General features: G+C 34.7%; 2 long non-coding RNA genes across 4 annotated transcripts; one reads left to right on the forward strand and one right to left on the reverse strand.

The window, feature by feature from the left end:
• The first annotated feature begins 27,341 nt into the window (after positions 1-27,341).
• On the forward strand, positions 27,342-45,819 carry LOC116488997. Its single transcript, XR_004253233.1, has 3 exons — positions 27,342-27,388; positions 42,748-42,937; positions 44,807-45,819. It is a non-coding gene; the product is annotated as an uncharacterized LOC116488997 (long non-coding RNA).
• Positions 45,797-56,859, reverse strand: LOC116488998. Of its 3 annotated transcripts, none has more exons than XR_004253236.1 (6): positions 56,744-56,859; positions 55,989-56,048; positions 51,150-51,259; positions 47,664-47,901; positions 47,061-47,077; positions 45,797-46,950 (listed from the first exon to the last, which is right to left on the reverse strand). It is a non-coding gene; the product is annotated as an uncharacterized LOC116488998 (long non-coding RNA). The 3 variants fall into 3 exon arrangements; XR_004253235.1 differs by having other exon boundaries at positions 47,061-47,074; positions 51,150-51,262; XR_004253234.1 differs by having other exon boundaries at positions 51,150-51,262.
• Between the last annotated feature and the right edge of the window lie 15,230 nt (positions 56,860-72,089).

Below are 72,089 nucleotides of genomic sequence, written 5' to 3' on the forward strand. Positions count from 1 at the left end.
ACTCTAGCCACATAATCATTAAATGCTATATTTTCTCTGCCATACAGACAAATCCCTCAAATCGTTAATGAGAGTAAAAGGGAACTTGGAAGAATCAAGAACAATCTGTTATTCTCAGTTATCTCCTCTTGCAGGAGTGATTTCCACCTACGGAAATTTCCTTGGTATTTTCAGCATTTTAGCTAAAATCTAACTCTTAAATATGGGGTTCTCTTTTCTTTCCCCCTCTACTTCTCTCCTTCCTTCTTTATGGCTCCTTCATTTCACAGAGGGAAGCTGCAGTAGTACACATGCCAAACACCTTGGCCATCCTGTTCAAATATTCCAATATGAAGATACAAGTGGCCCATGCAGTCAGTTTCTTGGTGCCAAATCATACCAGCAGAAAGGTGTTTCTTTAGTAGGACACCTGAGTTCTCAGAGAACTCTGGGTTCCTTTCATGATCATCAGGTGCCAGAAATACATTTCTGCCTTTTAAGATTTGACCACAGATCATAACAAAAAAAGTTCTGTACTACATATGTAGTATGGTACGGCTTTCCCCATTACCCATGATTTGGTAAGCTCTTATAGTTTAAAAATACAATAATAATAACAGGAGCAAGGAATAATTTAGAATAGCTTCTGGGTACACGTTTCAATATTCTGTGGTTCTACTAGCTGATTAGATTTCAAAATACTGCTAGTGATTACAAGAGAGACTAATCTTTAATCAGTACTCTGCTGTTGTAAAAGTTTCTTGTGAAACTTTTTTTTTGTCATATAAAACATATATTGCCTTATAATACAATTTGTCTTTATTTAGTACAAGGTTGATAAGAGTGTCTCAACACACTAATTGGAACAAGTAACCCAGAGGTCTGTTATAAATTGCTAGAAGAGACAGATATGCTATCCTTATAAAAGAAATATGATTACATTATTTATTATTAATCATTACTATAGTTAACCAATTAACGAATCAGTTTATCCTTTTAGGCTTATAAGGATAAGCACATTTCTAAGTTAATTATTACCACTGAGTTATTAAAGCTATAGAATAAAAGAATTAAACATTTGATGTTAATTTGCACTAAGCAAACAATAGAAGGTTAGGAACCACCAATCCCATCAATAATATATTTAAATAGTAAAATAATCCATTTCCTGTAGCAATATAACCATGTTTGCACTGTAAGCCTGTTTCCTTTTTTTTCTTTTCTTTTTTTTTTTTTTTTTTCTAGGTAAATGGATAAATATTCACATAAATCACAGCTGCATTTAGGCAAAGATGCCACACTTTTCACAATGCTGAACACTGGGTAGGAATTACAACTTATCCAATTGTATGTCTTGATATTTTATTCTTAGAGTACATTGAGTAGGTTTGCTTTGATATAAAGCATGGCCAGTGATAACACTACTGTATGGTTATTTTGAACACTTTCCAGAGTCCCACTGTCAATTTGTGGCTTTGGGTGAAGAGATTCACCCAAACATGAACACATTTCATGCATATCTCTAAAACTACTATACTACCTAGGAAAGTAGGATATGTCCTATTTTGTTCTCTTTGTGTAGAGTAGTTCACTCTCTTGAGAGCAAATAATTTACTTCTTGTTTCCCTGATTACTGTGTCAAGGTTTTCAGTGGAGCAAGAACTGGAATCATAGCTCTTCATCTTAAGAGGGGTACCCATAGCCCTTGGCTAAGGAATTGCTCTCGAGTTTAGTCTTTTTTTGGTGCACTGAATATTTAATTAGTTATCACAAAGTGGAACAGCTTTCAGGCTGAAATGGGAGAAGGAAAATACTTTCCTCTCTCATGAATATCTTATGGGATATTCTCCTAGAAGGTAAGAATTCAGATCTTCTCAAGCAAAAAAGAGTGAACCCAGGTCTCTGGCTCAGGGCATATACTTGGAACTAAATTAACTAGAAAGATGCCTGATTCTAAGTGGGTCAACCTGTGTATGAGTAAAAGTAGTCCAGGTTAGCCACCTTATTTTTTTGCTGCAATAGTCAGTTGGCTTGTGAACCCTTACTAGAGAAAGGAATCTCTCTATCAGGATCTCTAGCTGAGGCACAATTTTACACCACCAAAATGTCTAATCTTAGGCATGTACACTGAATTTTTGTTAATCCTAACACTGGAGATTTAATTCTTCTCCTACAATGAACAAAAAGACTCCTAGCCAATGCAAGGATGTAGACTTGACTAGGTAGCTACATGCAAGAAAATACTTGTTTTGGCCGAGTTTTAAATGTGTGAACCCTTACTGGAGAAAACATCTTCAGATACAAGTACACCAAAGGGAGTATGCCCTATGTGCCTTGCTTTCTCAACAGTATCCTATCCTAATAGATACTTTCAAAAGGGAGAGAATGAATTCTCTCACAAAAGTACACTCAAGTGGATATGATCATTGTGAGAACCCAGAGATTGGTCTTGGTATCAGGTTTTTCTTCAATATTAAATTTTTATTTTTTTATTTTGGTGAAATATCTGTATTTTTACTCTAAATGGCTTAGCACCTGAGATAAAATAATAATAATTTAAAAAAGTATCTGTTCCTGAAATGCTTAACCATCCAAGATTTATAGAAAATAGTTATCACAAAGTTTCTCAAAAACTTTTTACTTTCTTCTAACCTAGATATTATATACTTCTAAAAATCATCAGATATTGGTAGTTAGTTTGGGTGCTCCATCACTTTTTTGTTGCTGCTGTTGTTGTTAAATACTTGAACATCAGGTAAGTGTTTTTTGTTTTTTAATGTTTTCATGTTTATGTTATTCAGTCAGCAAATACCTTTTGCAATTCCATGCTATTTACAGTAGGATCTCAGAATGGAAGACATATCTAAGAAAATATTCTAGCTGCTCCAAATTACTTCATGATATAAATATATTTTAAATAGATGGTGGACGCTTTCTTTATAAGAAAAAAGTTATCTTTCTTGATAACTGAGAATTCTCTGGTTCTCACTAAAAGTACTTTACCTCATAAATACAGTCTGCAGTTTGTTGCCTTCTGACATCAACTTGAGCCATGATACAGTGCTTTTTTTTCCTAAGTCATTTGCATTTTAAAGGGCATTTATACTATATTTGTATTACAAAGACATAGTAGAAAATATATGGAGGAGAAGGGAAAGTCATGAGGATGAGGCTGATTTCATTTTGGTAAGTATACGTAAAACCTGCTAAATTTGATTTTGCGATATTCATGTACAGCATACATCAAAAATTCTAGTAAATTTTCAGAAAGGAAATCAAAGATGATTCAATGTGAGAAGCTCATTCTAAACTGATACATTAGTTGAAGTTTTATGGCTCACTATAATATATTTCAAAAGCAACACAGAAGATGTTATTACTAATGATAGGGGAAGAATTTTCTTAAGAGAAAAAATTATTTATTGACAAATGTTGACTTCGTAATGTTCATTCTGCCCAAAAGGTCAGAAATATGCAAAGCCATGTATTGATGTTACACTTGGACAAAAGCCACAAAAACAGCACTTTGGAGTAAAACAAACAAACAAACAAACAACAACAAAACAACAAAATACAAATAAATAAAAATTGGAATAACTCTTGGGAAGTCATCTACTCTACTCTCCTGCCAAAAAAATAGCATCAGCCATGTTTGTGTCTGTGTGGACAGATGTTTGTTTAATCTGTTCTTTAAAATGGCTCAAGATAGAGTTCTGCAGTAATTCACTTCAGTCTTTATCAGCTTAATAATACAAAAGATTTACCTGTCCTCATGTCTAACACAATGTAGATAAATATTAACACCAGTTTTATACATCCAAAATTTTAATGCATGGCATGCAGACAGCAATATTTCTGTCCAACACCCCACTAGTTATTCATTTACAGTGGAGTGCACTACAGTAATTCACCCCAGAATGTAGAAGTAAGGCTTGGGCCTGAATTCATCTCTTCCTTTTGTTACAGGAAGAAAGGTACAAAGAGACTGAGGTCAACATAGCAGGTTCATAGAAATTAAACACTGACTGAGTGATCCATTTTAAGATTGTTTCAAGGTAGTTTAAGGCAAAAGTCTTTTTCAAACTCCTTTCACTTTTTCAGTCATATATAATTCTACAGAATGAAGAAAAGCTATCTTCCCATACTTTTGCTCTAATCAATCTGTGTTGTTAATAGCTCACTAGTGAGACGATATATCTGCGTCATCGAGCCTTTTGATGGACAGCATTTTATCAGTAAGTTGCAGAAGCTTTATAATAACAAATTCCAAGCTTTCTCTTTTATAGGACAAAATAAATATTTACTGTCAGAGCTATGCACCAAAAATTTTAAGCAGTATATGCATTTCCTTTGAATAAATCCCACTTAAACATATATTTTGCCAAGCTTTTATTGTTGCTATGATTCCTATTGGTTGCCATTAATTGTTTTCTACGTCCTAGTGACCTCTGTCTCTCTCTCTCCCCCTTCTGTCCTTCCCTCTGTCTCCTCTTCTCTCTCCATTAGTATCTCCTCAGTAACTCCAGGAATCTAGATTAAAACTTTAAGTGTAATTGAATGCAGCAGAATGCATCTTCTCAACAGCATAATGAATCAATGGTTTTGTTACATCTCACGCCTGGCTTAGAGAAACAGGAAAGTATCCGGACATAATGAAAGAGAGAGAACCAAACAACCTTATATACATATCACAGAATCACAGAATTGTCTAGGCTGGAAGAGACCTCAAGATCATCGAGTCCAACCTCTGACTTAACACTAACAAGTCCTCCACTAAACCATATCACCAAGTTCAACATCTAAACTTAGTGATATGGTTTAGTGGAGGACTTATACGTGTGTGTGTGTGTATATATATATGTGTGTGTGTACGTATATATATATATATTTTTTAAAAGCAGTTCTGGATAAATTAACAGCTAATGGCATTGGCTATAGTTGGGAGCAGTGCCATGATAGCTCCTTACTTTTCCAGCAAACCTGATTCTCTGCTCAGATACAAAAACACAGCTTTATCAAGCCTAAACTTCCAGTTACAGATTTTTTTTTCCATTATGAGAACTGATCAAAAATCTTATCCTAAAGAGGTGAAGTGGAGAAGATCCAAATTTTATTACTTATCTAGTGGACAAAGTAGATTCATCCATAAGAATCTCTATCAATCTAAAAGTTAAAACAAGTTTTTAGAAAAGTTACAGATTTGCTGGCAAGTGAGAAAGCATGGGATAAATAAAGCTAGTCATATTTTTACTGATGTTGGGTATCATACATGTATTTTTACTGATTTTGGGTATCATATTTTTATCTAACAGAAAATTGGGAAGAGAAAGAAGTTGGGAAAAATACTAATACTTGCTGTGAGTCTGAAGGGAAAAAAAACAGGCTAACGGATAAGAAATTTGTGAAGATTTATTGAATTTCATGAACAAAAGACATATAGGGTCTAACAACTCTTTTGTCAACTGACTGTAACCTTCAAAAAATATTTCTGTTTGTATTTGCATAAATTGTATTTCTGGTTTATCCATATTTCTTATTTTTAACTTGGTTACCCCTGCTTCTGCAGATTTTCCTCAAGTGGCTTGCAGCATTTATATCACCCTCCTACCTGTTGCCTTCATGCCCAAGGCTTTTTCATATCTCCCTTACCTCCAGATGCTTCAAATGATGCATCAAAGTGTGACGGTAATGAGGTCTGTTGAAGCGCGGTGGGGATAACACGTCAGAGGTCTTGTTACTTTTACAGCTGCGGTGGCTGGCTGGGAGCAGAGTAGCTTTGTGGGTGGAGGAGGGAAATGGAGCAGCAAGGTGAAATTACCCAACAGTGAAGTGCTGGAGCCTGCATTAGCATTCTTCTTCTGCCTCTGGCAGTCAGGAGCCAAGCAGCTGTGGTCAGAGTGGGACCTAGCAAAGGCTCAGACCATGCACAGTGCCCCAGACAGCACTGATCTGATCTGCACACCTCCACATCAGCGCTGGAGAGCAATCACTCCTGCTGCTCTTGTTCCACACTTCAAGTCCAAATACCACCCTCCACCACAGCAAGCTATGTGAAGAAAGCATTAAGAGATGGGCATGACATTAATATATTAGTATATACTTTTACACATACACATACACACATATATATAGTAGTCTAGGAAATTAAGGACAATTAAATCTTTGTGTAATTACCCCATGGAAGCTAAAACCATTTTGGAATATAGACTTTTATATATCTTTTTGCTAGTAAGTAGTAATTAGTTACCTGCCAATAATTAAAATGTATTACAATTAAAATATTGCTATTTACAAGAACTGCAATAAAGATTAGTCAGAGCTACATCAAGTAATTTAGTAAACAATTTGGTAGACTTTGTTTCATTGTGGGCTTAATTATTTTAACTGACAGCCTAAGTAAACACTTAATCATACTGACTTACACACTGCTCATCTTGAAAATGATAAATACAGTGTTATAACACAATAAGTACCAAACTGTATTTTCAAATTTCAAATTTGCAGGATGTATGTGACTTATATGACCTCTAAGTGGTTTGATATGGTAATAAGTGTTTTAAAAGTTCTTAACTTACATTGTGCTTTTATAACAAAGGTAAAAATCTACTTACAAACAAATTTTACGTTCAAGTACACAGTTTGACTGAAATATTGACTTTTTAGTACTAAGTGTTCATGTGCTGTAAAGCTGCTATTTCACTGAAGTTTGAAGAGATAAGGAAATTTTCTCATTGCAAATTGTCAGATATGTGTTGAAAGCATTCTCTTCATGTTATATAAGATGTTGTTTTTGTTTTGTTTTGTTTTTGTACCATAGTTCTTTAGCTACTCCAAGTAGTTCAGTTAAATTAAATACTACAGTGTGAATATTAAAACACTTTGGTCAATGTAGTGTTGTAGAAATCTCAAAGGAGATCATAAAGATTTAGGGAAAAAAAAAAAAAAAAGAATCAATAATTCTTTACTGTTCATCATTGAATTGACCGAATTATAAAAAAGGATAAATAATAAACTCTAACAAAGTTATTGAAACTGAATTGTGCTGAAAGGTGAGAAGCGGCAACAATTATTACTAAACTATTTCCTCTAGTCACAAAACAGATGACTTCTTAATTTCTGGCAGCAGCTCAGTTCCTTCAAGGCAAAAGAAGGAATGGGAAAATTATTATATTGTTGCCCATAGTAACTATATGCACCTAACAGAGAAGGTATATTATGCAGAGGGTGACTGAGTACTGAAATTTAGTATACCTTTATTTGCTCTGATTTGCACTCCTTAACACTAAATAAGAAACAGTTTTACCTTTATTATTGAGAATTATACAGCCAAAGTTTTCCAGCTTTCTGTAGAATTGTTTTTTTAATGGCAATATCATGATAAAGTAAATCTCTGGGATTTATGTTTTTGTTATTTATGTACTCTGTTGCTGACTTCATTGTATGCTATACCAAACAAGTGAGCTGCAGAAACATTTCATACTTAATGTTACTTTTAATAGCCATTTCCAAACAGCTTTTTTGGCATGCTATGTTTAAAAATAAAAGTTTTTATTGAGTTTGCTGCAGTTTAGTTTCAGAATGACTTTCAAATGCACTGCTTGTCTGCATGTTGAAGTGAAAATGTAAGCAATACCAGTGATAAGTGTATTTTGCTTTTTTGCAGGTTTCAAACACTTTCTAAGGTCACATCAGTATTGCTGGCCAAGCATCAGTAGTTTATTCGTAGCTTGATTATTTGTGGAATTGTAAATGGAATGAAATAAGATGGATATGGAGGATTACCAACTGCTGTTGGCATACAGCTGCATGCTTAAAGATGTCTTCATTCATTAAGAGATTATTTTAGCCTGCCAAGGCTGGAAATGAAATGCAAGTCACAGCTTGTACATTTATCACTGTAAGGAAAGCATCCTGCCAGTACTGGTTAGGCAAAGTGTACTTGTAGCCATTAGTAGTCCAGTCTGATTATCGGGCTCAATCTGTTTCTAATGGCAACCTTTGCAGTGACAGCATTGTCTCCATATGTGCTCACATGAGAGATTTTAAATCTTTGCATTTAAAGTTCTGAAATAACCTTACAGACACAATTATTTACTTTCTTAAGGACTGTTCCAGCTGGTGTGCAGAAACCTGGTGTACCTGCTACCTTCTGCTTAGCAAGCCAAATAGCAGTCATTCAGTATTGCCTCTAATTATGACAGGTACTGTGACTTAATTTTTTAGGTTTATTCTCTTAAACTACCTGCAATTCTCCTATCGAGCAGTACGGTGAATGATTTTGTTTCTTCACCTTTTCAGAGGGAGCTGTGAAGTGCTTGTTAACAAATCTAAAGTGAAAATTGCTCGAGGGAGTTACTGCACATGTCAGGAGAAAAGTGAGGTGGGAGTAGGTGGAGGAAGGAAGGGAAATAGGGAGAAGAAGGAAGATGGAGAGGGCAGTGGTGGGAGCATGCTTGTTGGTCCTAGAAAATATGAGGTAATATACATGAAAAAAGTGCATAGCTTAATATTTTTTCCTGGATTTTGCTGATATGTTTTGCCTGGTATAACATTTTAACTACATATGTGATGTGTCGAATATTATTTCAGCTTTGCTAAGTCAAATTATTTATGGACTTTGCTTTTCTTTGTAGTATATTAAAAAAAAAATCTCCATTAGTGAATCAAATAGTGTTTTTTGTTGTTGTTGTTTTTGTTTTTTGTTTTTAAGTCTGAAAGCTGCAGTGGATATACCTATATTTTCATGTGTTTCAGATGTTAGTGTCTGATGTAGTAGATGTTTTTTCTTCTGAGGGGCATTTTTGTAGTTACTGTGGAGGTCAGAAATAATGCGTTAGTAATCAATCAAATTATTATTTGTATAGGCATAATAATGCAAAACAAGATGAGGAATGTGACAGTTCTTTTCCAACTTTTACCAAAATAAAATTTGCTTAGCTTTTAAACTGATGTATTTAAAAAAAAAAAAAAAAGTAAATAAATAAATCTGTTTTGCTGCTTTATCTTGAATAAGCTGTGGTAAATTTACAGATGAAATCCTTCCTCATCAAAGACACATTAACCTATAATAGAAATAATGATGCTAATTTACAGACTCCGGTAAAATGCTGGAACCTCTACTGTACTTTAAGGATCTTAAAACACAACTGGAGGAACAAATTCATACTTCACATGCTGCTGGTTTCTTAAGAGAAAACACAGCACTAACAGCATATATCACATTAAACTGGCCTGGCTGGCTTAGCAATGAAATGGGCAAGCTACCATCAATGGTCTTGGTGGTGAGCTCCAGAAGTAAAACATAAGACAGGTCCTAAACTGGAATTTCTGCCATGAGTAACCAACTGCAACTCCAGCACAGAGGGCCCTGGTTTATGCCTTTGTCACAGGAGAAAGACTGACTTAGCATCCCCTGGTTGTTCCTGAGTAGGAAAACAAGGACGGATTTGTTCTCTCCCAGAAAATACATGGTGACTGAGTGTCAGTATAAATGGATGGTGACCATTTAAGTATTTGCTAGTATGGAAAAAAAAAAAAAAAAAAAAGTGGTAGTGCCAACATGCAAGTTGAAATTAATGCTTCCATTGAGAAGCTAAAAAGTAAATTTCAGTATAGGATAAAGAGTGCTTTCCATGAGGCCATGGGAGAAACGTAGCTGATAGAAATAAAAAGCAAAAATGAAGATAGAGGGGAAGAGAAAGTAGCACTTAGATTACAAAGTTGAGAGAGTAAAAACGAAACAACAACAACAAAAAAAGGAACATCAAGAACAACTACTGGGAGGAGGTAAGATTTCATGGTCCTGACTACAAAAAGATAATAGGTTTAAAGTTAAATAAATGTTTTCAAAAATAGAAATGCCTGGATATGCATATTATATAATCTTGAATATCTTTCTTTCTCAATCTGTGAATGGTATCTGGAAAATTATGCCTTTTGAAAACAAAATAACAAAACAAAACAAAAAATAACTCAATTACAAGGACAGTCTTAATCTAGGCCTGTTTTAAAGTCTGAAAATATATCTTTATCCAAGTTTCATAAATGGCTAATGCACTGGAGCAGAGGCCAGAAGCCTTTGATATGGAAGTTTAAATTATCTGAGAACTGTGTTAATTAACAGAAAAAGCATTGAAGCACATATTGAATATCTGATTTACCCAAATCCTTCCAAGATTTATCAGTTACTGTTGTGCACATTCGTTTTCTGTATAGCAATTTTGTGGAAGACCCTTCTCCAAAACCAAAGCTCAGCTTCAATGAGAAAGAAAAATGGGAAGAAGAATGTGATCATATCTTCCAGGGTTTAGAGAAAAGCAGGAAAAATTCACACTAAATTAGACCCGTTCTCTGGAGGTGAGGGTAAGATATTAAATTATTAATATCTTTCAAGATATTAAAGGCCAGTGGGATGTTTTGAACAAATAAATATAATTTAATTCTTAATGAATTATCAAAGAAAAAACAACTCCCAAATGACTAGAAGCAAAAATTGAGTTGCTACAATTTAATTTTAGCCTAATTCTTTTGCACGCAATCTTAATATCTGGGAAAAAAATATGAAATGGTGTTAACTGTCTGGTTAGTGAACAGTTCTAATAATTTTGCTGCAATAAACAAGAAACTAGGTCAAAGAATTAGTACAGATATAGTACAATAGTACAGATATAGTACAATAGGCCAAGGTTTAGAATGTCAAAAATTGATGTTATTTGGGAAGTAACTAAAAGGTCACCATTTCATTCTTATGGAGATCTACTAAGTCAGAGACAGCAGCAGTATTTAGAGAAGAGAAAAAGGAAAGTTGTGAATCCTGAGATGTGTACAGAGTAGTTAATTAGACTTAAAAAAAAAAAACAAACACACAAAAAATAATAATAATAAAAAAAAAAACACTCAGTGTATTTCTCAGGGTAAAACAAATGCTGAAATAAGAACGCTTTACCAATTCTTCCTTATTCTGTCCCAAAGTCAGTTCTAGGTGTTGCAGTTTTAATAAAAGAGAGGTGCTGATTTAGGAATGGTTTAAAACATCAACATAAATTCATCAAAGTTTGAGAGAAGAAGTGCACAGATACAATGAAAAATAAGATAATTAAGGGCAGATACAGAGGGGAAGGAGATGGCTGCTCACCAAGGCGGAGGATCAACCTGTGTTCCTGGGAAGCACTTGCCTGGGGGCTCTACTGGGGCAGTGGGGGGAGTGTGAATGCCTAGACTGGTATGACACTCATGACTATGCACTGCTGTGTGTTTTATCAATGCAGAATTATGTATGCATCCATTTTAACTGCAATTGTGCTTTCTGGTCTCCACATTCAGTAAAAGAGATCATCCAAATCAAAGTGATACAGAGATTTATTGGCAAAATTTGTGGCTTGGGGATGGATTAATCTCACTTATGTTTAGCTGTCGGCACTGCAGACTTTGCAACTAAGTTTGTCACTGTCAAATTAATTCATAGTCAGTGGAGACATTTTAAGGGTGCAGATCATCTGACAGAGTTTAGGTGTGTATTGTAAGATGAGAAGATGAGATGAATCTTACCTTAAACTTTTTTTTTTTTTTCATTTCATTTACTCATAAGTTTAATGAACTAAGTGAAAAGTAGTAAGATGCGTGTCAATTTTCTCTGGTAAAAAAAAAAAATTGTTCTCTGTGTCTCTATTATGTGCTGACATGAAAACGTTTTACAAAGATTAACCTGAATATTCTTCAGAAATATTTATATTTCAGTATAAAATACTGCCACTAAAGATGCCATCAGAAGGACTGGAGTGTTACCAACTATTATTATAAGTGGACCCAAAGCACTTCATACTAATAGTTCATTCACTCAGCAGTATTCACATGCTTACATCTGGAAGTAGATACAAACATTTGAGTTATTTAAACAATACTTGGAATTCAGTCAGTAACAAAATTATTTCAAAATCATTTAAGATATTTTTATTTTCCCTTCTCCTACAAACATAGTTGGATAACATTTTTCTCCTTATCAAAATAACCCGGAGAGGGGGGAAAAAGTTTCTGAACTCGCCTAACAGGAGACTTGGCACACTTATTGATTGATGGAGGAATCAAACAATCACACATTTAATAAGGAAAAAAAGAACGCTCTCACATCTCTTTGGTATACTTGTACCCTAATCACAAATGTGCTCAAAAAATGAATGTAAAGAGGATTAAAGTAGCAGCCTAAACTCAGCTATATTCAAATTAATTTGAAATCATGAAATAATCACTGTTGAAAATTATGCCATTAAAAGAATTCAATTAAGATTTGTGACTCACTCCAGTTTTGATTTTATCCCTTCTACTCTAAAAAATTATGAACTACATATCAAGAGCCAAGTGGGGCTTGGGAAGCAATGACAAACATCCATTTCAACACATTTCCTCTGGATTAAGACAGTACTGACTCTGTGTAAAAGAAAAAAAAAAAAAAAAAATAGAGATTAAGATACCTCACTCAATTTCTTACATATTGCAACAGTATTGCAGTTGACCTATTTTTCTTCAAAGTAGTATGTTTTAATGTTTATGAAATGTTTTACAAGGTTTTGAGAAAGAAACGTTATTGATTATTTTTCAGGAACTCAATGTTTTGGGATTTCATGTTTATGATATATTTTGAGTAAAATATTTATTTTGAAAACATCAGCAACATGTTTCTAACTTCCTCATTTTCCAGCATTTTCTGGTGTTAGCTATAGTGGAAAATCCACAACTATTGAATTCCTATATCTGACAGCTACACAAACAGTTTACCAGTGGGAGAATGGAATGTATAGCTTTATCTGTTCTTATTAACAGTTATAATATTTCTCTTGCTTTTATAGCACTTGCTCTCATGATCTGCTGAGCTCATGAGAAACCAAGGAACAATCATAAAAAAAATTGCTTGGAAGGAGCTTGAACATTGGAGCAGGACTTACACTACCAGTAACTCAAGAAAGCCTTGGTTGGCTCTGTCTTCCCAAATCTTCAGGGATGGAGATAACTCAAATCCTCTAGGTAAGCCCTTTCCGTGCTGTGCTCCCTCCCCAGGGAAGATTTCTTAATGTTCATCTTCAAACACCTAGTCCTCCATGGTCCACTTTGTTCCTTCAGCCCTTCTCCTTAAACTTCCCATAATAAGTTTTGCACATTCCCACAATCTGCTCTAAACATCCTGCGTTAAGCTTGCTCTTTCTCAGGTGACCCATGATAATTTTAGTTATGCCTTATCATTTAGACAGCTCTGGCTGGACCTCTCCTAGCCTCTGAGCAAATCCAGAAACTCACTGGTCAAGTGACCTGAGAGCTGTTTCTGCTGGTGTCTCTGATCCTCATCAGTGTTTATGTACCTGGGTGCTTAATTTACTAATTTTCCTCTCTCTTATATTTCTCTAATGCAAATAACCACTAACTACATATACTCAAAACCAGATTTACTTTCATTCCAGATGTCTTTACCCAAATCAGGGATGGAACTTGCAAGTTGAAAGTATTCAGGAAAAACAGGGTCTGGTAACACAAGAAAGTGACTTGTTACTGCTGAAACTTATTACTGATATAGTTTCTTTGTTTCCAGGCCTAAACAACAAGATACAGACCTGAAGCAGAGGAAGAGGAAGTCAGGGTATGGTATTTCATTAGCAAACTCTTAATTTTACCAATGGGGACTCTCAGTAATCTCACAATAAAATAAGACTTTTTTCAAAAGCAATGTGTTATCTTCCTTACCAAAACATGTTATGAGGTAGTTTTCTAAATTTTATGAACAGTTATTATTGCTTGTATGCAACTGTACATCCCAACAAGTACTTGTGTGCAAACAAAACTAGCAAGTAATTTTTTTCCATAATGACTGTTAACTTTATTTTGAACATTTATTAGATTTTTTATTCCACAAATATTAATTACAGAATGTACAGCATGCTCTGTAAATGAATTTATATTTACATTACAATATAACAGACCATAGGTAAGTAACAGCAGAAATATGCAAGAAAAAATAAGAGACATTTAAAAGCTGTTTATACAGTGAGAAAAAATAAAAGAACTAGAAACAAGCAAACAAAAGAATTCTGTATTTACACTATTTTTACAATACTTCTTGATTAATTTTCTTAATTTCTTAAAATAAGATCATAATCAAATCTATATCAGGTGATATTTGATCTTAAATATTAGTTCATAGTTTTGTGTTCAAAAGATTACATCTATGATTTCCATTTTCTGATTCACTATTCACTATTCTGATTTACTTAATTCACTATTAAGCGAATTTACTATTAAGTGAATTAAGACTCTTTTATGACAATATTGAGACACATTTCTATATGAGTCCCTTACTTCCTGGAACCCATATGAACTCAAATATCTTTTTTTTTTTTTTTCCCAGGGACACCACCTTTACAATTAATATTATATGGAAATAATCTTTGAATGAAAAGAAGAATTATGGATTCAACTTTTTTGTTTTCTACATTCAAACAGAAATGCATTTCTTTGCACCATGAAAGAAGCAGCTGGTCTAGTACTGATCTTATTTATGTTTTCGTTATGCATGTGTGTCAATGAAGATTGTATTCTGTTACTGTGGAACCAATGAGAAGAAAATTAGGCCAACTTCTGTGCATTGGCAGCAATGAAAGAACCATTTGGGAATACCACATCTAAAATTAACAAATCTATGTCACATGTGGATCTGCAATTCAGACTGATCTCATATAAACTGTATGTCTAAAGGACACTGGAGTATGATCTCCTAATGCTAGATTTTAAAAAAGTCACTTCAGGCTTGTGAAGGCAAACTCTAAAACAGTGAGAGTTTTAAAGAGTTTCATAATCAGGGCATTGCCAAAGGCTTCCCCCTGCCAAGAACTGTAGGAACATCATTTTTCTGTACAGCTTGTATATTTACAGATGAAGACCTATATCTGTATGTGGAAGGGAAGCACAAATAAGAATGATATAAAAGAAAATAGAATTCTAGCTCCTAATTAATGCAGGCTAAGGATCTTGAATAAGAGCAACTCTGAATCTGAGCAACTCTGTAGTATTGGATACTACACACAGATATTACTTAGCTACTAGATGACTATATATATATATACACATAAAATAAAAAAATAAATAAATAAAAAAATAATAAAAAAAAAAGGTTTGTATGCTTCACGTCAACTTGAGTTATTTTATGGTTTAGCTGATCTAAGCAAGACAAATTATTTAGGCTCCATTACAATAAAGAGACAAAGCTATGCACCCTGGAAAGGTATTATTATTTCATCCATATTAGAGCACAGAAAAATGTGGTCACAGCAGAAGTGAAGTGAAGTAGGATGCAATCTTGATGAGAAAGTGAAGCAACCAGTCACAGGAAGAATGCATAGAAAACTGTTGCATTATGATAATGGTGCTATATTGATTTTACAGCATCCAGCTAAGAAATCTTAGAAAGATTTTGATAAGAAGGTGGCTGTGTGTCTTCCCCATCCAACTTTAATTTTGTCATTAGTTTTGAAAGGTAATTTCATATAGTAACATCAGTAACTTCAGTAGTAAATATCTTTTTTATATAATTCTGAGCATAATGACAATACAAAATGTGTTACAAAATGAATGCAGATGTAACTAAATTACTAAAAAAAACTCTCCAAAAACCTCTCTTTTTTGTTATATCAGGGCGACTTCAGAGCTGCCAATTTGCTTATAGAGGCAAAGCTAGACAAAATTTAGTCTGACTACTTCAGTTTATAAGTATTAATGTATAAGGAGCACTGTTTGTTGTGGAGATTAGCTGTTGTCTCATTTCACCTCACTTTCTGAATAATAAATGGTTATGCATGTTGCCTTCAATATAATTTGTTATATAAATTCTATGTAATTATTAAGATAAGATAATATGTACTGTATCCTCCCAATCACTCAACTGCTTCTAAATGCTAAGGGCCAATTAGATTATGTTTGCCTCTGAGATCTGGTAATAATTTGCTGACAGATATTAACGATTCATCTAAACACATTCAACTTTTTCTCCCATGGAAGAAATACTTTTTTTTTTTTTTTTCCCCCATATATATATGAATGTAGTGGTTAATTAAAGTTCAAGAAGTTTACAGCACCCGACATTTGAATTGCACTACACTTCTCTTCAAAACTATGAGCACTTAATAGCACTTTTTAAATTAATTGCAAGCTTTACTATCAACATAGTACTTTACTCCATTAGGACAAGATTTTGCTAACCAGCTGCTTTGTGCCGCAGCTGCCTCTGCAGTCTGGTCAACCAGGATGCACATACATCAGAGGAAAGACCTTCCAAGGCATTTACTATGGCAAATGCCTTTTACTCATCATGTACGCTCCTTTCCCTGTGGCCTGCTACAGCAGAAACATGGGTTATAGCTAAAAAAAAAATATGAAAATTGGTGGCCTGGGTCACTACTTCCAGTTTCAGTGCTACTGGCAACTAACAAGACTAATAGAAACTTCTGGTCCTCTCTGACTAAAGCGGAACAAGGAATGGAAGGGGAACAGGAAAACAAAGTTCATCTCTGCAATGTTTAGTCTGTGATTTGTGTAGCTGACCCAGGGTATAAGTAAAGCATGTATAACTGAGTGTCCGAGTGTCAAATAATTTGTTGCATGTCAGTGATAATCATGTTCTATTTTCCTTGCCACATTAAATCTTATAGGAATTGGCTTAAGATTTTTTTTTTTTTTGGCTGATGAGAAACTTCAGCACTCACTTTTTTTTTTTTTTTTCATTTTTTTTTATTCAGGATTTTACTCAGGTTGATTTCACTGTTTGTTACATACTTGTATGACCAAATAACTATTTGCTATACCTATAAAATCAGTATAGTCTCATAAAGAATACTTTTTTTTCATATTTTACAGAAGCTTTGTTACTTTTTATTATGCAAAGTGATGATTCATGAATAGCTTTTCCTCACTTCTGTTTTTCTTAGATTTTTTTATTTTTATTTCTCCACCCAAACTCCCTTCAACAGAAGAGAGCAGACTTACATAGGATACTTAGATAAGTTTTTATTAAAGCAAGAAAACATTACCAGATTCTTGCTATTCTGTGTAACAGGATCCAGTCCACCTGACTCTGAATACAGGGCAGTGATTCTGAGCACTACTGATGAATTTCATGCACTGTTAGGTAAACTTTGCACAAAATACCTTTCTATTGCTTTGTCTGCAAAATTTAACTGAAGCTGGGGAGCTCCTACTTCATCTAAATAAAAGGATAAAAAGAGTTATTTTATCAAAATCTTGAGTGATCAAACGTTTATCAATCACTTCAATCATAATCCATAGCAGAGGTTTGAGCTTGATGAACTGAGGTTTGAGCTGGAACCCATCAGGTTTGAGACTGAGTTGGAAAGAGACAAAAAGTATTCTTAAATCTGCCACAGTAGTTGCTTTGAAGCCTTCATTTACTGCAAGCTCATAGGCTAATTAATTATCATTCCTACTTCTGTATAGGCTTATATTATACATAGCCCCATACAATAATGTATAGCTTTGCTGCTATATCAATGAAGAGGCATTTTGTCAGGCTATCTGGATATCCCAGTTGTTTGGTTTTTTTTTTTTGGTTTGTTTGTTTGTTTGTTTTTTTGGTTGGTTTGCTTGTTTGTTTGTTTTCACTTTCTCATAGAGAACTTAACAGCACCATCCTGAAATTTTCAACAAAAAAAAACAGTCTGTCTCATGTCACCTACTGATGAGCTGAGTTTGGGGGTGCCATTAACTTTGGCTAACAGAAAATGTGGTGTGACAGGGAGCCAACCATATAACCTGCTCAATTTCATGCCAGACCTCACACCAACTTCTCAGCTCTCCTTCTGACATATGCTGTCTTTCCACTGTCAGTCACGAGGTATCTCCTTGGTGCTGAGTGGAAGTGCTACCAGCCACACAAATTTTGCAACAGATTACATATATCACCTGACAGAATGTATGTAAGAAAAGTCATGTTAATTACTTCCAGAAAGTATAATATGGTATTTAACAAGCCAGGGTAAAGAAACTTCTTTTCAAAATGATGCATTTTTGAGTTCATCTCAAACATAAAGTACTATGTTTCATCTCTCCTTTTCATATGATCAGAAGGAATTTAAGTGTGTTACTAAGACATTATGGCAACATAAGAGAGAATTATGTAGTGGTTGTAAACTAGGCTATTCTGATTGTTTCAAGTTTGAGTTTGTTTGTTTGTTTGTTTGTTTTTTAAGTACTATTTTTTTCAAGAATTCCAACATAAGGCTAGTTAAAAGATCCAAGAAATCATATCTTTCAGGTAGAATTTTCTGTATTGTGGACACTTTTTTCTTTTTTTTTTTTTCTTTTTTTTTTTTAAATTGTGTATTTTTCAACTATTAATTTATATACATACATATATATATATGTATTTGTATGACTACTGTCCTAGTTTAAATCAAATTTTCTATTTACTATATGTTGTTGTTCTCTTCCTCCCATAAGTTAATTAGTAGGAAAAAGGTACCATGCAATCTTTTGTGTTTTTTTCTAGCTTAATTTTAATATTATATGTCCATTTTTCAATTTGCATTTATTATGCTCAGATACTTTTCATGTCCTGCTATATGTGTGCTATCCACCTTTCACCGTTCTCTGAGTTAGTGTTTTATATTGATGTAATGCTAACTGCAGGGAAACTTTTTCTGGCTCAAAATAAGGAGAGAAAAAAGTAATGCTCTTACCTACAAATATAAACATATCGTATTTTGTTCTGAATTTACATCAACACCCACTGAGAAACTGGAAGTAAATTTGTCATCATGATTTTTTTTGCATGTGTTTTTACTGGCACTTTTATCTTTCTCTGTTTAGCCACAGCTATTTGAGATGCCTCCCACATTCACTGTAGAAAGCACACTGTTAACTAACTTCTTGTTTAAATGAAGGGCTATGCTGACAATTAAATGCAGGATCGTGCATGCTTCAGTGCCATACCTTATTATAATCAACGTGAGTAGAAGCAGAGTACTGAAATTATGGGGTTTAGTCTGCATCTGCATGGCATTATTATGCTTATCAAGGTGAAAATGTCGACGCTGAAGAATGTAATTGTATACCTTAAGCTGCAGTGATAGTTAAACTGAGCTCCTGCCTCCACTATTAATGCATCAGAGCACTACTCTTAAGAGGTACTATAACCCTTTAGGTAGGCAGAGCTTTCAATTCATGAATTTATTTCCTTTCTCCCCCCTTTTTTTTTTTTTTTTTTTAAGACTTTCAGAGATAAGGTTTTTCTTTTAGGGTATTAATTCAATATAGATTTTTCTGATGCATTTTTTTCCTTTTTAACAAAGTCAGGGACTAGAGAGAATAGTGTATATTTCTATATAGCTCCACTGCCCTCCAGGAGGTCAAGTGTGAAATGAGTTCAGAGACATGTTGACAGCCCATGCGTGAGCTGAAACAACTCAAGCTAGTTATCAGTAATTTGGATCTGTGTCTGTAGTCTGCATTCTTATTATATAAAATCAAATTAAATAATAAAATAATTCAGTGAATTATCTGTTTAGTAGATTATCATTTTCATTTGAACAATGTCTCATTCAAATTATGCATGTTTTATTTGTTGATTCTAATGTTGAGTAATCTTGAACTTTTTGATCTGCTATTCATTTATACTGCAAAACAAATGTGATTTTCTTAATACAATATATTACTTTGTTGTGTTTCATATACGTGTGATGCTTGTAAACAAGTCATTTGTAAGTGTTTGTACATATGGAGTATAACATTTCTCTTTACACAAAGAAGGAGGGAATGTTTTGCCTTCCAGAATCACGACGACTCTCAAACTACTTAGAATATGTATAAGCCATAGCATTGGCTACAACACATACACAAAAATCCAGCCCCATGCCTGCACATATTATCATTTGAGGAAATATGATCTAACCACAAATCCTTGTAGGTCTCTCCTCTCCTCTCCTCTCCTCTCCTCTCCTCTCCTCTCCTCTCCTCTCCTCTCCTCTCCTCTCCTCTCCTCTCCTCTCCTCTCCTCTCCTCTCCTCTCCTCTCCTCTCCTCTCCTCTCCTCTCCTCTCCTCTCCTCTCCTCTCCTCTCCTCTCCTCATCACAACTTCCCTTTACAATAGATTTTTTCAGGAAGATAGTGTAGGTATGATAAGTCAACATAATAAACAGTTTCTTTTGAGATTGTTTCAGTGTTTCAATTTCTTGAGAAAAAAAAAGGAATTTGCACAGGCTTCAGTACTACATGAATCATTATTTTAAACTGATTTACTTAGTTCTAAACTACTGTTTTGTCAGTTTCAATCTGATTTTGCCATGAAGAGAAATACCAAGGCCACTCAAGTGCCTAAGGATTATGCATTTCATGAAAGTTACTTTTTCTACTCCTTTGTGTAAAAGAAAAATAAAAATGTTTGTCTTGAAGAAGCTTCAGTATCTATGAACTATTCAGATAATATTAGTCATAGTTACAGAGAAAATTTCACTTGCTTTTTTTTTTTTCTTTTTTTTTTTTTTTCCCAATATCTTGTAATCTAATTGAAAAAGCAGACCATCTGTACTCTTGAGAAGGTTTAATGAACTAACTCAGTAATGAAAGAAGACGATAGCTACATATTGAGTACAGACAGAACTCGGGAAAATTAATGCTTCTAGATTTACTCTGTATAATTTGTGGAAGCAGAGACGTTACTTACACCACTCAAAATAATTAACAAAAAATCTTTTTCCTTTAAGCATTGATCCTTGGTGTCCTTCTCAGTTGCCAAGAGTCAAATTTCTTTCTCTGCTTAGCGTATAGGGATTCATCTATATACAAACACAGCACAGTGAAAGATTTAATCCGCTATCTGTTTTCATCTTATGGCTATCTTTGCCTGTCGCCAATCACCTAATTCATAAGAATTAGTTAAGGACTCCTTGCCTCTGTATGAGTAAACTGAGAAAGTCCATTGATCGTTAAAGGCTACTCACTGTATATCTCACTGTGGACTACTGAGGTCTTGACTCGCAAATTACAACTGAGGGCATATCCATTCTGCAGGGAGAAGAAAACTTAAAAAGCTAAGCAAGCTAAGCAAGAGGGTCAGATTTATATTAAATATTATACCATTAAAAGTCATAAAAATATATTAACTGCCATTTAACAAAAAAGATATACTGAGGGATTGGGAGGTTTCAAACTCGGGTCAGTTTAGGAATCAGTTTTCTTAACAGTAAATATAAAGGTTGCAAATGTTGAATTTGTTTCTGATGTTTCTTGCGCTGATATAAATCTAGAATAGCACTGTGAAACTGATGAAGTAAAGCTAATATGAATCAGTATTTTAAAATGAGACACCCTATTTATTACTGTCAGAACTACATATCTCCACCCATTTTATTAGTTATGTATCAAGCTCAGATTTTTAAACCATTCTAAAATCAAGCCTCGTGTTGCAATGACAGACAAATCCTTATTATTGCATACATTGAAGTATATGTTAGAAGCTATTATGAATTCTGCAGAGTATGTGTTTCTTGCTTATTTTCTCTTATTCCCCATGTAGGGTTAGAGTTAAACCCATATTTCTGTACAGGCAAATCTTGTAACTGATCTCTGTGAGTGTTAAACCATTTGGGATAGAATCACAGAATGGTATAGGTTGTAAGGGACCTCTGAAGACCATCTACTCCAACCCTCTCTACTCCAGGAGGGTCACAACATCCAAATGTTTTTTGAATTTCTCCAAGGATGGATTCTCAGCAGTGTCTCTGCACAACCTTTCTCTCCCACAGGATCAGAATCACTATGGGATTTTACAATGTATACCCTTTGGTTTTCTATTAAAACTACATTTTTCGCATACTCACATATACAAAGTCATCACATAAATGGGGCACAGGTACATGGGGCACAGTAGTACCATCATAGGTACTGCTGGCAGTAAGGACCCTGGTATCCGACCCTGGTATCCACCAGTGCAGAATGTATGTCCTCAAAGATATTGCCTATTCCCTCCCACTGGCCATCATGGGTGTATGTAAAATGTTTCTGGATTAATGGGATATGTTGTAATGCAGAGTGAAGCATCTCAGTGTCATATAGCTGGAGGGAAAGTTTGTGATACACATGCCTTCAAGTCATGTGTGATGAGGCAAGCAAGGGGAATAGGCTGTGACATGACATTGCTTTGAAGCTACTATCAAGTGCGAATAGGGCTCATATTAAATAATTTCCTGCTAGGAGCTGTCAATTTTTATTTGTAGTCTTTAGGTTTCTACAAAAATCTGTTTTGGTTCGATTCTTGCAGCAGTCACAAAAGCATCAAAATGATGATTTAGTTCTGGGACCAGAAAAATAATGGTTTGCATGTTTTTCAATTCAGCTTTAAGTTTGATTTGATTATCTAAAGCCATGATGTTAAAGTTTCAGGCTTATCTCTGCCAACAAATCAGACCTTATACTTTTTTATTTAAATCCTGTGCTTTACTAGTGTATGTAACCCCTCTCTACCCTTCCTGTTTCTCTTCCATTAGTAAACTGCTGACAAGCCATGTTTGATTGTCTGGAGGCAAGAAGATCAAATATGTACCAAGTATTAACAAAAAGAAAGAATGCCCTTAGGGAAAAAAAATATTTAAAAAAATATTGCAGAACATGAATTCAGTTGTACTGGTTAAAAGATTGTCAGTCATTCTGAAAAGCAGTTCAGGGGTCTTCTGCCACTGTGAGGGAGCAGGGCTTCTGGCATAGATATGGAGGAATCTTTTTTGGGAGATTTTGGGACCAGCCCTTGTCAGTCATGAGCAAGGTGCCAAGGAAAAGAGGGGTGCTACTTGCAAGCATTTTATAGTTGTTTGTTCTCTCTGGCTTTCTCACAAGCTGAGGGTAAAAATCCTTCTCCAGCATATGCTGTTACATAGAACCCAATTGCAGTCCCTCTCTGCTTCTGGCTTGTGGTTTGACTGCTTTTTTTTTTTTCTTTTTTTTTTTTTTTCTTTTTTTCTGCTTGTCAGGGCTACAGTCCAGTGAAAGAAATAAATTAAAATGAATTGTTAGACCTCTGGAATAATATGAACACAAATTTTTGAATTATGAATATGTGAGTGGTGGTTGGGACGTTAGTTAGGGGACTTAGTTTACAAGAAGCCTGGTATCTGATCAAGTAGAGACCATTGCAGAATTACTAGGAGGGATGCGCAAAATATTCCAATACCTGTCTTTCTTGTGTGCTACAAGATACAGATAAGGCTGAGTATCATAGTGAAAAAAAATAAGCCATCATTTAAAAAACAGATTTGGTCATAAATAGTCAACTTAGAACAGAATTTTGTCTTGGAATTTTGCTCAGAAAGTAACATTACTTTGAATGACTTGCATTTGAATACTTTGAATAACATGCTTGCATTTACTGTTTTCTTCACAACTACAAATAATAACAAAAAAAAAATATTCCAGACATTCTGTCTAAAACTAAACCTTCACTGGTATTCGTGATTTTGGTCTCTCTCCTTAGTTATACACATGGCAGTTTACATTACAAAAACATTCATTCACTGTTAGGTCCTCTTTTATCTTCATACTTAGCTAGAACTCATCTGTAGTATTGGACAGAAAAACAAAGCAAATATAGAATCAAAGAAATAAAAAAGGAACATAACGAAAGTAAGGGTTTTCTTGAGTGAAAGAACAAGAAAAAGAGGTCAATAGTCTTGAATTATTCACAAAGGGTCAGTCAAACTCTGGTTCATTTAGCACAATATATAAGTGGTCTGTTTATTCTGATAATGCAATTGCTATATATATATGTACACTAAATGAAATATTCAGAAAGCTTATGAAGAAAACTATAGCATCAGAGACAAACATTTATCTTGTACATGGAAGAAAAAAAAACTTTAGAAGTTAATGGTCTTGCCTCTCTGTCTGCATCAATACTTCTTGAGTCAGAACTTTCTCATTTTCATCGGGAGTTAATATACATAAATATTAAATATATATATATATACATGAACACATATTGAACCGTCATCTTTCCAAGCTGAATAATGCAGAAATTTCTTTTAATATGAATGAAACTCTGACTTGTGCCTGACTTGAGCTTACTTTGAAACAAAAATTCTCTGGCACCTTGAGAGGAATGTAACTTCCCAGCTGCTGTCTTGACCCAGCTGACAGGTAAATCAGGTACAGCTTTGTTCCTCCAAGGTTATCCTTTCCAGGGGTAAGTTTTCTGTTTGGTATGCAGGCTTGAAAAAACACCCTTTGAAGATGTGACATTGTCTTGCTTTTGCAAGATCTTAAGCGTCCTTTAAACTGTGATGAAGTTTGGGTAAAAGAGTTCTAATCACCAAAGAATTCCTTTAAAGCCTTGATGTTCTCTGTTGTTAGATCACCTTGTAAAACCTGCAGTGGAGAATTAAAGCTCTTGTCCAGTGGTGTACAAAGCTTTGGCTATGCTTACAGGACTCAAGGTGACAAGAAAAGGTATTAAATATTGAACTTGTAAGTGTTGTTGTGTCACCGTAACAAACTCTAGTGCTAATTTGCTTTAGTTTACAACCTAATCCATTACTGATAGACCAAAGCAAAGTAAGAAAAAAAATTATTATGTATATATTTCTTATTATAGTAGAATAACCCATCCAGAAATATTCAGAGATATAGTAAATATTTGCAAGTTTAGATAACGTGCTTGCCATCATAACTGGCAGAATTGATCTGGCTGAGTATTCATGTATTCATTCACAGATCAGAATTATCCCTTCTCACAAGCAAGTTTCTGATAGACATACACCCCTTCCTTTTCAAATTTGTACAGAAGAGTAGCTGATACAAAATACACTTTCCAAGCTGGTTAATTTAAAATGTATTAGAAGGAAATATGAGGTTGTAGTTGGGAAAAAAACAAAACAAAACAAAAACAAACAGCAAAAACAAACAAACAAAAACAAACAAACAAGCAAGCAAAACCACATATCAGCTTTCAATCCTCTCTTCTGGAACTGTACTTATTAGATGCATAACCTCAATAAATATGATAACAACATTATATTACTAGCATCTTAACAAAATCACCCCTCCCCTCCCCCCCACACACACACACTCTCTATTATAGAAATCTCAAAGTTTGGTATTTGGTTAACATATTTGGTATCTGAGCCAAAAGGAATTTTAAAGTCATTTCATAAGACATGAATCTAATACTTCTCAAATATCACAGCTCACTGAAGGTTGCTTTATCTTATGCTGCCTTTTGCACCTCTGTAAAATGAATATTAAAAACTGGAATGGAATGTCAGCAGTTTAGATGGTCCTTTTTCTATGGACACTGCAGTTCACATAGATGCAAAAACCACAGATGTTGTTCACCTGTGAAGTAATGGCAGAGAAGTATGAATGATGATAAAATAGAGGTTGTAGGTTTCTTACATTTACTAAGGACTGTTTCAGATATGCTCCATCTACTTGAGTTTGTTGCATTATAAGACACGAGATGAGTAAACTAAGGTTATGCTCCATGGTACAGTAATGTGAAATCTTAGGAATTAACAATGACTTTAACTACAGCACCATTGACAGTTAAGCATTTCTGATTTCTATTCATTTGGAAAATTTTTCTACCTGAATTCAACTGATGTCCCTCCCCTCTACCCCACCCAAGAGTTTGTATCATAGCAGCAGAACATGCATGCGAGGTGCAGAGAGAAGCATTCTAGTAAACTTCCTTTGTGGATGGTAGTCTAAAATCATGAGAATGGTCCTAGTCAAAATATGATAGAATTATTCCATTTCCAAAGCCAGGAAACTGTGGAATACACAATCTATTTTACTGATGGAGTGGGAAGTCTCTTAATGACCACAAAAGTCAAATAAGGTCATATATTCCAGACGATTTACCATGAAGAAAGCACTTCAGTGAATCCCATATGAAGACAAGCCAATATTCAATATAAGAAAAAAGCTTTACAAATATTTTTAAATTACTAGTATGATGAAATAATTTATTATTTTTTTAGGAACTTACTTATGAACAATTTATTGAATCAGCTTGTTATTAAAAACTATTTATATTCTATACCAGACTTCAAAGGGCTGCAAGGAACAGCTGTCCTAGCCTTCAGTACTAGCCTCAACTAATCTGTTTACAACAAAATAAAGCAGGAACACTTACTAAGTCTCACACAACAGACAGATGTTTTAGGAAATGTTGACTTTAGCTGAGTTGCTGTGATGGTGTGAGGGGGTTTTCCTCCTTCAAATCCATGAAGCAGGAGGATGCCTACATAGTTGCATGATGAAAATCCTGTTTCAGTTGCTCTTTTTTTTTTTTCACTAAGTACTGCTGTCTACATTAAGCACTGCAAGATAATTTATACAGAGATACAAACTATACCACTGTGATGTATTGTTATGGTTTCCTAAGATGTCATCATTACTAATGCTGAGGCTTTACATTCATCCTAAACTGATCATCTTTAAGCAAATGAGCATCTGCTTAAAGAAGGAAAGGGTCTTGCCCTCTCCTCATTACATGCCCTTTTATGTTTTGCCAGCATCAGAAGTCATGTCTTCACCTTGAGGTTGATAAGAACACACTCAGACTGACCTTTTTATTTTTTCCAAAAAAAATATACATCAGCCCAATCAGCCCTTTTCACCATGTAATCCCATTAGGGAATTACATTAGAGATTAGGGATCCCATTAGGCATTAGGGAACTGTGGGTATAACCAAAGATGAAAGAGCAAATGGCAGGAGTAGAAACAGCAGATGCAAATGCCCTGTTGTATTTTGGCCTGTGATTTGATTATCACAGTCACTTTATGTCCAGTGTCCTGGACTGCAGTACTATCTGCACCATCTCTAAAATGATCTGCTTTTTTTTGACAAGGAGAAAAACAAATGTTTACAGTGCAAAAAACTTACAACTTCATTTGAAAAGATAATTAGCTAAGCAATTCATGACTATTATGACTGCTCTGTTTTTCACTACTCAGTTATTACCACCTCAAAAAAAAGTTATTTATTGTGAACTCTTGAGCAAAAATCCAGGCCATCATACAGCACATCAGGCTTACTGACTTACTGACTTCATTGGTGTAATTTAGGTAGTCATGAAGGTGGGCTGCAAAGAAGCCCAGTTATAATACGAGAACAAGCATATCTTGGAACACAACCGGAAAGAGATTACAGCATTGTACTGGGAGTGAGTTTTGCCAAAGAAGGCCTACTTTGCAGGTATATATAATTATATAAATATTTAATGATGTGCTTGGAACAGAGACAATAACATTGAAAAAAGAAGTACAGAAACAATAACAACAACAAAAAATGAACAATATAAATATGAAAGAAAGTCAAGAGGATAAAGGAAGGTAAGAAAGTGAATTGATGAATGGAAAAAGGAAGAGGTAAGCTTAAAGGGGGGGGGGGGGGAGGGGTTGCAACTATATGGTTAAATAGAGTGAAAATGGAAAGAAAGAGGAATTTTAAAAGCCTGAATTTAAAGCCACATCATTAAATTTATATTTTATATGGGAGTTAAACAATTAATTGCTTAGCATTAGTTCATAATAAATGTTGCTATAAGAAATTCAAAATTAAAATTCCTTTGTAATTTTGCTTTTTTTTAAAAAAAAAATTACTTTGGATTTCTACAAGAATACTTAATATTATTTAAATATTTACCAAGTGTATCTGCAAGCAATTAAAATAGATAGCAACCAAGAACTCATACATTTCCTTATGTTTCACAGTGCACATAGTATGCGCTGTATTATAGTATGCACAGGTTTTATAGGAAGCAGATAAATTTCCTTGACCTATTGCTGAAATCTGAATAAATATATAATTATGGGTTTTAGAATGTTTTATTTATTTATTTATTTGTTTGTTTATAGTGGAATATTAATATGGTAAGCTTAAAGCAACATATTAGAAAACCTTTATTATATATATATAATTCAATTAGAATTTTAAAAGCTATCTTGTTTTTTTTATATTTTTTAATAATTATAACCTATTTTTTACTATAGCATAATGTTATATATAGTGAATATACATTAAAGTATGTAATTATTACGTTAGATATGCTTTATAGAATTGATTAAAAATGATGAAAAGTGCTCTAAAGACACAAGGTAGAGGAGTATTTCTTTCTTTACTACAGAACATAAGTGAGCTACAGAGTTAGCTGGCGCTATGGCAGAACTGCCTAATGCTTTCTCAGAATGTTATATTGCATATCTAAAAGTTTGTATACAGAATTGATGTGGAATAACTAACATGTTGCAGTTCTTAACTTACTTCAGTGTAACTTCAGAGGCAAGCCCCTAGGCTAAGCTGGTAAATATATCTTCACTGCAGCCAAACTTCCTACAGAAGGTAAATTGTTACTGAAGTAAATGAACATAAACAAATGATTTGTTGAACAGGAATGGAGTCAACTATTACAATTAAAGGTACAATTAAATGTTTTGTTGAAAAAGGAGTTTTAATATGAATGACAGATAAAAATAGGATTGATTCAGAACTTTAAATGCACTGAATGCTTTGGAGTGGTTTTTAGTTGAACAATTTCTGGTCATACGGAGAAGGCAGAGGTACCCAGTGATTTTTTTGCCTCCATCTTCACTGGCAAGAGCACAAGCCACATAGCCCAAGCCCCAGAAGGAAAAGGCAGGGACAGGGAGAATGATGAATTGCTGACTGCAGGAGAAGAGCCAAGTTCAAGACCATCTAAGAAACCTGAAGGTGTACAAGTCCATTGGACCAGATGAGAAGTATCCATGGGATCTGAGGGAACTGGGGGATGTAGTTGCTAAGCCATAGTCCATCATATTTGAGAAGTTATGGCAGTCCAGTGAAGTTCCCACTGACTGGAAGAGGGGAAATATAACCCCCATTATTAAAAAGAGAAAAAAAAGGAAGACCTAGGGAACTACAGGCCAGGCAATCTCACCTCTGTGCCTGGCAAAATCATGGAGCAGATCCTCCTGGAAACCATGCCAAGGCACATGGAAATTAAGGAGGTGATTGGCAGCAGGAAACCTGGCTGCAGTAAGGGCAGATTGTGCCTCACAAATCTGGTGGCTTTCTGTGATGGGTTTACAACAGTGGTGGATAGGGGAAGAGCAACTGACATCATCTACCTGGCTTGTGCAAAGCAATTGACACTGTCCTCTATGAAAGCCTTGTCTCTAAAATGGAGAGACATGGATTTGATGGATAGACCACTCAGTGGATAAGGAACTGGCTGGATGGTTCCACTCAAAGAGCTGCAGTCAATGGCTCGATATCCACATGGAGATAAGTGGATAATCTTTAAGGTTCCTTCCAACCCAAACCATTCTGTAATTCTATGAATATGTAAGATGGATAGAGACTGCCCCTGAAGTCTTATCTTCCAAAAAAAAAAAAAAAAAAAAAAAAAAAAAAAAAGACATGGACTTGCTGGCAATTAGACGTTTTGTATCCAGAGTTGTAGAATATCAGGGCCCATTCTCCATTTTGGTCTCAGTCACAGCATTAAGTAATAATACTAGTATAGTAACATTAGCATGTTTATCAGTCTGTCTATCTATCTACTTATCTACTTATTTAAGTCAGATCTGACATCAGTATTGGTACAACTAGAGGCTCAAAGTAGTATTCATAACACGCCACAGTTTCTTTGTTCTAATACCAATTGTGAAACCCCAGTGGGGGTGCTCCTTTAAAAGGTATGGAAAGGAAAGTGATTCTGGGTCTGTCTGCACATATGTATTCAGGATGGTGTAAATGACAAGAAACAGATCCCAGGTACTACTGATGCTCAGTGTGCAGACTGTGTGGGTATCTCCTATCTTTTGTTCTTATTCTCAAGTGTGTTCCTTAGGGGCTAAAGAACATTTTTAATGTTAATTGCTCTGCTGAGAGGGATCCTTAAAATTTGTTCTTGCACAATTACTACTCTACAAAAGCAATTTATCTGGTACTCAGCTCCATTGAAGCATACCTTACTTGCAAAAGTTCTTCAGCTTTATGCACCGGTGCATGGTTAGGCTAGGACTATCCCAAAAGGTACTGATTTGCAAATGAAAAATGATAGAAAACTTTTTACTGACTACCTGATGAAAGTGTTCTGATTTTTCAAAGTGCTGAACACCATTGTATTTAGATATGAAGATTTCCTCTTTACCAGTATAAATTCCTGACTTTAGGTATCCACAGTAAAAGAGCTATCTTTCAGCTTCTACTAATAAATAAATAAATAAATAAATAAATAAATAAGCAAGCCAATTAAGTAGTGCCAATGTTTTCCAAACTGATTTGCAACCACTTACAATACCAGTACTTGCTGTGTTAAAAAAAAAAAAAAAAAAATGCTAGCCTATTTAAAAGCAAGCCAACGGTACATTTCTGTTATAAACAATAATACAAAGTGGTTATTTTGAAAGGTGTCTGGAAATGTTTGTGCAGAGCTGGTGTTCTTCTAATGTTCTTTTCATAGTTTTCTTTTCTCTTCAGCCTAAGATATTTGGTAAATTTCTCAGTTTTGTTTACTTTGTATTTTGAGTCCTTACTTTACTGATTAATCATTTTGTTTGCAAAGCACATTTTTGATATTGAAATTTAGCATTACGTTTACTTTTTTTTTTTTTTCCCCCCTTTTTTCAGCACTTTGGGAGAGAAACATCGTCTGCTGTTCTGGACACTGTAACAACAAATAAGTAGCTTTCAATGCTTGCAAAATAATTTATTTATTCATAAGCAATAACCTGGCCTCTTTTTTGGAGAGCATGAGAAAATGTACTAATGAAAAAAAATATCGGAAATCCGTGTATCTATTTCACAAAATTGGTTTGAACTCAGAACAAGTACTAAGTGTGTACTGAAGGGTTTTATCTGTGGATGTGAGCATAGGCTCCTGTGTAAAACCCTCAATCTCTAAAAAATAAAAAAAACAAAGACTGAAAGCTTTAGAAAGCCAGCTTTAGAAATCTTCTGTTGTACTTTATCCTTAAATTGAGAGTTAGCAATAGAAATAACACAGCTGTATGACTGGGAGGAATTTACTTATTATGAACTAGTATTTATAATAGTTTAAAAGAAATCATATATTATTTTTTTATACAAGTGCTTCCCTAAACCATTTAAATTGTTTAGCTATTGGATACGAGGATGGCCGGCCACTGCTTAGAAATGGGGAAAAATACGAAGAAAGCAAACTTCTGTCCTAGTTTTGGGGAGGTCATGTTAGACACTTATATGGCATACTTAATCACAGATGGTCTGCTCAGAATATGAAATAAAATAGTTTTCTATTTTATAGTTTTCTAGTATGAGTCTATTTCTCATACTACTTAATTTTGCTTTATGCCTGACGGGTGATACTTTTCCAAGTTAGAATTTAGTAGTTCACTTGTCTTTTGGGATGCTTTTAATGTTGTTTTTTATTTTAGAATACAAGATTTTTACTTTTTTTTTTTCTTTTTTTTTTTTTTTTCTTGCAGCATCTATGGAAGGTCATTAAAAGTCAATACAGTATCTGCTTTTCTGTGCATGCAAACAGGAAGAACTATCTGGGGAACATAATCATGGCAAAAGGTCATGTTTGCCTTTTATTTGAAATACTTTTAGATTATCAAGTGGTTTAGAAGTCACTCAATCAATACCAGAAGTCAAGGAAAACAGTTCATTTTATCAACATTAATGTATTCTGAGCTTTCTAAGATTAAACAATATTTCCCTTGGCATTTTAATTGAGATTTCATAAAATTGATACTTTGGTTTATATAGTAATTGTATTTTAAGTTGCACTATACTGCAACAACAGCTTGAGGCACAAATGATTTAAAACATTCAAAAACCCCATAAGGACTCTTCCCCTTCTACCTTCAGAAGGCCAATGAGCATGGAAGATATAAGATAGATATAAGATATAAGCACTTCTCTATATATGCAAAAATAGTAAAAGGGTGCTTTGTATCCCCGTTGCTCTTTCAGCTCAGACATAGAAGCAGAATTCCCTACCATCACTATTTGAAAAGTGACATTTAATGAGCAAACAACTATTTTAGTTTTTCAGTCTTCATACTAATCTTAAGGCAATGACTATTTAAGAAAATGCTATCCAAGGCTGTGACTGACTCTGCACTGCTCTTGGTTTCTGTGCTTCAGTTGAGATGATTGCCAGTTATCTGATTTGGCGGGTGGAAACCTGAGAGAAGGTAGCTAGGGAAATCAGGGTTGAAGGCAGAAGGGTACACAGTAGCTATATTTCTTATTAGCAAAATTGCAAGACAAGGACATTTGAAATGTGCTGTGAATCTTATCTACCCCTCAGCGTGATCAATGGCAGATAATTCTTCAGTATTATTTATCTTTAAGCTCTGTCTCATGGGCTATTTGGAAATAGGGGTTTTGATGCACCCTATAATCAACCATTTTAATTACTCGAAGAACCCTAGCCATTATTAAGACACAGTTCTTCCATTATGCCTTGGCAATCTCTTTATTTCAAAAAAGTATTAAAAATATCTGTATTGCTATGCTATGAAATATGTGTATTCAAATGAAAAATGACTTGGTTAGAATGAATGTAAATGCTCAGCCTTGGTGAGCATTTTCTTAAATAGTCATTGCCTTAAAATTAGTTAAAAGACTGAAAAACTGAAATGGCTTATTAATGGACTGAGACTCCTTAAACTTTTTCATAATGGGAGTCGGGGGTGTAGAATCTTTTGAAAAACCTCACTAAATCCTATCTGCATCTTTAGGCACTTAAATGCCTTTAAAAATGTTTTCCCTATTGTATTTTTGTCAATTAACTTAAATTAGGAGGCTGCTATTGAAAAATATTCTAATGTCTTCATGGATGTAAGAACTGTACTCATAAAATATGATTGTTTCAAAGGAACTTAAAGACGCACAGGAATTTAACTTTTAGTGAGTATCAAATCAGCTTCAGAGATCTCATACATTGTATATACATTTTCCTATTTCACTACCCTGATTTCACCAGTATCCCTGAGAATTTAGAATCAGGCCCCACTGCTTAGTTGTTTCAGGATGCAGGAAGCAGTGCCCTTCAAATACAAGTTTTGCATTTGAGCTACTGCAGAAATATTTCTGTCCTTCTCTGTACATTTAGTTCACAGTGTAGTCAAGTACAGGGCTGGGAGTGTGCCTAGACAAATCTGTATGCATTTTTTGAAGTGAGAGAAGTTCAATTTCACAAAAGGAGAAGTAGAGAGAATAGATCTAGAATTGATTCTAGGATCTAGAATTCCCTCTCTCATTTATTATTATTATTATTTTTTTTTCTCCCAGAAGCATAAAGGGATATGGAACAAAGAACAAAACTGAAGCAGTCACATGGTGGTGACACCTCCAGACATGTATTATATGTAGTATTTATTAGTGTGTCAGTTGGCAAAAAGCACTGACGGTATGAGAATGAAAAACATGGTTTCTTCCCCTTCTCCCCCTTACTGCCTATGTGTCAGGATAGGACTTAATATTTCTGCGTGGTCTCAGTGAAGACTTTGAAGCTCAAAGTATCTTAATACCCGAGGAATAACTCTATCCCAACTCTGCAAAATTTACTGTCAGGAATAGGCTTTTTTTCTATACTTCATAAGGAAATCTTACTATACCTGCCTTTTAATTTCCCCTTTTTTATTTTTTCCTTAAAAAAAAAAAAAAGGAAAATCACAATTGTTAACTACTATCTAACATTTCATATTTGAGCATTTTATACTTGTAAACAAAGCGATTGAAAGGTGTCAGTTGGAAACATCATGTCTGCTGTCAGTGGTTCAGGAATAATTGACACTCAACTTACCTAGGGAAAGCTGCAATTATCCTGGCTCATTAGCGTATGAACTAAACCTGTTTGCTTTGTGTGTGTGGTTTTAGGGTTTTTATTTAACTCCTTGATGTAGAAGGTAAAAAGAATCCTAGAATCCTAGCAGGCTGTTGATATAAAAATAATACATCTGAATGAATAAACAAAACTTCATAACTATGAATATTTATCAGGTTTTCAAGTATTATAGAATCATAGAATCATAGAATATCCTGAGTTGGAAGGGACCCTTAAGGATCATCAAGTCCAACTCTTGACACCGCACAGGTCTACCCAAAAGTTCAGACCATGTGCCTAAGTTCACAGTCCAATCTCTTCTTAAATTCAGACAGGCTCGGTGCAGTGACCACTTCCCTGGGGAGCCTGTTCCAGTGTGCAACCACCCTCTGTGAAGAACCCCCTCCTGACGTCCAGCCTAAATTTCCCCTGCCTCAGCTTAACCCCGTTCCCACGGGTCCTGTCACTGGTGTTAATGGAGAAAAGGTCTCCTGCCTCTCAACACCCCCTTACGAGGAAGTTGTAGACTGTGATGAGGTCTCCCCTCAGCCTCCTCTTCTCCAGGCTGAACAGGCCCAGTGACCTCAGCCGTTCCTCGTACGTCTTCCCCTCCAGGCCTTTCACCATCTTCGTAGCCCTCCTCTGGACACTTTCCAACAGTTTCATGTCCTTTTTATACTGTGGTGCCCAGAACTGCACACAGTACTCGAGGTGAGGCCGCACCAGCGCAGAGTAGAGCGGGACAATCACCTCCCTTGACCTACTAGCGATGCCGTGCTTGATGCACCCCAGGACACGATTGGCCCTCCTGGCTGCCAGGGCACATTGCTGGCTCATATTCAACTTGCTGTCTACCACGACCCCCAGATCCCTCTCTTCTAGGCTGCTCTCCAGCGTCTCATCGCCCAGTCTGTACATGCAGCCAGGGTTTCCCCGTCCCAGGTGCAGGACCCGGCACTTGCTCTTATTGAACTTCATGCGGTTGGCGATCGCCCAGCTCTCCAACCTGTCCAGATCCCTCTGTAAGGCCTTTACGCCCTCATTTGAGTCCACAACTCCTCCAAGTTTGGTGTCATCAGCAAACTTGCTCAAAATACCCTCTATTCCTACATCCAGATCATTTATAAAAATATTGAAAAGTACCGGCCCTAAAATGGAGCCTTGAGGGACCCCACTGGTAACCGCCCGCCAGCCTGACGCAGCCCCATTTACCATAACCCTTTGGGCCCTGCCCGTTAGCCAATTGCTCACCCATCGTATGATGTTTTTATTTAGCTGTATGGTGGACATTTTGTCCAGTAGGATCCTATGGGAAACCGTGTCAAAAGCCTTGCTGAAGTCCAAAAAAATCACATCAGCTGGTTTCCCTTGGTCCACCATACGGGTGACCAGAGCACAAACAGAAAATAAATCAAGTAAAAAAATAAAACCAAGTCCCTTCGCTGACAACGTCAGCAAAGGGAATATATACATATATATATATATATTAATAGAAAGTCTCTTATAAAAATAATCAAAGAGTTAACTAGATTTTACGACTAAAGTTTAGCAAATCAACATTTACCACTAAAACAAACAAGTAAACAAAGTTGTCAGAATTGCTGGCAAAAACACGTAAAGAATCAACCCCACAATATTTATGGTGTTAATTCAAATTAATAAACTATTGCTTCAGAGGCAATATATATAAATGAAATGCTTTATTTCTACCTGTATGATATGACAAATTCAAAATTCTTTAGCTCCTGTGAAAAGCTGCAAGGTAGCTTTGAGGTTTAGGTTACAGACAGAGTTAAAAGTTCTTCTTGATAAAAGTTCTTTGAATTGGAAGTTGAAACTATGGAGATCTTTCCCACAAGCAATTACCATTTTGGATGCCCCTCACTGCTTTAGAGTTGCCTTTGCCTTTGCCTTTAGAACTGTACCATGAATTGAAGGCCATCACATCAATTTATAGAGCTGAATTATAACTTGTTTTGTATAATGAGCTTTCTTTGACAGTGGTGCATAGTCAAAGTCACTGCTCAGAAAGGATGACCAAGCCATTGCCTCTCAAGTGTAATGCATTTCATTAAAATGCAAGTCATTTCTTTAGACACACAGTCACCGAACTCCAACCTCTCATAAATCTTGTAACATTTCATTTCTTTTTCACGGCTCTGAAATCTTTAAATTGAGGTCTTTGGTAACTTTCCTCATAACCTCAAAAAACATATAAATTTTCTACTTTAGTCCTTTCTTTATTTTTTTTTTTTAATTTTTTATTTTCTTAATAAAGTGAGAGGGTATGCCAAAAAAATATGAAGATCTTGCATGTTGGTTAGACCCTTGTCATCATGTGTCTAAATCAACTCTTCAGTGTTTGTTGAAGACTTCCTGACATTCCAGTCAATTTTTCCATTGATCAATTTCATACCTTTGTTTGGGGTGATAATATCTTGGAAAAAGAGAAATATGTTTTTCTCATTTTCTTAGTTCATTTGTTTATGTAGCCTTTAAATAGTCTTCATTCATCCTTAGAGGTTATCCATCCCAATGCAAAAAGAAAATCAAATCCCCATGTCCGTGTTAAACATGATAATAGGGAATTATAAAGAAACAAGTCAGTTCCTAAAGTTTCTGCTCCGTCTTTATGAGCACAGCATTAGTTTTAATCTTAGTGAATACCAAAGAAATGACAATGGCAATGACAGATATCTATTTCTCTAACAATTCGTATTAATCTTCTCCTCCAATAATTTTATATTTTTATACAAATCTTTTCATCTTTGTGTAGCAATTTATTTTTTAAACTTCTCGTTCTGCATTAAATTAGTCTATCACATAAAATGGCCTATTCAGTGTTTCTTCACTGAGGGTGAACCTGGTAACAGATGACTGATGTTCACATTTACTTCCTGAAGTGAATTGAGTATTAAGCATTGTAATGCGTATTCCTATAATGTTATAGTTGCATATGTACTGTTGCATTCAGTACCCACACTTCTCAAGGAGCATTGGAAACCTATTTGAAAAATTCTTAATATTTAAATTTACATCCACTGCCACACAGTTCCACACAGTGAAATTGCCAAATGATAATCGCCTTGTATAGCTGAGCACAATAATGCATCATTTTTCCCATAATCTGCACAATGAAATGAGTTGAATAAGAATATAAGCAAAAACAACACAATATGTTGAAAGCTATTTGTATGTATAAGCGTCTCAGTATTCTGCTTGTACTGAGGCAGAAGCAGAAAAGACTCAGCAGACATTTTGTAGAAATATCTAAATTTACCTCAGCCTATGATTGCTTACTGCTTATGTACGGGGAGGGGGATTAAGTATGTGTGCCTATATACATCATATATATATACAGCATATCTATATAAATAAGTAATCCATGCAATGTGCCTAAATATGCAGATACAAAAACAGCCCAGGTGTGTATTTTTCCACAGGGTTGTTGTTTTAAGCTGCCTGGGGGGGGCAACTCTCCAGTCTTTGGAATTTAAATGACTCTCTGTGGAGACTCAGAACAAGGCAAGGACACTAACTGAAGATTAAGGTGGAGCAGAAGTTGTGCACATAAATGCATCACTTATTCTTGAACACTTACGTATGTAATTCTGTAAGTCAGTGGAGTATGTTTCACCATGCCCCAAGTAAGTAACTTCGTTTCTCTTACTTCGTAGGAGACAGACACTGAACAACATTGAAGATGTAATTCACCTGTAGTCTAGTTGGTTTCTTTCACTAGCAAAACAATTTACACAGTACTGTGTTTCATTTTAAAAGATGCATTATTTTTAATGTTATGTGATTCACACAAACAGAAGTCATTATTATTTAATAAGACTATATCAAGGAAAAAGGAAAATAGAACACAGATTTTGCTTTGATTTTTTTTTTTTTTTTTTTTTTTTTTTTTTAGTATAGCTCACAGCATAGTAGAAACGACTAATCAGTACATAGAGATTCAAGGTTGCTAGCAATTAATTCTATCAGCAAACTGAGCATATTAAGGGGTCTTGGTCAAATCCTAAGAGTCTTGCAAAAACTTAACTTAATCTTTTCCTTCCACTGAGACACTGAGAGATTTCCAGGGTCTAGACCATCATCTTACGGGAGAATATAAAATCCCTTTGCACTATTTTTTATCTCTTATGAAACACATATTAGACACCTATAAAAATAAATAAATAAATAAATAAATAAAATTACCCTTTAACCCTTCACATTTTGTTCTTTCATAAAAGGTATATCTACTATTCCTGTCACCTGTTCCTTTCCTTTCCTTTCCTTTCCTTTCCTTTCCTTTCCTTTCCTTTCCTTTCCTTTCCTTTCCTTTCCTTTCCTTTCCTTTCCTTTCCTTTCCTTTCCTTTCCTTTCCTTTCCTTTCCTTTCCTTTCCTTTCCTTTCCTCGCATTTCCTTCCCTTCCCTTCCCTTCCCTTCCCTTCCCTTCCCTTCCCTTCCCTTCCCTTCCCTTCCCTTCCCTTCCCTTCCCTTCCCTTCCCTTCCCTTCCCTTCTCTTCCCTTCCCTTCCCTTCCCTTCCCTTTCCTTGACATTCTGTTAGGTATTGCTAAGCTCAGTATGGCAACCCTTACTTTATATTTGTCATAACAGCATATTTGCAGCTATGTTCCTGTCACTTTTTAATTTTATCTTTCAATAAGAGACACTTACTTCACACTTTTCAGTAGTGTAATTTTACGGGCTGAGCATAAGCCTAATTCTACATAATACTGACAACACACAGCATTTCTCAGAGAATTAGTATCTTCACCCAGCTTCAATGGTGACTGCAGGAACTCAGTTATCTTGTCCTCAAGAGGAATATTTTATGAAGGCAAATTAATTTATAAGTGATGGCTCACAATATTTTAAATCTAATTTGTTTGAGTAAAACTCGAGCTACTCCATTAGCCCACTTCTTACTGGTCATTGAAATAAGAAGAGCCAGAAAGTGTCTTTTACTGGCCACATGACAACTAGAAATGATTGCACACATTTAGCTGAGAAGAATGTAGCAACATCTTCATCTCAATTTCCTTAAGATTGCACGATCATCCAACAATAGAAAAAAAAAAAAAAAAAAAAAAAAAAAAAGTCTCTAGTGAACCCACAAATGCCTCTGCCCATCTGTCGCTACTTTCCCCGCCTGCTCTCCAAATCTCTAATTTCCTTGTTTCTACACTGGCTGCTTGCAGAGCTGTCTGCTCAGGAGTATCTATGACCATGAAGCATTTCCACTTGAATCGCTTGACTTTCCTCTTGAAGAACTTCATTTCTTGCTCCTCATAACCCAAAGAGACCTTTAAAATAATATACCATTTCTCACTGAGATAAATGAAAATGAGATGTGAATTATCAAGATAGTGTGCACTTTATTCAAAACAGGATAATAATAGTTTAGAACATGGAATAAACATTTAAACAAGAAATTAATACACAGATTATCATGAAATTGGGAGGTACATTTTTCAAATTGTGAAGAATTTACAGAATCTGTTGATGAGTAAAAAAAAAAAAAAAAAGCAGTGCATCATTCTTGGCTATTGAGGTTATAGTGGCTATTGCAGTTATATATTAAATGTACTTTAAATGCACTTTTTTAGTATTTTATTATTTTATTTTATTTTATTTATTTTATTTATTTTTTCCCCTTTGTCTCATGAAATGTCTTTCAGTACACAAAAGGAGAAGTGGTTTCTTTTCTCTACTGTGTTTCTACATAACATGTCAATTGACTGTAGATTTTGGTGTGGCTGTAGTGTTAGAAGCAAAAAGTCTTATGTGGGAGAATGTTCCTGTGACTGCCTTTTTTACTAGCCTAATCATCAATGATTTATTATTGATATATTTTGCTGTTTCTGTCTTTTCAGCTATTCCACTGGTTCTTTTTGGTTAACCTGCACCATTCCAGTTATCCAAAGTGTTGCAGCAAAATCAGGCACTGGACAGAGTCTAGCACAGCCTGGGCTGGAAGGGACCTTGGGAGGTCTCCAGTCCTACATGCTGCTCAAAGCAATTACCTAGGACTTGCTAAGACTGGACTGTCCAGTCAGGTCTTGAAACCCTCCAAGCACCCTGGTAAAGCCTAGAGAGTCTCACAGCTCCTAACTTTCTCTGGTATTTCTTTTAAATTGCAGGCTCAAGCCCTTTCATCTTAAAATCCACAGTAACTGCACTAGCCAGATCTGTTTTTCTGTGTGCCCACTTGTCTCTATGACATAAGCTAAAACCTAAATATATTTATTTTTTTTCCATACAGTCCATATTTTCTAGATCTGTAGTTCAACCACAAATGAAAGAATTTGTCAGGTAAACATGTAGAAAAAATAATATGAGGAATGTTTGATAAATAAATAAATAAATAAATAAATACCAGTTCTCTCTGTTGCTCTTGATCTAACAGCTATTGTAACTTGCATTGCTGTGCTAGCAATGTAAGGTTTATATTTGTCTGTTTGTTTGTTTGTTTGTTTTTTTAAAGTTATAATCAGGTTCCAGGGATTTAGTTTTTTTTTTATCATGTATTTGAAAAACAGAATAATTCACCAAATTTCTCATTAGCTTGTTATTTAGTGGAGAGATGGGTCCACTGAAGCATTACAAAATCAGTTTACGTTGTTTTTTGATGTTACTGTTGTTTCATTATTAAATGATTTCTTGTTCTTATTTTTTTTCCCCTTAAATGAGATTATTCACATCCTTAGTAAGTTAAAAGATAGCTTTACAGAAATATGTGACCAGAGCCACAAAACTGAATTATGTGTGAATAGAATTTGAGGTTGTCTTCTTCTCCTAAACTATGGTTAGACTAAAACAAACTAAAATTGCAAAACTAAAAAACAAACACACACACACCAAAACAAACAAGCATAAAAGCTTGTTATACTAATGTAGAAAGAGCAATATTTTATAAATATCTGAAACTGCATTCTGCAATATTGGTAAAAGAAAAACAAAATTAAATTGAAGCAGTTTTAATCTGTGCTTTGCAAAATAAACATTTATCCAAGCAGTTTTTCATTTCTCTCATTGCTAGTTAAAGGAACTTTTATTTTTTGAAATCAGCAAGCAAGACACTTGTCATCTGACTGGAATGCAATCGAAGATTATGCTTTTAGCCATGCAACAGCAACAACAGGATCAAAGATGTAGAGCTTTATCATTGTTATTACTAAAGAAGTCAGACAGAGATGGTGTAGTAGGAAATAAAAGGTTTGTTATTACCTGCTATCAAAATGCAAACAGTTCAAAAACATTTAGAGACGGGAAGATCAAAAATTCCATGCAACTCATCCCCGTTAAGCCTTGGGGTTCTCTTTCCCTTTTTAAGTATTGACAATACAAATCAAGAGGGAGAAAGAAGAAATTGATAAGCATCGCTGCTCTATGAAAGCTCTATTTAATGTGTACGTGGATTTCCCAAGCTTTTTAACAGACAGAATTGCAAAAATAAGTAGAAAATTAGTTATTTGAGGGTAAATAATGATTTTTCCATCAGATTTTTTCTTGAGTTATGTTCAGGCATTTCTATATGCAGGTTAGTACACATAATAAATTGTGAACTGTATAGTGATTGATCAGACAATGGATATAGGGTTACTTCAGCTCCTTTGAGGCAAATCAGTTTTCTTAAGGGACCTCTTGATAATATAAGTATGTGCAATTGTAATAAAAAGCAACAAAAAGAAATAAAAATGTGAAGCACTGATAGTTTGTAACTTTTAGCATAGGACTTGTGTTTCTAAACGTGTCATTGTTTCTGAAAACCTGGAGTTGAAAATAAGCCAATTTTATGTCTGAAATCAGAAGGGTAAATAAATGATGTGTATTGAAAACCATATGAAGCAGTCTGATACTGCAAATGACTGATCACATGGTTTCAGCAGGAGGTTAGGAATTTAAATAGGAGTTAAGAACCCCTGCTGAACCTGGAACGTGTTTAACTTTATATACTTGAGCAGTATTTAAATCAATGGGAACTCAATAAAACATTAAGCAATCTCATGTTTAAAGGAATAAAGCTGAGATTATTCTTCTTGACTATGTGTGGTTACTAAGACATTATTTTATATCCTTTTATTTTTATATCCCTTTATTTTCATACCATTTAAATTCACAGTTTGGTTTTCTTTCTGGTTTGCTGAACTGAATAAATGTTCAGTTTATTGGTATTTTGTGAATAATGAGGTCCACTAGAACATTCTCATCACTCATAAAATATCAGTGAGCTCTATGTTTATTCAGCAGAATAAAAGGCATTTGAATTGAGTTGTTAAATGACAGATTGTATTGATATTTATAAGTGATGAGATCATTCAGAAGTATCATTTACCTGTAATAAATATTCAATACATCAGACATTATTTTTACAGTAGTATAAATACATATTATTTCACTAATTCACTTAAAATAGTAGGTTAATAATATATACAACTACTTCCCATACCTAAATATAGCATTTGATTAAAATACTTTTCTTGTTCATAATTTTTCACATAATCTAAAATTCATACTGTATTTTACAAGCCTATATGAATGTCATATGATAATTACAGCCATATAAACAGATAGATAGTGATACCATATGCTGATTAAATAATTGTCAGGTCATGATAGTACAGATGTGATTCAGGCAGTGTAAGGAAACTAAAATTCATAGCTTTGTCAATCACAGACTCAGCCCTACAGACATTGTCAAGCTACAATTAGATACATCAATCAGCAAACTCACTGCTTTAGATGCACATGAGAGAGGTGCCACAGATACAATTACATTATTTTACAGAAGTCATACACAAAGCTAAATGATACAGGATGGCACTTCTGAAGGAACTGACTCCAAAAGATCTGACCCAAGGAGCAACCAGTTTTTCCCTGCTCCTGGAAATGCAACCACACTGAAGACCTGCCATGCTGTTCCCAGGTCTGCTCTCCATGGAAGAACAGGGTGATGGCCACCCAGTTGCCCCGGCACTGCAAGCCAGCCACTGCACCAGCTCATCCTGCAACAGAAAGGTGAAAGAGGGCCCTCTCTGCTTCATCCTGGTCAGCCTAAGCACAGGTGTCCATGGTGTTCCCTGCTCCAGATCCCGAATAGGAAGTCAAAGCTTCAGGTAAATTCTGGTTGCATAGCCTGAAGTCAGCTTATTCTAGGTTAATATAATCTCTGTGTGCTATTTTGATAATTCATTTCTGGTAACTAAGAAATGTCCCCAGTATATTATAAGATGCAAAAGAATCATCAGAGCTACAGCAATTTGAGAAGGGTGGATAGACATGAACAATTCTAGCTTTAAGACAATAGGGCTGGTGCAGATTTCTGGTTTGAAGAGTCCTACAGGAATAACTAACGTCAAAGGAGAGTCTCTTTAAGCCATCATTAAAAATGGAAAAAAAAAAAAATCTGACCTGTTAATCTTTGATGTTTTTCTTTCATATCAATATATGCATTTGTACATGTTTATGAACAGTTTTGCTTTCTTGTTTTCTGTATAAAATTTAGGTAGGTGGCATGTCACAGTGTCACACAAACTCTGTGTTTGTGTGCAAATAAACAATAAAACACAATTACATGGCAGAGTTGTAGCACAACACATTAAATTCTCTTAACTTACAGCTTTCAATATTACACCCGAAAAAATGCAAATGTGTATTCTCATATCAAAAGATGCAATAGATAGTCAGATTATGACTACCAATTACATTCCAGATGCAAGGTTCCAACAGCAAATGTTTTTTTAATAGTCCATAAAATTTTTACAAGGTTTAGTTTGGGCCGACTTGCAGTTGTCTAAATTTAGTTTTTCTTGTCAAAAACATCCTTTTAGTGAACCACAAAATAACTGTTTTTGTTTGTTTGTTTGTTTGTTTTGTTTTGTTTTTCTTTTTAATCACTTTGAAGCTTTCAAAATTTGATACTGAAATTTACAGTACAGATCAGGAAGTAACAGAGAAGGTAGCACACAGTTTTTCAAAGAAAATATTCACTTATAGTGAAAGGTTTAGACTTCATTTCCCTTTATAATGTCATACATAAATGAGAAACAACAGTTTTGGCTATACTAATGTTTATTCATGATTTAATGCAGCAGAAAGGCCACTACTAGTTATGGAGGTATCAAGTACACTATCCATAAACATCTGCATTTGCATTTACATGTAAAGTATGGACTAACTTATCTAAAAGTTAATTGAGACAGTATCTTCATGACCTACAAAGCTTTGCTATATCTGATAGTGTAGAATTAAAAGAAGAAATGTAACCAAGTCTCAAATTATCAATGCTAGGTCAGAGACTTCTTTTTTATAGACTTTAGGTATACAACACTTCAGATTTACACGGTTTTGTTCCCAAATTTAAATAACACAGATAATCATTTGAGGAAGTGCTACCCATGATGGATTTATAGTGTTAGAAGTTCAAGAATGGTTGCAACAGTGTTCTGGCTTTAATTTGGTGCAATGGTACTGATTCTTTATGTGTCATAAGCAGTGCCACCAGTCCAACTACAAGATATCAATTTTATCACAAAAGCTTTAATTGTGATCTAAAAATTTTAATCTGGTACCCAACAAGTTCAGAAACTGCATGTCAGGAACATCTATACTTATATCTGATGCATCATCCATCTGTAACCTCAAATGTCATACCAGTTAGGGCTAAAAAGATACTGTCACCTACATTGATTATATTTTGGCTTTTTAAATGCCATTTGGGGCAGACTAAGGAAAACACTGTGAAGTTTTCCCCACGAGTATTTACCAAGTATTAACAAAACTGCTTAACTGTACTAAGGAGACTTAAATACATGTATATTAAAGAAGTTTTTGGCCATCAGAAGTAAGTAATGTGTGTGAAAGAACTTATTTAACTGATGATGTTTTTAATACCCAAGAACAGATTAGTTTCTCTACTATGTTGTTCAAAAACATTAAATTATTTTAATGAACACCTGACTCTCTTGCTTTCTTTTGTTGTGAAGCTCCGCATGCAACCAGTGTTCATGACCAAATCTACTCTTTGAGGGACCTCTTCATTATCAGAGCTTGTTTCATTCTGCTGGGTGTAAAGGACCACGTGGAACTTCCCGCAGGCTAGAGGTGGAAGATCCCGTCTCTCTCTCTCTCTCTCCCTCTCTCCCTCCCTCCCTCCCTCCCTCCCAGTCTGAACATCAGAGAGAAACTTTACTAATTGCTATGTAGATGTAATACCCTTTGTATTGCAAATCTATCCACCTATTATAAACTCCTTCCTCCAAATTCATCTGCAAACATTAAAAACAGTAATATTCCATTGTAGAAAGAGTAACAGAGCAGACAAACAAGAAGAATATCAAAATTGATATAGTAGAATAAATTTTGCCTCTGTGTTTGTTAGTTTAGTTTTCAGTATTATTGATTTTAATAGTTAGCCATAAAATCAAATGCAGCAAAAAGCTTCATATGTGAAGGGATTATCATCTCACACCAATCTAATATGCAAGTTTAGTTATCCAATAAAATGAATTACAAATAACATTTCCACAAGTCACTGAATTTCATAACCTTCAGTAAGATTACTAGAGTTATTTTTCACCACATCTCATCATGTTTTATTTATTTATTTATTTACTATTAGAAAAACTGTTAATATTAGAGCACATTTTTATTTTTTTTTCATTTTTCATTTTTTGGTTCAGGATATTGTATTTTTGAAGCAAGGAAGAGCTACATGATACGGAATCTTGCCAACTTTTGATTAACAATAAAACTGTTAAGAGTATTGGTCTGCAATATAATGATAAGATTAAACTGTGAAACAAGTTTGATTATAAAAGACCTGGTCTGAGAAAATGTAATCCTGATGTAAAATGCTCTATATTTTGGATGGGAAGGAATAATAAACCATCTTATGCATATACTAAAAGTTAAATATTCAATTATATTTTAAAAGTCATCCTTATCAGTGAAATACACTTGCTCTACCAAAATAAAAGTTGCATAATTGAAAATGAAAGTTATATCTGTGTCCTTCAACTTTTTCCAAGGTGCCTGTTGATTTTCTCCAGAAGAACACTTCAGATTACCTTTTTTTTTTTTTTTTTTTTTTTTTAGGGGGATGGGATGGGACAGGATGTGGGGGGCAAAACAGGGTGGGATAAAACCTTCCATTTTGTTCAGTCATTTCGCTCTTAACTAAGATATACTGATCATGTAAACCTTCTCCCATCCACATATTTCAAGACATATATTAAAACCGTTGAACTATGGATTTATAAACCATTTTCAATTCATTTTGCATATGGAAAAAATACAGCACACTAGTTTTCCACACTTGCATTCATACAATACTTTTTGGGTTTGATTAATCAATCAGTTTTGAGCATGTGAATTTTATGCTCTGTGTAAAAAGTGCATTCAGGATTTGCCATTGGCTTATTTGGGCTTTTATAGAGACAATGCTACCTCCTAATTCAGTTTCCAATACAAACACAATGTATTAGCTTCTGCAGAATGCTCAACAGTGGCTGTTTAAGTTAGATAAAAATCAAAACATTAAATTTGCTGAGTGGTACAAATATTTGACTGACAATTCATTTGCTCATCTCTGATTAACAATAGTTTTTTTAAAAACCTTCTCAAATCTAGAACAAACTCTAGGACTTAATCCTACTAATCCTTCAAAGCTGAAAATAAATAAAAAAATCATGCAGTTAATTTTGCAGCATGTCCTGTTGGTCATGCAGGTCTTCAGATTCACGCCTTAGAAAACAAAGTGGTAAGTTAACCAGTCTAGATGAAAGTACAACTGCATTTTTTTGGGTCTAACCAGGCAATATTATGGCTCATATATCTAAATTCAGTGGCATAGATCTAAACATTCTTGGGATGTAAACAATGTAGTGTTCAGAAAGAGAGATAGCTCTTCAAGGAATTTGAAACAACCGAGGATCACTGTGGCTCCGAGAAGTTGCTGCTATACACATCGATAACTCCTATGCTTATAACCCCCTTCCTACGTGACTGTTGGTTTACCAGGTATTACATTAAACAAATTCCTTCTACCAGAACTTCTTAATTTTCCTGTTACATCAAGGAATTCAATGGAGCTTTATGTTCAAGGCAGAAGTTCTCATTCATTAGGCACCTACGAACATTGCAGAAGACATGGTTTTAATTCAGCATCACTAGGTTTTCTTATCTGGTTGAAAATGTGCAAGTTCATTAAAGGAAAAATAAAAGGTTAAAAGCTGGTACCTTTCAGTTGACATCTTCTAGCCAAAAGATCAGTATGAAGCAATGGTGAGGGAAGAGGAAAAAGAATAAAAATTAAGCAAGACAAAAATAACTATAACTAGCCAAAAAGGGCAAAGATTTTATGACAAGTAGCTATGCACTAGTTATTTTGCAATTTTCCCCAGCAAGAAGGAATTGAATGATGGATGTAGTACCATTCTTCTTCAGACCATGAGAACATGCCACTTATTGTTGTGGACTAAGAAGCATCACTTCCATTAAAAGAAAGAATGTGACATTTTTTCTACCCCACCCCAATGTATTTTAGGACATACCATAATAAAAGCCAGAAAGCTAATGGAAAGCATCTAATTTTATGGTCTAGTACTTTTTTAGTTTTCAGGATTTCTAATAAATATTTTTGCTTCTACTCTAATTTTATTTAAGATATTGCATTGTTTTTGTTTGTTTGTTTTAATTTAGATAATGCATGTACCTTCATTTTCAAACAAAAACAAAAACAAAGCAAAGCAAAACAAAACAAACAGAAAATTTCCAGATTACCAGGCAAAACAATTATATTATATGCTGGTATTCTACTTTATAGATGATAGGTGCACTCACCATATTTCTTTCCCATTGCTTTTGTTCTCCACATCAGATGAGGAATACATTGGTGGATTTTTTTCTATGAAGTCTAGTTCAGAATACTCGACTCTTCATGTTATTCCAAAATTTCTCTTGGCATGCTATATTTCATGCAATAGTCTAGATATCACTCCAGCTATCTTTCTGCATGGACAGTATGTACTGTTCTAGTTTAATAACAGTTATTTTCCTTGCAACACTATATTGGTTCCAACTAAGAAAGAAAGCAGAAAGAAAATAAGCTTTAATGTTATTTTTGAGGTGGCAGAACAAGACACGTATGATACTATTTCTGCATGCTGGTTGGCCTTGATCATACTGTCACCTGCAGTATTCTGTTTTACCCACACAGCTGAAGGAATATGGTTATTATATGTTAAATAAAGTAAGGATACTAGAGATTTTGCATACTTTGATTTCGGAGGAAAGCATGTCTTCATAAAAATTTACCTGCATAACTTCATGGTTAATTGAAAATATGCTAGTACAGCATCTTTACAGGTTATTGTTACACGGCTTGCACAAGTGTAAACTGATTCCAAATGTCAACAAAAATGCCTAGCATACCTACAGGCTATGAAAATAAATACCAAGCCTACTCATTTCATTTCATTAGACTTCAGTCAAAGCCAACAAAAATAAATCTAACTTTCACATGTAAAAAGTATCTTCACATTATAAACCGCTATCTGAATTGTACATTACTTTTCAATATGTTTCTGCCTTTTGAAAATGCTGTATTCTATTTTATTTATTTGCAACAGAGTTATTATGTATAAGCAAAACAAGTCAAGTACAAATCATCTTTGCAACTAAACAATTGTAATATGTATTTGCTGTACCATAATTAAAAGTCTCTTTTTCTCCTTACTGAACCTCAACAGCTGCTGCACCCAGTGCAATTGTGTTAATGTGTTTCTTAACAATAATTTAGGGTAACAGTTTTGCTCCAGATTTTTGAATAAGAGCCCTGTAAAACACAATAGTTTTGATGTATATGCATGCTGATAAGAGTTATTTCCACCATGTGTATATGCTGGAAATAAGAGCCAATCATCTGGCCAGTGCATTTTAAATTTGGTAATCTTTCTGCTCAATTGAGATCAGCAGAATGTTGAACATTCAGTGGGTCAGGACATTTTATTAGGAGACTCTGGTTTTAAATTCTTGCTTAAAATAATTCATCATTGCCCGTTCCATCTGAAGAAGTTTTAAGTTTTGAGAGTTAATTTACTGTACAGACTTTGATTTGATAGGCCCTGAACCTTCTGTTCACAAGTTAGTTAACATTACATTTTTCCTACTCTTTCCTTTTTACTCTTCAAAATCATGGTTGATTTCCCCATAATGAATAATTAACAAAGTAAACTGTTCTGCTGCATGAATTTGAAAGGAAACAGAATAGCAAAATAGCTTTTTGCCTTTATAGTTGGGGTAGAAAAGTGTAATTCTGAAAAAATAAAATGAATACATGTATATATGTTCAACTCCTTCACAGGCCAGCTGTCGCTATCTGGAGATATCCAGCCACATTTTGCTGCAGGGAAAACTGGCTCATGTTTCATTCACTACCAGGTTGCATCCATTGAAGCCAGAGTAATTTATTTTATCACATTTCTATTAGCTGTATGTAAACCAAAAATGACCATGTTTTGTTAGGGGTAAGCATTCAAAATCTGAACCAGAAGGGTTTACCTTCAGAGATTCCAGTACAAAATACCCGACTTACTGAACCACATCATTCCTTCACTAATGTTTTTAAATCTTTCTTAGATCACAACAAAAAAAATAGAAGGTAAAAAAAATAAATAAATAAGAGCCTACTTGACAAAGCTGAAAAAGAACATTTGCATTTCAGGTGCTGAGCACACTATCTATATACTGAATTATTTTACACTGGCTTCTGACAACAGAAAATGCTGCAGATATGTTTCTGCAGGTTCCCCAGCAGATCTGGTGAATCTGTATTTTCTCTCAAAATCTCTGGTAAAATTCTATACCACAGAATAAAAATATATTTTCATACATTAATTATATACAAATTTTAATTTGGTATACATATATTTAAGTTGAATTAAAAAGTAATTTTTACATAAGAAGATGGAAAATGTATATTTCTTGATACATATTATATTAATACTGGAATCACGTTTAACTACAGAACCTCAAGAATTTTTATAGAAGCAAATATACAGTATATATCATGTTTCCCAGAGTTCGTGATTTCCCTCTTTAAAATTCTGCAAGGAATTTCTTTACACTATTCTTCAGACTCTAAATCAGATTTTTTTTCCTGGGCAATAAAAAATCATGTGCATCTTAATTCTAAACTAATAACAATTCCATGAATGAGGCTCTAACATAATTAAAGAAGCCTAACAGTGTAATTAGATAAATGATTTTTTGAAAACTAGATTTACAGTAGTTTGGCTATTCTGTTAAAAGCCTACTTACATATGCTCATTCTCTGAGGTAACTGAAGTTATTTTACCTTTTATTCACAAAGATACATGCATATTTACACTGCATTATCAGAGTCTGGATTTTCTTGGCTTTATGCCTGACTTGTAAAAAGTTTTTTTGAAACAAATAACGATGTGATATAATCAGTATGTTCTGATATTAGAAAATGAAAAAAGTTCAGATTATTCATTTCAAAATGTAAAGGAGAAACTTCTCATTAGAAATAAAATAAAATAAAATAAAATAAAATAAAATAAAATAAAATAAAATAAAATAAAATAAAATAAAATAAAATAAAATAAAATAAAATAAAAAATCCACTCTTCTCTAAATCACAATAACAAAAAATAAAACATAGTGTTTATGAGTTTCTTTTTACTATTTGCCTCTGAATTCTGAGTTTTGCTGGGCCTTTTATGATTAACTTTCATAATCAAAAAGACAACAGCGTTCTACTATGTGAAGTCTAAAATAAGGAGATGCTCACATCATTCTAATTTAATAGAGTCCATAGTGATATTTCCAATTAAGACTCATCCCATGCCAGCCAAAAACTGTAAATGTTTCAGTGTGTGCAAGGAAAACTCTCCTCAAGAAAAAACTCTGAGAATAACTTGAAAATGCCTTTTTCAATGAATATAGACCTATTACTCCATTGTTTCTTCATTTTTTTAACCTTATGAAATATTTAATGTTCTATGAAGTAGGATTCTTTAATTCATTATTATTATTTTTATTATTATTATTGCAAAGCCATATCTGTTGTGATATGTAACAACTGGAAAGTGTATTTGTAAAAATCAGTATTAAGAGCTCATCCTTTGTCACTGCAGTTTGGTAACCAAGAAGAACAAAGAACAACAACAGGAATGACAAGAACTCCCTTTGACCTCAGGTGTGCTGGATAAAAAATAGATTGTTACCTCCTTGAATTAATACAGTGGAAATTCATGACAGTGACAATTATAATTCTGAGTACTTCCACACCCTTCTACTTACCCAAATTAATTGTTAGATCATAACCAGTTTTCTCATGGTATTCCTTCGACAATAGCTTTGTGATGATGATGCGTGATGGGATTTCAAGCCTCACAAAGGACCCTTATTGCCTACTGAGGAAAATAATAGCATTCTTAACAAATATTTCATTTACTTCAACCTGAATGTTCCTCTGTTCTCACGTGTACTTCCTAAGTATTTCTGAAGACACCAACAAGTATTTCTGAAGATATCTGTAATACTTCATGTGTTTGAGACAAATATATTTAGATTTACAATGTAAACAGGCAGTGGAAAATGAACAGTATTTCTAGTCCATCTTTAAACGTAATAGAAAAAGACAAGTTTAAAAAAAAAAAAAAAAAGAAAAAAAAAAGCAGTATTCCAGTTTACCTGGAATAACCAGTAACCTGGTTTCAGATTATCTGTAATGCAATTTTGTATCAAAACAGCTATGTGTTTAAGTGCAAAAAATCTTCCAATGTCAATATTACAGTAAGATAAACATTTACTATTTTCAATTCATACTTATCTACTTAAGATCATACTTCAGAAAACAAGCCAAGAAGTAAAATGTGAATTGTTTTGATAAGATTTTGACAATTTGAATCTGGTGTCTATTTTTACTTAAAATTATTCCTTACAAAAAGGCACATGCCATAGATTTAAATTTAATATATGGAGGAGGCAGTAATTCATCATTACTGTTGGAATTTAAATTTGGGGATTTAATTGTCAATGCTGAACTGTAATGTGTTTTAATAACACTTTTATAACGCTGGGCTTGATTAACACACCCAAACACACACAAAAGTAAGAAGCCTACAAGCACAGAATCTCTATCTATATATACTCTATGAAACATGTTCAGGACACCCAAGTCTGGAATAGAGTGGATAAGTTACGATTTTAATACCTTGCTCTGCCTCTTCAGTGGTATGGCTTATCACCAAAAATGCTATACCAGCCTGAATTTGAAACCAGCAGCTCACCGAAGGTCAATGCAAGAAACACCATTTAATTAACCAAATGTAGTTTTTGCCTTTGTTGGCATTCAATCTCCTGCTGCTACACTCGCCAGGTTATCACCAGTGTATCCAGAAGATAATTAAACACAATTGTATGGACAAGAAACAGAAAAAGAGGCTTTCAAAGAATTCACAGATACAAGGCTAATATTGTGGGCAACCTACTGAAAGCTGGTACTATGACAACATTTAACCACTGTGCTGCTCAGAGATTAGTCAACATTCCCTCTACCCGTCTCACATTTGTTACATGAATGGTCATTGCAAAGCCTCCCAAAAGTATAACCAAAGTTCTTCTGCATACACTCAGGGACTACCACTGCCATGACTCTGGCTAGTCAGATAAGCATTTTACTTCTTCACTTTACTTCTCTAGTCCCTAGCCTCTCCTTACAATTAGCTAGGATGACTGAATTGGCTTGTGTCCCTAAATGCTGCTAAATCCAATGGGAAACATGAATCAGAGCTCTCAGCCACGGTAGTTCATAGATCAATATATTAACACGGACTAAAATCAATGATGTTTTGCATTAATATGCTAGATTTTGAATTGCAGCTCCTTAGGACCAGACCCACTGCTCTTCATCTAGTTTCGGGACTTGTAAATGCCACTCAATGGATGTGATGGACAGCTAGAGGTGATAACCTCTTAAATTGTCCTAGCTTGAATCAGTAAAGTTTGTGAAAGAGAAGTCATTAAAAACTTCTGTCCTCCAAATGCAAAAGAAATACCTAGATCTTCCCCACTACCTCCTCTTTCTACCCTTCTGCTGGTAGAAGAAAGTATCTTTTATTAATAATTTGTAGGCATCCTCAATCCCTCATCCACTCAATCTTTTATTTTCTCAATTAAACACAGAATAAAGAGGTAACTTTCCTTGCCCATTGTATACAAAAATACACTGTGAAAAACTCAACATGCTTAGAAATCATTTTTGTTTCAGAGCGTATATGGTAACTTGGAAAAGTAGTAATAAATTGACATAAAAAAGTAAAAGACTTATTTTACTTGAGTGTCTGTCACATTCTTCCCCTTACACAAATATTGCAACATAACATTAATTTTGTACATATAATATCTATTAACTTAATGCACGGTAATAGGACACACACATAGCTAACTCAATTGTCATACAGCTACACAATAGAATGAGCTAATTATAGGAGCCTCTCCTTGGTTTACCGAGAAACATGAAGGTTTTGTTTGTTTGTTGGCTCATTTTTTCCTACTTTAATACAGTTGTGGAGAATACCAGTCTTGTAAGGTAAGAAGCAGAGCTGAGTATCTCCAAGATTATTCATGCATTCAGGGATCAACAGGTTGGGGCTACAAAAGAATTTTCTCCCAGGCTGAGCTGCAGGAATTTAAAAATATTTTTTTCTTTCTCTCATAGCTTGAAGAGTTGCTCACTTCTTCACAGGATCTCCTGACATTTTGTCTGACAAATTCCTTCTTGCTACTGTATCAATCCAGGACAGCAGTAATTCCCTTCATCTTTTCCATTGCCACACTATAGCTTCTTTTTTTTTTTTTTTCCCCACGAAAAATTTAAGTTTGTTATAGAGTTTCTGTGCCTGTACTACAGTATGATGCGTGCACCAGAAAGCAGAAAACCACCAGTTCTTGCAGGCTTCAACTTAAAGTAGAGGGAAGACAAGTATGGATACAGTTTTCCCATTCAGAACAGGCTTTGGTTTCTGTCATGTAAAAAGACAAGAGTTGCCAACAGTAAACAAGGCATAACTGTCAGTTCAGGTACTTCAAGTTGTCACAGGTACTCACACCGTCTTCCAAATCATATTTTGGCCAAAGCTGACAGTACTGTGTAAATCACCAAAGACAGTCTATTCATTCTGGAGAAAGCCAGTTGCACAAATGTAAAAATACCTGTATGAACACAAAGCAGCCTGGCTAACTGAAAGAAATCCAGAAGTTTTACTCCTGCCTTACCTACAAATCATATTCTGCTTGAGAAAATTAAACTGCAACTGTGTTCTTGTGCCTTACCTTTCTGTGCCGAAGCACTTTGGTGGTCCATCTGACAATTTTTACAATACCTCATCCTCTTTCAGTAAGCTATTTCCATAGTCTCCACTGCCTGCTGGGAGCTAGGCTTTGTTTGTCTGTATGGCTTGATTTTCTCTGCAATAAACTACAACACTTTGACAGTACCTTGGGTGTTTTACTAGGGGGAAGAGAACTCTTCCTTCCCACCTACCTGCTGGTGAGGAAAAAAAAAAAAAAAAAAAAAAAAAGCAAACAAAAAAAAAAAAAAAAAAAAAAACAACCAAAACAACAACAATGAAAGAATTCCAGGGTCCTAAAACTAAATGTATGCACACTGAAAGATATGTGCACAAACAGAAAACAGACATAGGCAGATCTTGTTTAAGATCAGTGAGTCTTCCTACATCTTCAATTGTACTCATAGTGCATCAGATCTTTGTTAACCTATCGTTCAAATATATGAAGACAAAAAAGATTTTCTTAAATGCACCTTTTATAAATTTGTAAGACAAGGCACAGGAAAAGAACAGTGACAACAGCACTTCCTGAGCAAAATGCAAATGTTGTAGAGCCACAATCAGCATAAAGAAATTGGAAGCAGGAGTAAAAGAAGGAGGTTGATATTTTTAAGATAGAAAACATGTCTGACAAGACTCCAGCTCCCAAGCAAAGAGCTGGACTGGATGCCAGAATACAACTTAATTTAATGTAAACATGGGCAACAGTCATAAAAATATCAATACTGGGACTAATGATTCCTTCTGAAGAATCAAAGGACCTGTCATCAGAAACTCTTTTGTTTGCTGGAAATCTGTTCAAGCAGTACATAAATGATTCAGAGTCCTTCAGTCCTCTTCCATCTCCATTGAGTACTGTTCCACTGAGAGAGCAGCAAGTTTCACAGCATTACAAGGGAAGGGAATGCTAAATATCTGCTGTCTTGTTTTCAGGGTGCAAGCCAAATCATACACCCCCTCTGCCTATTTTTGTAAGGGGTGGATATGAACCAGAATCTATTCTGATTTCAATTTCCATATCCTACTTGCTTTTTTTTTTTTTCTTTTTCTACTAGTTGCTCAAAATTGTAACCACTGTTTTGAATAAAAACTCCTTCTTCCATTTGCCTGGTTAAAACACAGGCACTTTGCAGTACCAATGCAGCAATCTTGCCACAGTAACTGTTCATAGGTGAAAGTCAGGTCACTTGCTACCCTCACCATTGCTTTAATTATCTGCCTTGCCACATGCCTTACCACATACAATCAACACAATCAAAACAGAAAAGAAAATATTAGAGAGAATGTGGGTTTTGAGCACTTGGTAATATGATTAAAAAAAAAAAAAAAAAAAAAAAAAAGGGCAAAATGATGACAAGATAGGCACTTAAATAATGAAAAAAACTGTGAAAGTTTATGGTGTGCGCAATTAAATTGTTGAAATGTTTTCCATTTTGTAAAGGTAAAAATCTGTGAAATCCTTTTGTACAGCAAATCTAGAAAGTTAGGACCAACATATATACTTAAAAAGCCTTTTTAATGTAAGCATAGCTTTTAAAGATATTTTTTTTTCTCCTTTCTACGGTAAAGCTTTTTAACAGCATCATTTCTCATTTAGACTGAGCCATGCAATAGTAATTTCCAAACCATAAACAGGCAGCAAGCTACAGATGCAAATTACCAGGAAACCATCACCCTTTTCCCCTTAAAAGCCTGAAATGTTCTGCACAGCACAACACAACACAACAGTGTCTGAATGCATTGCTGGCAACATGAAGTGGAATTTCAAGACAGAAAGTATACTGACCATAGTATCACATGAAAGGACTGGCATTTTGCTGTTTCCCAAGTAGCAGGGTGTGCTATTCTAGAAAAGAAAAAACACAGTATTATTTCAGTGAACATCCTGGATGTGTACCCTTACAAGATTCTGCTTGCTTGCCTCTCTTCTATAGGTATATGGGATTTGTTCCCATGGATTAGTGCAAGGCCGCCTGAAGAACATTAGATGTAATCATCAACCTGACCTCATCAGAAACTGTATTCCATTTCTCCCTCAACCTGTGCCCTTCTAATGTCATTAATTAGATATCTGGCCACATGCAGTCTCCTTAATGATAAATGTAATGCAGTGCAGCAGCAAAACAGCGTAAAGACCAAATCTATCAGCTCTGTGGGCAGAGGATGAAAAGTGAAAAAAAAGGATTTTCTGTCTTTAGGGAAGACACACTAAGAAGGGCAATACAAAATCCCATGTCATGGAAACAAGTAAAAAAAAAAAGCTTTCCAAAAACGGAAGTGTAAACTGTTCATAATCTCACAACAAACAACAAAACAGGAATACACCATATTTTGTGTGTGTGTGGTTTTGTTTGTTTTGTTTTTATCACTTTCCACAGATTATTAACTCCTTAGAATACATGTTAACTATAACCAGGGGTCAAAGACAGCCTTCTGAGAGTGCACCCAACTGAGAGAAGGCAGTCCTTACCAAGACATCTTCAGGAAAAAAGAAAAAAAGAAAAAGTAAAGAAAAAAAAAAAAAAAGTAAGTTCACAATACCTCCAGAGGAAGGTTTTATTCTTTGTGGACCAAACGTTGAAGGACAGTGAAGAATTTCTGATACAAGGAAAGGCAGATGCACTCACATGGACAGGATGGGAAGGACGTCATACCATTAAACCAGCAAAGGAATGGATTTGGTACAGAAAATGGTGTGAATGGGGCTTGTAGTAGTGAAGTAAAAAGCAGTGAATCCTACATTACAACAACTCATACACATTACTTTGACTATGCCAAAGACGCTGCTCGCTTTATACATCCAGCTAGCAGTCTAGCCAAGTGCCAGGATAATATCCTAGAGGGAGAAGCTAGTACTGAGACCATCTAAGCACAGCAATATCCAGTTCCTCTCAGTTAATTTCTCAATCCCAAAAGTCAACATTGAAATGAATTCATTAGTTATGAATCATTCCTTGTCACACTTGTCCTTACATCTCACTGAGTTCATTTATTTTGTATTTTTCCCACGGTTTCCACTTTACAAGCACAAAGCCCTAGGGAAGCATTATATTTTCCCACTGGCTACATTGATCAACATAAGAAACACAGAGTCTCAGATTTATTGTCTTGAGCACAGGCTGGCAATGAAAGAATTCCAGGGTACTAAAGCTAAATGCACACACAATGAAAGATGTGTTCATGAACAGGAAACAGACATAAGCAGATCTTGTTTAATATCAGTGAGTCTTCCTACAGCTTTAGATGTTCTCATAGCCCATCAGATCATTGTTAACCTAATGTTAAAATATATGATGAAGACAAAAAAAAGATTTTCTTAAATATACCTTGTTCTCTATCCTGTCAGCAGAGGCACACTGCCCACATAAATTTGAATATAATTTGGAACATCTGTGAAATAAATAATGTTCCTGTGGTCAGTAGACCTTGTTATTTGTTTATTCACCAAATATTGAGGTTCAGTTAATTTTCCATTGATAAAGGTGCTTCTGCTGAGAAAAATGAGGCCCCACAGAAATTTCTCATCTAATAAAATCTGAAAACAAGTGTTAGATCTCAACCAAAAAGAAAGAGAGAGGGAAAGAGGGAGGGAAAGAGAGGAAGAAAGAGAGAGAAAATGATAGTGTTCACAAGTTAACCAGATACGTGACTCTTCAAAGTTTTAGTACATGCACATAATTTAAAATTCTCTGATTACATCTACTGATTTTAACAGGAATGTTCCTAACATACCAACTTGAGCATTAGCAGTCATTGTAGAATGAAGCCCCTGAACAATAGACTATACTAGCAATACTATGGCGTGAAATAATGATATTTTCAAATATAAATGTCCCATAGAAAAAAAAAAAAAAAAAAAAAAAAAAAAAGCAATACTACCTCTGTTAACTCAGAGTTAACAAAAACAGTAAGTCCAATTCTAGTTTTAAAGCACTCTTTTAACTATCTCCCTCCGGCAATGAAAGAATATGCAGAGAGTTTTAGTGAAACATTAAAAAAATCTCACTTTCAGTGTTTTGAAGTCTTGCTTATATATTTTTTTCAACTTCACAGCATTTTAAACTCACAGAAGGAAGCATATCAAATTCAAAAACTTTCTGTTTTTTTTATCTACCTTGATATATGCTGAATATAATACACCAAATATGACATGATAATGGCTTCAAGGTAAAGAAAAGGGGAATAGTGTCAATTGTGCAGTTGCCTCAAAATATAGAGTATTGTTGTGAACTGACAAATGGCATTTGCCATTACTGCACCATAAAAGTTATACTTGCAATTCAGTACTACACAGACACAAGTCATTGCATGGTTTATGTCTCTAAAAATAAATTATAACTTTTCCAGGTAATTGCAGTACCATCCGATTTCTTCTAGAATAGGTTCATAAATAAGGTATTTATGTATATTAAAAAAAAAACAGTTGTTTCACCCATTATAGCAAACGGAGGAATGAAATCATCCCATTAAATTCAGTATTAGACAAGCTTTAAAAAAAACCTATTACTCCTTTACCTCAAGTGTAGAGTCATAGATATCAATTCATATTTTAAGGCTACATCTTTTATAAGTGCAGACAGGATTTCTCTCATTTTGGAACATAATGAATATAATTATTCTCTGCCTTGGGTGACTTTTAGTTTCCTAATCACGAATCTCTGCAAAATTGAAATATGATTTTGAGGACTGATAAAGAATAACGGAGAGACTATAGTATTTATTTTTTTTCCATTTCATGCCGTTTTAATAAGAGAAACAAATTTTAAAATATTTTCATGAAATATGAAGGGACATTTTTTTTTCCTCAGAGAATTTTTTTTTTTCCTGCAGTAACCAATAAAAAATTAAGAAATAAAGATATTCCTCTGAAAAGAATAAATCCAGTTCAAGTAATCCTTCTGAAATTTCATTGTAAGTGTCTTGGCTAAGAAAAATGAACAGGTCAAAAAAAAATTAGGCACATTCTGGAAACTACACTGAAGTATATGCAGCTATCAAACTCCAATGACGTCAGAGTTGCTTCTGTATACTTATAGGGGACTGATACATTTTTATTTCTCATGCAAACTATTTTTTTCCATCCTGTTGATTTTATTAATATAAAAACAAATATTAATCATAAAACAATAATGCAGTGATTTTTTTTCCCCTCAGAGCCCTAATTGTTTTTGACGTATCTCTAATCCTCTTACAAAATCCAAATATAAACAAGTTTTAATTTAGATCAAGTTTTAATTTAGATATTAGTTCTTCTCAGACACTGAAGACAATAGAATGATGCAGAAATTATCTCAAAAACACACTTCCCTAGGCAACCCATGGAATCCATAAATTGATTATAAGATACAACAATGAGAAAAACAAAAAATGGTATACACATTTATAAGTATCTGTAGGGTCATACTATCAGGTCATGTATAATATATACATATATATATACACACACAAAACTAAAGTTGAAGTCTCTAAATTTCATTTACCTTGAATGCAATTTTCACAATGGAGGGATGAATTACTGCTACCTCTATAAAGAAATTTGAATCCTGAATCTCTAATGCTCCTCATGATAAACACTAGCCCTAACAAAATGTTCTTGGTGGTGGTAGTGGTGGTGTTTTTTTTCTGTTTTGCCTTTTGTTTCTTTCTTTCAGTTAGGCAGAGATGGAAGAAATGCAAAAAATACAATCATACAAAAGCCCATAAATTGCTTCTTCTTGCAAGGACCAAGGAGCTTTATTTGATCAAGGAAATCAGCTTTTCTTCTTGTTTTACCTGTCTTTTTTTTTTTTTTTTTTCTTTTTCCTGATGCTTATCCATCTAGATTTCCTTGTTTGTAATCTTTTGAAAAAGAAGCATTTGTAATGACCAAAAATTTCCAACCAAGATAAAACATATGTAAATTTTTTATTTATCTCCTTTTCCTGCTTACAATATGGACAACAGAAAGCAGTTGGGCAAAGAAAAATATTTTACTTAATCAGAAACTAATAACCTCTGGTATTCTTTCATTATTGGGATTCATCGGCTGTAATCATCTTTAGTTCCGAAACCCTGAGGACATGGGATAACAAGAGTTAAGCACGTTGCTTAGGGAAAAGTCCTTCTAGAAGTAAGTCTAGGTGTCAATATTGAGAAGATAATCTAATAATCTATTATCCTACAGAGATTCATATTTTAATTTAACTTGGCTAATTAGACCTATAACTCTAAGGATCTGCAAATACCCTTTAATACTATTGATGGTAGAAATCTAACTGAAAGTAAAGCTGAGACATTTGTTTGTTTGGAGATTTACATCGTCTCTCTGTCTTCTAAATATTTAATGATAAAAACAAAGTCCTTTGAGGAAGCATTATCTTCTTGCTCTTTAAAAAGAAAGTAAAAATAAGTCTCTCCTTAGGTCCCTTAGAAAAGAGTTTGACACAATTATAAAGATAAAGCTTAATTAAAAAATTAATTAAAAAATTAATAAATTTCAAAGACCAGGAAGCTGACATAGGAAAATTACCAACAGAACAATAAAAACAATTATACCAAAAATAAGAAGGTAGTAGTATTTTGATATTGGCCTCCCAAGATCCTCTTAAATACACATTCCAGAAATAGAGAAATGACAGTTTCCACTCACTAACTTTTGATAAAAAAGGTTTTGAATTTAGCATCTTTCTTTTCTTTCAAATCAATTAAATAAGAAAAACAAAAACTAAAACAAAAACAACACAATTTATTCTATTAATTTCTCTCATTTCAACTGTCAAATGTGTTTTGAGGACCCCTTTTGACTGACAGGTGGCCCCATTAGATTCCCACTGGAAGAGGTGGGAATAGAAAACACAGGCTGTTTTTACTTTGACAAATTACTTGGTTATAGATCAACAACTACAACAAAAAGTTCTGTTCCTTCCTCCTTTGTTTTCTCCCACTTGCCTTCCACTCACAGCCACTACATGCTCACCACAAAAGGTCACTAAGCTGACTGTGATATTCTCTACAGCTTGCACCACCACTGGTACCTATGTTTACTCCCTTGATGCAAGTTTACCCAAAGCAAGCCTGGTGAACCAAGGAGGCATTTTTGAAATAATTGCCTGCTTTCTTACATTGTTTTAAATTTTAATAACCACCTAGGACTACTTGCCAGAATGGATATGTGCAGTTAGGTGTGAGGGTTATAGTATGTGTGGGCAGTGGTAAAAGAAACAGGGAAATGACAAAATTTCAAAACCAACCTTTTGCTACTGTTACCTTCAAAAGCAATGGTCAACAATCTTCTATAAATGGCAGAGATGATTGTGCTAAGTATGAATGCTACAATTACTCAGCAGTCTGTGAAACAGAGACACCAATCCCATTTTCAAATCAGAATCTTAAGCTATGCTTTAAAATGAGGTAGTGGCCAATGTTTCCCACTAAACATCATTTTTCTGTGTAAGCAACATTATGTGTTATGTGAAAATTGAAACTTTAGGAATATCATATATACACATGTATATGGTAACTTATGAATTTTGTTGTTGTTGTTGTTCGTTTGCTGGTTTTGGTAAAATCATGTCATACAGAAATTTAATTATCTATCATTTAGGAAGATTAATATGATTATTAATATTCTAGTTCAGTACCACATATATTTAACTACATCCAGATGCGAAGTCCCCTTAATTATTTCTTCATGTCTTTTCTGAAATTGTGGTTGTTTGCTTTCACTAACCAGTGTTAGTAAGAGGAAATAATGTTCACAGGATATATGCTATGTTTGAACAGTGAACTCATCAGGTGCCTTCTCTGTACAGTGCCACTGAACCTGCCAATCAACGTGGGCCCTGTTTACAAAACTATTATGTACATCCCCAGCTAGGTAAGTTAGGTATGAACTCCAGAAAGTTGGAATTTTTTTCTGACTACAGTTACCCAACAAAAGCCAGAGACTGGAAATCTACTCATTATTTCTCATCATCTTGCACAGCTGGTATATGTATTGCCTACTAAAATCACTTAAAAACATACTAAAGTAAGACTCCAAGAGTTGTGACATCTTTTTCGGGCTTTACAGAACATTTTTTAAGTCTCAAAGCTAACCCTATGCTTAGGCATCTGTCTCAGTAGCTAAACACAGTTTAAAATAAAACAAGTGGTTTCATCCTATGATGAACTAGTGTTCAGGAATATTTGGCTCAAAATCAATAAAAATAATCTGTCAGATCACTTGACAGATGAGCCATGTCAGAGAAATAACGATCAGTGTCCATAGCAGGTTGCAAGAAACCCTTGGTATATCATACGGACTATAATGCAGGGGAATAAATGTAACTTTCTTCTTTTAGGCCATCTGTATCACTCTCAGCCCTTTACTGACATCACAGGATCCTTAGGTAGTCATCAGTGCTAAGGCAACCAAAGATTAAATACAGGAGGTAGACGTGCAACTAAGGCAGGCTGATAAAGACTGTAAAGACTACCAGCTTTCAACTGGAAGTTCAGATCAAAATCTGTGAGTTTTATTATCTTGGACCTGATCCTGTAGTCATAACCCCAGACTGATTTCAGGAGCAAACTGATCCAAACAGATCCATTTTTAATTCATTTTGGCCAATTATTCCAGGTCCAAAACTGACTTGTTCTCTTCCAGGTCAGTAATACCTGTAATCCTCACACCTCTTCCCTAACTTCTTTTTCTTTCTGCAGGTTGATGCCTCATATAAAACAAGGCTGCCAAGCCACCCTACTGACTTCCTGCTCTCATATGTAGAAATCCTACTACTGAGGATATCATGTTCAGTTTGAAACTTTTTAAAGTCTGAAGGTTGGAAAGAATGAAATACATTTTTTCAGATTCAGCAAAGGAAAACAAAAGTGAATAACAGTAAAAGAAAAATAGAGTATGAGTGTGAACAAATGGTATCAAGTAATAATTAATATGCTGCCTAGAAACTGTAAGTAAATGAGTTGTCTAGTGTCTAGTGACTGAAGCAGAAAAATAGCATAGTAAAAGTAATACAAAGTTTTTAGGTGTAATGAAATTGTGAAAAAATAATCCATTTTCAATTAAGAGGTCTCTTATTATGATTCATTATGACTGTATTTCATGTCTTTTTGAATCGTTTCACATCTACAATGAAATTATTTCATTTTCCTTATTTTAGTGGGTTTTCTTTTAACATTGAGTCCTCTAGAAGTGTTTGCTCTCTTTATTTCTCAGTATAGGTGTGAGTGCCGGCACTTTGATTCACGTGCATAACTTATTTATTACAATCCTGATTAAATATTTAATGCTATGGATAGGTTATGGAAATTCTTATGAATTGCTGACAGTAGTGGATGTTTACAGTCACTTTTCATTTAGGACAGATGTAAAGAACCATTAAGCTCCTTTATGTAGTTAGGCAGTTGTGACAGTAACTATCTGAAAACTCAGACACACCAAACTGCCCTTCTGCTCCTCCACTCTCTTATTTATTTTGGGAGCTAGCTAAGTCCAAGTATATGGATGAATTAAACTGCTATTTGGGGAAAACTAAGAGATTTTAGATAATAAAGCAGAAATGTGAATGAGAGTAAGAAAGCACAAAGCAGTCTGAACAGGTATTGTAGCATGTCTCTGTAAAAGTATTAAAGGAAATATCTCATTTTTGGGCCCAGTGATAGTCATAGGAGATTGTGGAGGCCATACACAAAGAACATTGTTCTCTGAATATTCTCTAAGTCAGGAACATAGGATATGGGAAGTTTCTTACACATGAAGTGCAAGAATTTCATCAGCAATACCTGATCCTAGTATTTTTTGCTGTTAACACAAATACACAAAGACTGAATTTTGCATATTTAACTTCAAGTGGTAAAGATAACTGAGTTACGCTATCTACTTTATTACTCATTTTTGTCTTTTCAGGAGAGTCACCCTATTTACCATCAATAAAACTGTGCAACAAGTGGTTCTGTAAAATGCTATATACAGTTAAAAAATTAGACATGTTGTTGTTACTTTTGATGTGTCTGAAAAGAATAATGTCTCACAGACATGGAGGGCATAGATGGCATGACAGAGGAAATTGGGAATCATTAAATTGCAGGGAAAAAAATGTTGTGGAAGAAAATTGAAGAACTTAAAGAAAATTAAAGAAAATTAAAGAACTAAAAGACTCATATGCCACGTAGAGCAGAAAAAGACTGGGTAAAATACTTCTGTATCTCCCTATGAACTAATGAAGGCAGAAAGAGTGAGAAATGTTTTAAGATTTCTTTTTAATTTTGTTTTGGGGATTTTTTCCTCTTTTTTTTCTGAAGGACAGTTTTGCTAAGAGTTTCATGAGTGTTAATATCAGCTCAGATAAAAGTGTCTTTAAAACTCTTCCTGTGAGCCATTTTGTTTCATTATTTTATTCTTGAAGAAGGAGTTGCCTATTTTCTCCTCCTTTGAAGAGGAGAAATACTCTCAACCACCAGACTAGAAAAAAAAAGTCTTTGAACTAAAATTAACTATGGTATTTTAAGCTATTATTATTAAGTTGCAATCTTCTGTACCATCAAAGGAATGAGTCAGTATAAACCCAGTATCACGTATTAGTTCTTCAGATTGGCTGTAAGTGTAAAGCTGGCGTAAATCAGTATAGGTTCCCCTGCTTCCTTAAAGCAGTGCTGATATACACTGGACCTGTTCTTCTCACTGCTTAGTGACACAAAATCTAAAAGCAATTTTCTAAGCTGGGTGGGTATAATGGATAGCAATGTCTATTCCAAGATTTCTGTGTTACTGCTGTCTGACACTGACATTTGATAACCACACAAATCAAGTCTATCAACATCATCCACACAGGGAACAGGACACTTACCAAAACCAGTCAACACATCAGGTACCAGATGGCAATTCGGCCCCTGCACATAGCATCTCCACCTCCTCTACTCTTCCCAGGGGCTACTGCTCATTGCAACTTATTTTTAGTCAGGTCGTTAGGTCCAGAGTTGTATAGTCCTAATTAACAACACTGCATTTCAAGTCAAGCTTTGGGAAGGACACATTGGGAACAAAATTTTCTAACAACAAGCAATAGACATCAGACAGCAAAAAAATCTTCTGTGTGGTTGAATAGAGGTTTTGTACAAGGAATTCTAGGAATCCCACTTTTAAAAGAAGGCCTTAAATGTGACTACATTTCACAGTCTCCACTGGAGAAGTAGTTTCAAAATATGTGAGAACACTGTAGTTTGGAATTCAAATATGAAAATCCCTTCCACATCCCCCCAAAAGTGGGAAATCTTATCACAAAGTACTGAGTTGATGTAGTTTCAGCAACAGACAGGAAGATGCTACCTTCTAGAGGTTTAGGACTTACCTAATTATTTTAGAATTAGCCATGTAATTAACATTCAAAATGTTAATTTTCAAACAGCAAAATCTATAATTTAATATCATATATACCTATCTAGGTTATCACAATAGGTTACTGAGATGTTTATTATATTAATAGGAATACCAGTCCATAGACACCAAAGTAAAATCTAACTGTAAGCTGACAGATTCCTGCCTCCTCTGAAGCACTATCTTACATCTTTACCGAGGATGGAAAAGGTTATGCAAATGATTAAATATGTAAATAAACAGACTAAATAAATAACACAGATAAAGCTAAGACATCAGTGTTGAATGAATATCCATTATTGTGGGGCAATGAAAGCAAGGTTTGAATATATCACCTTGTGAGAAATAGAAAAAGATCTGGAATTTGCATGTATTCACCTGCAACCCTGAATTTACTGAGAAAAGTATACATGGGGCACAGGAGGACACAATTTTGTTGTTAATTTTACCACATTCTGGTAAAGCCCAAGGCCTACTGCCAAATCTGCTATCCTACAGAGCTATAGCTCTGTACTTCCAAAAAGCTCTGTACTTCAGAGCCACAAAAGGCCTTGTTACAGTTCCCAACTTCAGGCACACTTAGAAGTGCAAGTTCTCTTCTATAATGCATTCAGAAAGAATGACAAAAGGAGGTCTGCAACTGTATGAGATGTTGCATTGCTCCATGTGCTCTGAGGAGAGGGGTCCAATTCATTGCTATGCTATAAATGTTTATATTCAAGTTGTGTAGCTGATTTCCAGGCACAAAATAGGGAAATTAACCTGAAGTGAACAATCATTGAAGTGATCCAGTATGCTGGATGGGATTGACTCATACTAGCTAAAACAAAATTCGGAGAAAAAGAAACACTATATAATAATAATTTAGGGGGGAACTGCAGTCTGTTCCATAAGAAGAAAAGCAGCTAAGTACGTGGAATAAATCATTCTGTGAAGATTATTCACAAGTCTGGCACAAACAGTAATTTTACATGTCCACAAATTTGAAAGAGTATCTTGTGCTTCTTTTAGAGATTCCTGCATACATGTATGTAAAACTTGCTTGTCTGTCAAATTCTTTCTGCAAAAATGACAGTATAAAGGGTTTGTCATGTATAGTATCTGCTTTCAGATCATGCTGAATATACCATTTGAATCTCATTTTCCCACTAATTTAAATGAGAGAGGAACCAAGTGCATAGTCAAAACTGTGTTTATGGCAGTGCTTTGTTGTGTCAGTAAGTACAAAGTGTCTGCAGGTATACTCTTATATTATGACATGATGTGCCATAACTAAAGCCACACCAATTGGGATTAGCACACACACAGCTGAAAATTATTCTAATATTTAGGCTGCATTATAATAGCAAGCACTCATGAAACAGAGAGAGGTCTTTTTTTTTTTTTTTTTTTCCATCAGCAAAATAATAACCATTATTTGGTAAAGTCAGGTAAGTTATTTTGTCTAACCAGACAGAGTAAGGGGAGGTGGAAAAGAATGAAAACCACTTACATATTTTCTTGTAATATTTTAACAAACAGCCATATTCAATCAAATGGAACACGTTACAATTATCTCCAAAAAGCAGACAATAGCTTTCCTTTGATTGTTTGCCTCAGCCTAGAAGCAGTGTGAAAGTTATAAAAGTAATTTGTTTCAACTCATTACTATGTCACCTCATTTTAAGCCCATGTTAGATAAGTAGCAATAAGCTCTGGGTTAGAGGATTCCACATTATAACTATTAGTACAAACTCTGACAGCAACAAGCTGTTGAAGATTACCCTAGACAGTTATTGAAATTTAGGAGGGCAGCTTTCTACTGATTTAGGACAGATTCTGTACAAAATTTTATCTTTTATTCTAGAACTGAGGTATAAAGCTAATTTCATGAAGAGCACTCATGAATTATTTCCTTCCTATAGGTACTATAATGCTGCTCTCAGTAGAATGCTCTCCTTGTTCTTCACTTCAAGGTAATGATGTTGCTGCAACTTCTGCTGGCACTTAAAATGCAGTTTAATGCCACATCTCAGTCAAAACTTCCATGTGATTTCCAAAGGCATTAAATTATCTGAAAAACTGAGCTGAGAAATGAACACCTTTGATACATTACAACTGTTCTGGACTTTTTTTAGGGGACATTTTTTGTACCCCTCAGGATTATGAAATGAAGAAAACTTTCTTATAACGTGAGAAAATGTCTGCACCAATGTCTACTCTGACTTTCATCAGAGGTATATGCATGAAAACATATAGTTGTGTTCCTCTATTGTGATTTATAAGGAATAATTCTAACGTGAATCTCTGACATCTTTTCAATGGTAGTCGAAGACTCTGACAATATATTATTTATTCATTTACTTACAACCTTCTGCAATAACGTATCTGGAATAACAAACCTAATCTATTGTACATTCAATTTTATTTATTTATTTTTCTTGTAGCTCAAATCTGAGAGTCCTAAATCAAATTTATTCCCCCCTTACTTTTTAAAATGAATAGGGACTAGTAATAGAATTTCTTGGATATATAGTGGCAGACCAAACTGAATTCTCACTCACTTTCATTTCATCACAGTTCAACTTAAAATAATGATTAAAATAACTGTAGACAATAATACACCTGTTCAGAACTTTTAATAAGTATTCAATAACTGATTTTTTATCACTTTGTTTTTCTATTCAGCCACATACATAGTCAAAAAAAAAAAAAAGTTAAGAATCTTTCTTTAATTTAAATTGAAGATTTTATGCAATACATAGCTATTTTAAATATATCTGTGTGTATATATATATATATATTTATATATATATATAATTTATATTTTATAGAAGGGGACCAATTACTTGAAGTTTTCCAAAATGTTAACAGAAAGTTTATCTGATATATTTACTAGAGCATATGCTTCAGCTAACACCTGATTATGCATCTTTTTCTTGTAAGGTATTACATAGAACCCTAATTGTAGGGTACCAAATGTAACTCTATGCTTGAAGAAGATAATACAGTGATAAAATACATACTAAAAATTATGACACCCTGATTATGTTACTAATAAAGAAGTAATTTATGCCAAAATTTAAAATATTCTTGATGCTGAACATAGATTTAATATAGTACTTTCCTTCTAAGCAACTCCACAAAAACATCAATAGTTATTCTGTATGAACTTTTTGTCATATAACTGATAAAAAAAATATCAGGGCTGCTCACCACAGCCTGTAGAAAGAGTCAAAGCACAAGAAAGAACACAGAATTACAGTGCTCAAGTAAAAACACTGGGAAGAACCATAAGAGAATATATTGGCATTGGGGAAAAGGTAGTGACAATATATTCATTAAAGATTGCCAGGTCAGCAGGCTGAGCATATGAAGGATTGAAGAGGATTTCTAGGTTGCAGTATCTCTTCCAAGTGAATGTATGGCATTCCTTTCTTTGTCATGTTTAAATGTGTCAGTAGGAGCAGACAACTCCACAGTAGTAAATGAGTAATAACCAAATTCTATTTTTAATACTAAGATTTGTATTTATACTAATATAAATAATCATTAGTCACGGGTAAAATAAGTGACTACAGTTTTTTATTTTGTTTACATTTTTTGAAGAGATGCATCTCACAAACTATGTGCTCATCACTAAATGTCTGAATTTATTATTTTGTATCTTGAGAAGAGGGCCAGAAGAATTACTAACTCATCTTTTCTGTTCCTGTCATAGAGAAACTTTAGGGTAAAGGAGGGGAGATGGTGTGATTGTTTTTGTTTGTTCAATTGTTTGTTTTCAGCTACAGAATATTTGCCAATGACATATTACCATGTTAGAATTTGCTGTGTTTATCAGAAACACACAGACTAGTCAAATTAGTTTTCAGTTTGAAGAACGCTGGTGTGCAAAGTCAAATGAGCACAGGCACTTATCAAAGCTGCTCTTTTGCTCATGGAGAATGTTAACAATGATGGTTCAGAGTTCACTGATAAACTTTCTCAGCTTACTACATTACAGGGTGACACCATGCGCTTTATAAAATAGCAGACGTTAGAGAAGAGAATGGTATTTTTTGTAATCTACAGGAGTAGCTCACACTCTTAAAATGCTGTCAAAAATGCCAAATATATATAAATATATAAATAAACAGGTCATTTCTGAATCAGATGTAAGTCTTAAAACTTGATCAAATAATAATAATAATAAGAAAAGTTAACAATCAAAAGAACTACATTGTGCCTCCAAAATACAGACAAGTTGCAGGAAAACACAGTCCAATCATCGCACTTACCTGGTCTTAAGTGTGCTCTGGGAACACAAATTCCTAATGTGAAGGGCTGAACGCGGCTGCAATGGATTACCTGTCTTTCTGCTCCATTCAGATGCTTGCTCAGCTAAGGTTATATTGACAAGATTGTATGACAGCAAATCATTTACTACCATAAAATAAAGCTGACTAATTGAGGGCATAAATGAAGCACACATGGGATAGATATATCTAATGTAATTTTTCACTTTTTTTTTTTCTTTCCATTCCTGGTGTTTTCTTTCTTCAAGATTCATTATTCTTGGAAAATTCATATGCCAGAGGATATGTATTTTAACAACTTTGGCACATTCTACATACTTACAATCAAAGAGTTCATCTGAAGGGAACAATATTTAAACAAAGAAAGAACATGTAGCAATGAAGGAGCTAACAGGTAGGAGCTATCCAGTTTTAGTAGCTAAGAAATGGATTTATGCATATGAATAATTATTCCTTTGTCCATGAGACATTGTAGAATTTCTCTTAGCAGTTTTATTCAAGCATAGATTTTACAATATAAAAAGATAAGGAGAGATAAGGAGAGATAATGGGAAGAAGTCCTACAACAGAGATTAATGGTTTATTTAAATACATGTATGTATGCATGTATGTAAAGAGCTATAACTCTATTCTGTCAACTCTGTTCTACCTACTGCAGCTGAACTGCTACTTTTAGCAAATTAAAGCAGTCAGGATTACAAGAAGAACAGTGTGACCAGCAGGGCTAGGGAGGTGATCGTCCCCCTGTACTCAGCTCTGGTGAGGCCGCACCTCGAGTACTGTGTTCAGTTTTGGGCCCCTCGCTACAAGAAGGACATCGAGGTGCTTGAGCGGGTGCAGAGAAGGGCGACGAAGCTGGTGAGGGGCCTGGAGAACAAGTCCTACGAGGAGCGGCTGAGGGAGCTGGGCTTGTTCAGCCTGGAGAAGAGGAGGTTCAGGGGTGACCTTATCGCTCTTTTTAGGTACCTCAAGGGAGGCTGTAGCGAGGTGGGGGTTGGCCTGTTCTCCCACGTGCCTGGTGACAGGACGAGGGGGAATGGGTTTAAGTTGAGCCAGGGGAGTTTTAGGTTAGATGTTAGGAAGAACTTCTTCACTGAAAGGGTTGTGAGGCACTGGAACAGGCTGCCCAGGGAAGTGGTGGAGTCACCATCCCTGGAAGTCTTCAAAAGACGTTTAGATGTAGAGCTTAGGGATATGGTTTAGTGGAGGGCTGTTAGCGTTAGGTCAGAGGTTGGACTTGATGACCTTGAGGTCTCTTCCAACCTAGAAAATTCTGTGATTCTGTGATTCTGTGAAGAGAACAAAGAACAAGGTACACCTTGTTCTCACGGTTGTCCCAAAATGCATGCTTATAACTGTTGGGTTTTCAGAATCTCTTCTATTCCCTGTCACCTCCAGGCAAAGCTGATCACTGAGGATTGGATGGAGTCATGTTCCTGCCCTTCAGCTATTTCACTGCTTCAGCCAGGATAACTTGCTACTCCTTGCTTAAGGAGTGGTGATGGAAGATGGAAGAAACCCTGCACTAAGTACCTGCACTGGCTTTAACAGGGAAGCCCAGTGAAGTCAACAGCCAGAAAAATCCTCTTTGATGTCATTTCCTCTTAATCCAATATGTATCCTTTTATAGTCCTAAAAGAACTAGGCCTGATCCAAAACTCATTTCAGCTTCTGCTTCAGTAATAGGTAAGGTATAGATATGCTGAGGCAAACTGGTTTAAGAATAAATGAAAAATGTGTGGCCAGTGTGAAGAATTTAATGAGAAAATAAGAGTTATTGTAGATAAGTGGCTTGTGTCTGTGTCACATTTCTCACTGCATCCTGGGAACATTAAGGGTAAAATAATGAAATAAAAAGTGAAAACAACACATTATATAAATTCATACATTCGTCTCAGCTCTGTAGATCTATTAAGTGATATGTAGGCTTTCAAGTTACAAAAAGATCTGACTGACAATGAATGGCAAAAGGTGACACAAAACCCACTATTAATGGGGTATGAAGGCAAAAGTACCAGCTCCTGTTAACCAAAAAGACAATACCTCCTTGCATTCCTTTGACCAGGATGCCTGGATAATGAAATTCATTAAAAGCTGAGAGTGCACTTCTGTTAGTTATTGCACTGAAAGGGTTAAGAAGCTGATGGCAATTAGCACTATTGCATATATCTTTCCTGTTTCATCTTCGTACTGAGAACTGTATCTTTTGCTGAACAAGTTTTAAATCAATGAATTAACATGATTGCTCATTTCTGTG

The sequence above is a fragment of the Aythya fuligula genome, chromosome 4, assembly GCF_009819795.1.
Source record: "Aythya fuligula isolate bAytFul2 chromosome 4, bAytFul2.pri, whole genome shotgun sequence".
In the NCBI taxonomy this organism is placed as follows: Eukaryota; Metazoa; Chordata; class Aves; order Anseriformes; family Anatidae; genus Aythya; species Aythya fuligula.